The 72,089-nt window shown below is 33.3% G+C and overlaps 1 pseudogene; it reads left to right on the top strand.

The window, feature by feature from the left end:
- The first annotated feature begins 25,396 nt into the window (after nt 1–25,396).
- On the top strand, nt 25,397–63,643 carry LOC107504598 (annotated as a pseudogene).
- The last annotated feature ends 8,446 nt before the right edge of the window (nt 63,644–72,089 follow it).

The following is a 72,089-nucleotide window of genomic DNA, read 5'->3' as shown; positions in this document are numbered from 1 at the left end:
ATCAGTGTCACTTTATTCTGCTTAAATCCTCAAACAGATAATAGCATAAAATTAGGCTCTTTATTACAGGAGCAGCAGCCATTGCTGCTTTCTTTTTTCTTTTTCTACCTCTCTCTTCCTCCATCATAAAATTGATTAGAATTTCTCTTTATTTGCGAGACAGGTGGCATGTTATAAAGAATCCGTTCTATTGCTGTGGCTTCATTTTAACATAACTTTTGCATGTAGGTCTTAAGCCCTTAATAGTAGTCTCTTTTCTTTGTTAAGAATTTATCAACCACCTCTGAGACTTTACTAAATTTAAACAGGAGTTCCCCATGACCCATAATAAGAGAAACACATGCTCCTGCAATGTGTATTGTAGAAAACTCACGACAAAATGTAAAATTGAAGAAAACTTTTGCTTACTTTTTGCAATTTTGATTCTTTATCTCTGCCTTTTAGTGGAAAGTGGTGGGGAAAATGTAAAAATTATTAAGTGAAATTTACAGAAAAGAGGCGATAATCACGAATCCTTTACAATCAAGTTAAATGTGATAGTGAAGAGATAGCTGTGATTTTTAAAAACCCTATCACATTTTCCCTTGCTAAAATGCAAATTGCTCCTCTCATTATAATGAACATCTTATCTAGCTCAAGATATTTCATTTAGAAGCTCTCATTTTTTCCTGTTCATAGTTGAGAAGGTTATTGACCAAAATGCATTGATTGACTTTGTTATGCTAATGTTAACACGTAGAGTGAGATAATGGTCTTAGCACCTTAGGCTCCTGGAGAATTTTGATCCTGTCTTTTCCAGAAGGGTCTACATTACCTTTTGGAAATATTCCCATATGACACCAAAAAGTGTTTTCTTTGGAACAGATATTGTCTCTCTTGGCAGCTCTTTCCTGATATGTAGAAACTTTCATCAGAATCAAGTTTAAAAAAAAAAATTAACACTTGTTGAAAATTTAGCAAGATTAGGGAAACATATCACAGAGGAGAAGGCTTTGGACCATTTTTTCAACTGCCATAACATTAGGCCTTTACATTAGTGATGTCATGTAATCCTCCACTCATCTGAGGAACTGGGTCTCTAACTCAACATAGATTTTCCAGATAGCAGAGGTTTTTAGAGTGATAAGGGATCATATATGATTACCTAACCTAACCTTTATCGATAAAGAAACTGCTGGTGTCTGGTTAAAGCTCTTCTTCCAGGCAGAACCAGCATTAAGGAGAGGCCAGGTGCTATCTGGAACTCCATTACTGTATTATCAAGTGGAAATTCTTGAAAACAAATGGCACATTCTATATACATTGAATACAATCAGAAATTGTTATCTGGGTTATTGCTTCAGATGGTGATCACTGCAGTGCTTTTGTATAGTCTGGGAATTAATACTTTAATTCTGGCTCCTGTTACCACTCTATAATAGTTGATAATTAATTATGCAGTAGCTTTAAAATATATGTAACTAATTGCTTTGTCTTATAAGTGAAGTTTTTAAATAGAAATAGATGTATTAAGGTTGAATCAAGATTATACCAGCTGACAAAGTAAACTTTAATCTTTCTAAACCTCTTTGTAAGAATATGGTTTTGTAGTTAAAGATCTTTTCTAGTGCTCACAACTTGTTTATCCAGGATATTGTCCCTACTAGTTATAGTATCTTGATACAAGCATAGTTTAATTTCTCTGCATCTCAATTTCTTCATCTATTAAATGGAGATAATACCTTCTGTGAATGGATATTTATTGTTTGCATACCTAGTATCCTTTTACCCATTCTGATGCTGTCAGATTTCATTTGAGACTCTGTCTTCTGTTCTCAGATTTGTATTTGGATAAAATGGACACTATTAGGCTATCAATTAGTCCATGCCAATGATAGAAGGGGTCATGGTTGTATTTGAGCCAATGAGACATTAGGAAACAGTGTCTGAGCATCTGGAAAAAACATACATATATGTATTTTATATATATATATATATAGTATTTTATATATATATATATGGGTAAAAGGATATATATATATATATATATATATATATATATATATTTAAAAAAAGATGTTTGTTAGTCCTCCAGATAACGAGGGTGAAGGTGAATCACCTGGACATAGAAAGGCCACAGTGGTGTTTGTTTAGCTAAGTAGAATCAGTGTGTCAGTGGAAACAATATGTGAAAAAGTATCAAAGTGAGATAAACAGAGAAATTATACTTGGAATTGTGATGAGCATGAATGTTCAGACCAAAAACTACCTGAAGTTTCCTGTACTTCTGAACTTTTGTTTACATAAACCAATTATATTTACTTGTTATTTCTTCTTATTCATTTGTTTACTTGGAGACATCTAACATTTAAGTTATTGCTTATCAGTGTTCAAGATTAAACATAAATCCATCAAGCCTGATATAAAATATCCACTTTACATATGAGAGCTATAACTCTGAATCTGGTAGTATCCCTCTGTAACTTTAGTGTCAAGGGAAAGAAATAAGATAGAGGATATATTTCCCTTAATATACCAAGAGTTTATAAAATGGAGTTTGAGGAGCATATACTTTAAATAACAGTTTATTTGAGCCCACATAAAATGAGCTAGGAGGTCTGACCTCATTTTGCCATTGAGTTAGAGAGCAAAGTCTAGAAAATATGTTGAACAAAAAATATTATTTAAAAAGTTCATGTAACTGGGAAGTGTGGCAAGTAAATAGTCATTTTTGCCTTATACATTTAAACATCAAGATAAATTTTAGCAAGTAAAATAGGTGGAGGAAAATAGCCCTATTATTAATTAAAATTGACAGCAGCCTGTATTGAATTCCCTAAACTTTCCTATCAAAATAATATTTAATCAACTAGCACTTTTAACACAAAGAACGTATTATCATCTTTCTCAGGTTATCACCTAAATTGAAAATCAAAAATTTAACTCACATGTTACACACTCATCACTCAGATGTCTATCAGTGAATTTCTGACTTTGTTCTTTATATAATTTATATGAAGCAGGTGTAAATGTAAAGTGATGGCTTTCTTTCTTAAACTGAATTTCTAAGCAGACTTTACCTTTAAGATCGTATATACATTATTAGGTTTGCATGATTTCATAACATTCAAATAATTGGTTCAATTAAGCCAGTGAGTGAGGAGGGGCAGACTATTGGCTCTTCATCAGTTGGTCAAACAAATGGTTGATGAAAGCAAAAAAAAAAAAAAAAAAAAAAAAATTGATGAAAGGAATTTATAATTTTTTTGTGTTTTATATAGAAAGGATCTCTGAGTATTCTTTAGGTTTTTAGCAATTAGAATCAGAAGTTCTATTTGCTGTATTAAATATCTTTTTATATTATAATCATAGGCCTATCTCACCATAGTTAATGCATCTTTTTGTCTATTGTGTAGAAAAATAAATTTCAAAAAATAAATCACCTGATACAAGCACTAGATTTAAAAAGAACTTCAGGAATACCTTGGTGATTCCTGTAATTTGATGAGCTGCTCTGCAATTGATGTTTTACGATATAGCGTTCCCACAAAGGGACCTACTATTGTATATATAAAACTACTCTAGCTCTTAAGAATTTTCTAAGGTTGTGGAACTAGACACTAAAAATAGTAAAATTGGAACTTTATCCTTCTAGATCTCATGTTTTAATCTACCATTTTTTTCTTCCCATTGATGAGTATTTTAAAATCTGTATTAAGTTTTAACATAACTTAGGAGTTCAGTTGTGTCTTCTTAAAATCTATATGTTGAAGCTCTAACCATTAGTACCTCAGAATGTGACCTTACTTGGAAAGTCAAGATAGGAGTAGGTTGGGCTCCTAATCCAGTATGACTGATATCCTTATAGCATGAGGAAATTTAAACAAAGAGACAAACTACACATAGAAGACATACAGACATATCTACAGGAAGACAGCCATGTCCAAGCCAAGGAGAGAGGTCTGGAGTAAATCCTTCCCTCATAGACCTCGGAAAATGTTAACTCTGCTGACACTTTGATTTGGGGGCTTTTGGTCTCCAGAACTGTGAGACAATAAAGTTCTGTTGTTTAACATGCCCAGTTTTAAGTACTTTGCAATGGCATCCCTAGTAAACTAATAAACCATTGCAAAAGAAAGTCTTCAAGGAGTAAACCAGAAATCAGCTCCTCAACTGTGGAAAAACACAATGTTCAGCTGATGGTTTCCATCTTGTACTCCCCAGAAAGCGAATACAAAGGAAACAGTGCAAATAATGAAGTATCTTTCAAAAGTATTTGTCTCTTCAATCCCCAGTGATATATTCCTAGGGATTCTTTTTCAGTATGTAGATAATGAGTCAATGCTTGTAAAATGCTTTGAGCCCTTTAGAGGAGCAAGGCCAGATGAATATAATTACAGCCTATCACAACTAATGGCTCTGATTAGTATAGTTAATGCAGTTCTGGGTGATTCAGATTGCTCTACTACAGGAATTAAGTGTCATTTTTTTTTCCTACAATTTTATTTTATTTTTTTTAAACCACCACTGTTCGAAAAAGTCGAAATGGCTTTTTACAACTAGATTTACTTGAAGGAAACAGTTAACAATATATTGTTAACAATATTCCTGAGAGTGGGAATCAAAGTTAGAGAATAACTGTAGTCTGGTGAGATAGGGAAGAGCAGGAGAAGGACTGACTTACGGTGTAACTTTGTGGATGCCTGGACCAGGAAACTTAAGGAGAGGCCTGAGGGCAAGGCTCTCTGGTGAGGTGAAGACTTTCTGACCTGATAAGAATAAACAGATGAGTGTCCTGGGAACTTATTGCTCAGCTCAGCAAATAGGGTTAGAGAATTGCTTTGGGGCCTGCTTCTAGGGTTTGACAGCTAGTTATTATTTGGAACTTACATTTCTACATGTGTTTTTCTTCTATTATAGTGAAATATGGAGACAGCACAAATAAGTTTCTAAAATGTGAACATATGCTCCTAGTGGGCAGGTGGCAAAGGTTAACACTGGTGGTCTTCATAGTATTCCTGTTTTGAGTTTTCGGTAACCTTTGTTCACCTTTGTTTCAACTGTTTCTGCAACTTGCCTCAGATACTGAGCTTTTTCTCTGACACATGCCCCCATTTTCTGTGAGTGAGCATTTGAGCAATAGCTTTCTTTGTTCCTGTACTAGGACTATAACTTTTATACGAAACAAACGGTTTTCTGAACCTCTATAGAAGATGAAAATAACATTATCCTGATTCATAGACAAGGTTACTGAGACCCAGAAAAATACAGTTATGTGGCAATAGTGATATTTGGGCCAGTTTCTGAACTTCCTGTTATACACTGCTCAGCCCTCAGTTGTAAGTAATGGTTGGAAAAATTAGGAAGATCGACATAGTTCGTCTTTAGAAAATACTACTTTCCTCCTCCTTGAATTTCTGCTCTATTTTCCTCCTTGAGAATATTATCTTGTTCTCGGTTGGTGACATGCAAATCACTCCTAACATTTCACTGTTAAATTTGGTGCTTGCCGACTAGGACTTATTTAAAGTGGTACACCACTAGGAAATACTGCCTTGGTAAAGACAACTTGATACTGATAGTATTAAAGACTGACTATTGCGATGACAGACAATGGGTTTGCTACAGTGTAAGAGGCCCTACTCAGAAATTTCTCCAGTTATATCCAGGCTTTCAACAGCACTTGCTTAAAAAGTCGTCTTCAAATATTATTTAACCCAGATACCCCATTCCATGTTTAAGGGTTTGGTTATTTCCCATCAAGGTCCTGAACCTGTCTAGACAAGCCTGTCTAGATTGGGAATTTGACCATTATTAGAGCTTTATTATTTGATTAAGTTCTTGATCTAATCCTCAGTTTTCTTTGCCCTCTAGCTGCAGGATATATGATTTTTATGCTTCCAGGCAGGCTTGCCGGCTCTCATATTTAGCCTTTAATTGATAGTCATCATTACCTCTTTCCAAAGCATCGGTTGTCTCCAGCAACAATCACTCATTTTCATTATCTTTGTTATTACTATGTCCTCCATATTTTTCAAATGACTGATTTATAGATGTACAGTATATTTCCTCTACAAGTATACCTTCTAGTTAACCAGCAGTGAATTTTCATAATTGCACAGCCATCTTGTGCCTACAGCTAACTTTCCTTACAAGCTCTGATAGAATAAACCTTGCCAGTTATAGTGTGGCACCCAAAGATCCCCTCCCCAGTATTCATACATGTATAATACCTTCCCCTTGAGTGTGGAATAAGCCTACTGATTGCTTCTAACAGAATATGGCAAAGTGATGGGATGTCACTTCCATGATTCGGTTACAGAAAACTATTTTTTTCTGGCTTTCTCTCTGGCCTTCTTGCTTGTTCTGATGCCAGCTGTTTGTCATGATATAGTCTGTGAAGAGATTCTCATGACGGAGAGATGAGGAATGCTTCCAGCCAACAATTTATGAGAAACTGAGACTTTAATTCAACAGGCCATGAAGAACTAAATCCTGCCAACAACCAATAGGAATGAGCTAGAAAGTAAATCTTTTTCAGTTGAGCCTTGAGATGACTTCAGCCTTATAAAAGACTCAGGCTGAGGATCTACCTAGGTTGTGCCCAGATACATCACCCACAGAAATAGTGAGATAATAAATCTTATTTAAGCCACTAAGTTTTGGGGCAATTTGTTGCATAGCAACATATAAATAATATATCATCCCTGTGGTGATTGTTGTAGCCAGCTTCCAAGATAGCCCCGAATGATCCCTGACTCCTGTTATGTATACCCTTGTGTAATCATCTTCTGTATTGTACTAGGATTGCTCTCTGAGACCCATGGTATATGGCAGAAATTTTGAGTGCGTTGTTTCTGAGATTAGGTTCTTAAGAATATGGCTTTGATCTTGAGCTAGTGTGTTTTCTCTCTCTTCCTCCCTCTCTCTCTCTTTTTCTCTCTCTCTCTCTCATCATTTGTTCTAGGGGTAAGTTGGATGCCATTTCATGGGTCATCTCTATATAGATGCCCATGTAGTAAGAAACTGACTTGTCCACCTAAGAGCCAATGAGCAGCTAAAGCCTGATAACAAGCAGGTGAGAAAGCTTAGAAGAGGATCCTTCAGCCTCAGTGGAGCCTTGAGATGAATGGAGTTCTGTCTGACATCTTGACTGCAAACACGTAAGAGATCTAACCCAGAACACATACCTAAGATCCTTCTGGATTCCTGATGCTCAGAATTTGTGTGAGATAATGACTATTTGTTGTTATAAACAAACAACTCCAAGTTTTAGAGTAATTTGTTATGTAGCAATTGACAACTAATACAGTGATCCATCACCGTAATATACTTCTGCTGTCTCCTTGTTTTGGCCACTCCTAAACAGGGCTTTTAACGGAGATTAGAATGCAGGAAGTTTATTGGAGAATGCTGTCAGGATATCTACTTGTAGAACAAAAAGGAAAAGAAACCAGATTGAACGAAGGAAAAATTTGTCCTGTGGTATAGTCATAAGAAAGGTTAAGATGAATCAGTAGAGTATGCTGAAACTGGGATAGTTATTCATTTATCTACAACTCAAGCAAAGGATGAAGCCTTTATGCACCTACATCTGGAAGGTATTCTACATGGATATAGTTGCATGAATCTGGGTAAAGGAGCTCTCTTCAGCTGAGCAGACTCCCAGAGAGGACCAACTGCTGAGATCTATCAGCCACCCAACTTCCTGAGAGACAGCATGCTACAGCAAACACAGCACTTAACTCAGGCATAATTGATCTCCTCAATGGAGAATGCCATAATAATCAAATAAAGCAAAAATTAAATAATATGATTCAGTGCAACTTTTCTGAACTAAAATATTTGAAGCTATATTTTTAAAGGGTAAAAATAGAAAAATTGATCCAGTATATTAAAAATTAAGACAGAAGCTAGTAAATTAAATTCATATTGAGATCTTTCTTAACTATATTTATGTAAATAAATTTGAAAATATTAAAAGTTCAGTTATGTCATAATACATAATTTATAAAAACTGACACTAGATGAAATAGAATACCCAGACTGAATGATTTCGAAGAAAGAAAAGTTCAGAACAATTCCTTTACTTCAACCAAAACAGAATATAAGGAGAATTTCATAGAGAATATTCTCCCATCTAAGGAACAGATAGTTCTAATGATTTTAAAATTAGTTCAGGTAGAGTATCAAAAAAGAGGGAAATTGCTAATTCTATTATGTAAGTATAAAATCAATAAAAATATGTTTTTTTAAAAAGATAAAACTACACTTTGAACTAAAACAAATATATTAAATAAAACATTATCAGCCTCCAGAAGCAGATTAAAAGAGTAAAATAGTTTCAAACAAATGGTTATTATTTCAGAAATGCAAGGGTAATACAAAATTATGAAATGTATTTTTTTGTATATTTTTAAAATTAAGTATTATGGTGACATTGTTTAATAAAATTATATAGGTTTCAAGTGTGCAATTCTATAATACATCATTTGTATACTGCATTGTGTTTACCATCCAAAGTCAAATCTTCTGTCATCATAGATTTGACCTCCTTTACTCTTTTCTACCTCTACCCCACCCCCTTTCCCTCTGATAACCACCATACTGTTATCTCTGTCTATAAGTTTTTGTTGATTCAGTTACCTTGTTTCTTCGTTGCTTTCAAATTTATATACCACATGAGTGAAATCATTTAGTTCTAGACATTTTTCATCTGACATTTCGCTTAGCATGATATTCTCAAGATCCATCCAAGTTGTCACAAATAGCAGTATTTCATATTTTCTTATGGCTGACTAGTAGTCCACTCCATATGTGTACCACCATACATGCACTACATCTTCTTTATCCAATCACCTATTGAAAGACACTTCAGTTGTTTCCATGTCTTGGCCACCATGAATAATGCTGCTATGAACATCAGGGTGCATATATCTTTACAGATAAATGTTTTCAAATTTTGGGGTAAATACCCAGAAGAGAGATTACTGGGTCATATGGTAATTCAATTCTGAGCTTTTTGAGGAACCTCTATACTGTTTTCCATAGTAGTTGTACCAATTTACATTCCCACCGGCAGGGTATAAGGGATCCTTTTTCCCCACAACCTCTCCAACACTCGTTATTATTTGTCCTGTTAATGGTAGCCATTCTATCTCATTGTGGTTTTGGTTTGTATTTCTCTAGTAGCTAGTGAAGTTGATACCTTTTCATATGCCTGTTGGCCATTTGTATGTCTTCTTGGGAGAAGTGTCTGTTCAGGTCCTCTGCCCATTTCTTAATTGGTTTTTATTATTATTGTTGTTGTTGAGTTGTATGAATTCTCTGTACATATTGGAATATTGGGCCCTTCTCGGAGGCATTTTTTGCAAATATCTTCTCCCGTTTAGTTGGTGGCCTCATTGTCTTGTCGGTGGTTTCTTTTGCTGTGCAGAAGCTTTTTAGTTGGATGTAGTTCCATTCGCTTATTTTTGTTTTTGCTTCCCTTATCTTTGAGGTTAAATTGATAAAATCCTCTCAAAAACCAAAGTCCATTAAGTATAGTACTATAGTACTAAGATTTCCTTCTATGTATTATATTGTTTCAGGCCTTATATATAGGTCTTTGATCCATTTTGAGTTAATTTATATGTAGGAAATGTCCGAATATAGTTTATCATATTAGTATATCTAAGGAGAAAAATTATGTGTTTAATTATCATATGAAAAGTTTTTAAAAATCAGTCATGTTGCCAACATAGTAGAGACAATGCTTTCATTTTGAAATTTGAATACAAATGCACTTTTGATTTAATTAAACCAAATATTAAACATATTTATTACTAATCTCTAATACTTTGTACTATATTAGACAATTTTTTCATGTATGGGACTTAATATTTATAACAATGTTAATCATTCCTTTTTCTACATCTTAAAGACATTATTTATAAGAAATGGTACACCAAAATTAATAAGAAAAAATGCAGAAGTCACATTAAATTTGAAAACTATTTTTTTAATTAGGCATATATATTTATAGAAAATGTATTTATGGGAAAATATTCCAATTTGAAAATTACTGTTACCTGGCCATAGTGGACTTTGATGCATGTCTTCAGTCAGAGAGTGAGGATGAACCAGTGTGGAGGCAGTACAAGGAGTGAAGGAATACTTATGGGATATTTCTTTCTGAACAAGCTCTTCTATCCAACAGAGCCCCACTTTAAAGTCTGCTCCATCAGCCAGATACCATACACGCACAGAATAACAACTTGCTTTTGAATACTATGTTATAGTACTGTGGAGCTGTTAAAAGATCCCCTATATGTGTTTCACCTTTACTAACCCCTCAGAAAGCACTGACTTTAGCATCTCTTTTTCCATTACATAATCTTTCTTATTTCAGATCTCTTCCAGTGACACACATGGATAAATTGATTTCATTTTGGCAATAAAGAGTAATGGCAAAGGTTGAAAAAGAAAATATGTCACTTCTTAGAGCTATAGACAATAATATAAGGTATAATTTTCATTCAGTACTATCTAATTTGTTTGGACGTGTGAAATATACAAAGATGAGACATTTTATTTTTTGCAATATGTACTGACTTTAAAGATAAGTTATTTGAAATTTTGATAAATTTACCTTGATAATTATTTATAACAGAGTAAAAATGTTAATTATATCTTGTCCTTTCTTATTAAAAAAGCAATAAAATAATGTAGTAACCAAAGGAAAAAATCCTAAAATCTTGGTTGTTTAACAGCTTACCATTCCACTGGAGTTGTATTAGCATAATTAAATGGGGGAGGAAGACCAGAAATTAACTTTTTTTAACTTGAAAAAATATATAGGCTTTTATGTTTTGGGAATAATAATTAAAGTCATAAATTATAACCATTACTAGATTAAAATAATAGATTCTACTTGAATTTGTGTCCTTTCCCTCCATTTTTACTCTTTTAGAGTTTCAAGGTAGTATAGATGTGCTGTAAGATTTGATTTAAGAATATTTTAAAAGTCTATTCCACAGGGGAGAGTACTAGATTTATGCTTTGTATTTTTAAGTGTCCATGAGTGGAGGCTTTGCATAAACCACAGAAGTAGTCATAGCTTTTTTGAAATAAATACTAAGGACAAGCTGAGCAGTTAATCTCTTCTCATTTTATGAAACTTTGCTTGTATCAAAGGATGCTTCCCAGTATTCGTGTTGACTTACTCATGCAGTTACTATACTCTAGGGTAGTACGTCATATGAGAAGGCATAGAGCTACAAAAATTCCTTTTTGTCAGGCTATAGAAGTTGCCTACAAGCAAAATCAGAAAGAAAACGAATGATCAATATGAAAATTTATTCAAAGCTTCTATCATTATTCTTTTATAGACTGATATTTTTACCGGTGTCATAGGTGTAATTTAAATTTTATGCTGATTAGTTCTTTGATGTTTTTCTTAGTTATATACTTCATATTTATATAAATATTCTTTCATTCCCAGCACTCAAAATCCCATTTGCCTCAGTTACATTTTTTTTTTTTTTTTTTAGCAAATATGCCAATTATTTTCTTATTATGAAAAGAACTAGCAGGCTTTTGGGGGAGGGAAAAAAAAACATAATTGTGTGAAGAGGGGACTGCTTTTCCTAAATTGATAGCCTTAACATACATATTCTTTTCTTGAATATCTAGACTATCTCCTGTCTATGTTATTCTACAAGGACACTTTATAATGGGATACTAATTATTTGAAATCTCCCAGCCTATAGAAAATATAATGCAACATAAACAATATGAGAAATTATAGATTATAGACAGAAATAACTTTTAACATCTTTTATTTTTAAAAAAATTAAAAACAAAAATAGAACCTATAAAACACTCATTTAATTATCTATCTCTAATGAAAACCAGAAGATTTTATGATTCTTCAGATAGTAAGGAGTAGAAAAAAAGTCATAGAGATTTCAAACCTACCATTTTTAGATGAGAAACTTTATGTCTAGCAAAATTCAGTAATTATCCCAATCTTAAGGAAAATTAGATTCCGCTCAGGAGACTGAGTGTATAGTCTGGTGATACAATCAGCTTCTAAGGATCTATTGGTATGAGTTGATATGCATAAGGGCTTTGATACTTTATTTTTAAAAGATAAGAGTAAGCAAGGAGGTAGGGAGACCGATTTTGAAGGAAGAGGGAGAACATAGGTGCACAGATGCTTAGATGGAGGAAGAGAACAATGAAAATAAAGTGGCTAATAATGAATTTGTCGCTGCTTCTCACAAGAGATTTTATTGTGTTCCTGTGGAGGCAAAAGCTACATTTAAAAACAACAGCTCCATATTCAGGAAGGCCTAGAGAAGATGGTTGTTTTAACCGAAGAATGTGAGTACATGTGTGCATGTGAGAAACTCTCTCTGAAATCTCAGAAAATTTTGAAGATATAGTGGGAGATGGAGATTGAGTTTGGATATTATGCTGAACTAGACTAACACATTAATGAGATGCAAATATTAATGTTATTCGTACCCCAAATTGGCAAGACTAAAGACATGCATGTAATTTTTATACAAAGCAAAAATGAGTCTTAAAACTTCCAAAACTAAGGAAGACTGTGAATGGCCTAAAATAACACATATTTTTTTCTCTTCTTTCTGGACTAGGGAACTTAGCACCTAACACTTAGATGATCATTATATGTTGTTAAATTTCTGGTTTGTTATGCTTCACTTAAACCTTTTATCTACGTTACCTGTCAGTCTTTCCCTAAGAATATCCATTTCTAAGATACTTCTTTGACATTTGTGGGCAATACACAAACATACTCTCACACACATAAAATAGAAGGTAAGCTCCATGAAGACAATGAAGGACTTGACCTTCTTTGCTTACAGTTCCATCACTGGTACCTAGAACAGAACATGCACGTGCTAGTACCAAATACACATTTGCTGAATAAACGAACAAAATAAAAATTACTACAAAAAACTAGCAAACTGTCTTGAAAATTTTATTTTATCTAGTCTCTCTGAAATTCAGAAATTGAACATGCCTCCTCATAAACTTCAACTTATTGTGTACTACCATGTGCTCAGTTGGTATTTAACAAAATAATAAACTGATACATTCTTTATAGGACTTCAAGCTATAATCCTCTGCTGGATAAAGACAGTGTGATAAAGGAGATTGAATTAGTAATCAAAAACTTTCCAATAAAGAAAAGCCCAGGACCAGATGGCTTTACAGGTGTATTCTACCAAACATTTAAAAAAGACAATTTCAATCCTTCTCAAACTCTTTCAAAAAACAGAAGTAATAATTCCAAACACTTTCTATGAGGAAGGCATTACCCTGCTATCAAAACCAGATAAGGACACCATTAAGAAAAATATGGGTAAATATACATGAATAACATGGATGCAAAAATCCTCGACAAAATATTAGCAAACCAAACTTAACAGCAAATTAAAAGGATCACACACCATGACCAAGTGGGATTTATCTTGGGATGCAAGGATGTTTTGACATATGCGTAGCAATTAATGTGATACACCTCATTAACAGAGCAATGGATCAAAATTACATTATTCAATAGATGCAGAAAAAGCATGTGAGAAATTTCAGCACCCTTTTATGATAAAAATTCTCAATAAATTTAGGTATAGAAGGAACTTACGTTAACATAATAAATTACACATATGAAAAGCTCACAGCTAACATCATACACAATTGTGAAAACTAAAAGCTTTTCCTCTAAAATTCAAAACAAGGCAAGGATACTCACTATTTTTACTTCTATTTAAACATTTTACTGAAAGAGCTAGCCAGACAGAGAATTAGGCAAGAAAAGAAGTTAAAAGGCATGCATATTGGAAAAGCAGGCACAAAATTATCTTTGTTTGCAGATGACAGGATTTTATATATGCAAAACTCTTAAAAAGATTCTACCAAAAACTGTTAGAATGAATAAAGAAATTTAGCGAAGTTGCAGGATACAAAATCAATGTACAATAATCAGTTGAATTTCTAATACCAACAATTTATCTTAAGAATAAATTCTATTTATAATAACATCAAAAATAATAAATACTACAAAATAATTGTAACCAATATTTGTATGCTGAAAACCATAAAACACTGATGAAGGGAATTAAAGGTGACACAAATATATGGGAAAACATCCTGTGGTCATAAATTATAAGAATTAATAATGTTAATATGGTCATACTACCCAAATGATCTAAAGAGTAAATGAAAACCCTATTAAAAACTCAGTAGCATTGTTTACAGAAATAAAACAGTCTTAAAATATATGAAAACATAAAAGATCCCAAAGAATCCTAGGCAAATTTTAAGCAAAAAGAACAAAGCTAGAATTATCACACTTACTTGAAAATATAAAAGAAAATATAGGTACTAACATGAACCTTGGATTTAGAAAGGATTTTATCAGTTTAACTTCAAATGCAAGGGAAGTAAAAGCAAAAATAAGCGAATGGAACTACATCCAACTAAAAAACTTCTGCACAGCAAAAGAAACCACCAACAAGACAAAGAGGCCACCATCTAAATGGGAGAAGATATTTGCAAAAAATGCCTCTGAGAAGGGCCCAATATTCCAATATGTACAGAGAATTCATACAACTCAACAACAATAATAATAATAAAAACCAATTAAGAAATGGGCAGAGGACCTGAACAGACACTTCTCCCAAGAAGACATACAAATGGCCAACAGGCATATGAAAAAGTATCAACTTCACTAGCTACTAGAGAAATACAAACCAAAACCACAATGAGATATCACTTCACATCTGTTTGAATAGCTACCGTTAACAGGACAAATAATAACGAGTGTTGGAGAGGTTGTGGGGAAAAAGGATCCCTTATACCCTGCCGGTGGGAATGTAAATTGGTACAACTACTATGGAAAACAATATAGAGGTTCCTCAAAAAGCTCAGAATGGAATTACCATATGACCCAGTAATCTCTCTTCTGGGTATTTACCCCAAAATTTGAAAACATTTATCTGTAAAGATATATGCACCCTGATGTTCATAGCAGCATTATTCACGGTGGCCAAGACATGGAAACAACTGAAGTGTCTTTCAATAGATGATTGGATAAAGAAGATGTAGTGCATGTATGGTGATACACATATGGAGTGGACTACTAGTCAGCCATAAGAAAATATGAAATACTGCTATTTGTGACAACTTGGATGGATCTTGAGAATATCATGCTAAGCAAAATGTCAGATGAAAAAAGTCTAGAACTATATGATTTCACTCATGTGGGATATAAATCTGAAATCAACAAACAAGGCAAACAAAACAGACTTGAGGACACAGACAACAGTTTAGTGGTTACCACAGCCAAGGGAGGGAAGTAGACAAGGAAAATTTAACTTTGGGTGGTGAACATGCAATGCAATGTGTTATGGAATTATATACACAAAAACTATATAATTTTATTAACCAGTGTCACCCCAATAAATTTAATAAAAAAATATATTACAAAGCTACAGTAATTAAAATAGTGTGATGTTGACTTAAGAACAGACATATAGACCAATGAAACTGAATAGAGAGCCCCAAAATTAACACATGAAAATACAATCAATTTATTACAAAGGAGTCAAGGAGAATGGATAATCTCTTTAATAAATGGTATTGAGAACACTTGGTACTTACATGCAAAGAATGAAATTGGACCCTTGTCTCACACCTTGCTTAAAAATTAAGTCAAAATTGATCGAAGACTTAATGTAAGACCTGAAATAATAAAACTCCAGAAGAGAAAAGAGAAAAAAAAAACCTTTGATTTGACGTAACTCTTAGCAGTGATATTTTTGGATATGACTCCAAACGCAAAGGTAACAAAAGCAAACAAGTGAGACTACCTAATATTATAAAGCTTCAGAACAGCAATGAGGAAAAAAAAATCAACAAAATAAAAAGACAACCTATAGAACGAGAGAAAATATTTGCAAAGCATATATCCAATAATGTGTTAGTGTCCAAAATATATACAAAACATACAACTGAATATCAAGGAAAAAAAACTGATTAAAATATGGGAAAGGAACTGAATATACATTTCTCGTAAAAAGAGATACAAATATCCAACAGATATATAAACAAAACAGCATCACTAATCATTAGGGAAATTCAAATCAAAACCACAATGGGCTATCACCTCACACCAGTTAGAATGGCTTTTACTAAAAAATTTTATCTCACAAAGAGGATATGGAGAAAATGGAAATCTTGTACACTGTTGGAATGTAAATTGGTTCAGTCACTATTGATAACTATACAGCGAATCCTCAAAAACTAAAAATAGAACTACCATATAATCCAGCAATCCCACTTTTGGATATATGGATACACACACACACACACACACACACACACACACACACACACGTATATCTCCATATCTTGATATATGTATATCTTCATATTTATATTTATACATATACATATATATATATCAAAAGGAATTTAAAGCAGTATCTTGAAGAGGTATCTGCACTCTTACATTTATTGCAGCATTAGTCATAATAACCAAGTTATGGAAACAATCTGAATATCCATCAATGAATGAATGGATAAAGAAAATGTGTTCTGTGCATACAATGGAGTATTTAGCCTTAAAAAAAAAAAAAGAAATTCCATTATTTAATACAGCATGGATGAACCTTGAGGACATGCTAATTGGAATAAGCCAGACATAAAAGGACAAGTATGACATAGTCTCACTTATATGAGCAATCTAAAAGCAGTAAAACTCAAAGGAACAGAGAGTAGAATGGTTGTTGCCAGGGGCTGGAAGGAGAGGAGTACAGGAAGTTATTATTCAGAGGATACAAACTTTTGGTTATATAAGAGAAATAAGTCCTAGAGATTTAATAATGTATAGCATAGGGCCTATAGTTAACAATACTGTATTGTATACTAAAATATTTGCTATGAGGATAGACCTTATGTTAAATATTATATCACAAATAATAATATAAAAATAAAAGGGTAGGAGGAAACTTTTGGAGATATTGGATAGGTATATAACATAGCTTGTGGTGATCATTTCATAGATGTATATTTTAAAACTCATCAAGGTGTATATATTAATTATTTACAATCCTTTGTTAAAAAGAAAAAAAGAAGAATATACTAGCATGGACATTGCATAAGATTTTGAGTCAAATATAGCCATGATCAAATCTTTACAAGTTGTGTGATCATAGGCAAATTATTAGATTTGTGAAGCATTTTTATTTTGTAAAACAGGAAAAACATTATTTTCATCATGATGTATGATAGAATTAGGTTTTTATACATATCTGTTAAATTATTGCATAGAACAGAACCTGGCATGAATTACTGTCAATGTCTGTTCTTTCTATCTTCTTTGAGTAAGGATTAATGTAAGTCACTGGAGCATTGCTTCTGTCTGTGGCCATGTAAAAATGGGTAAATCAAAGGGTCATAGCAAGTTCAATTTTCTTTGGAGGAGGCCTAAATTTAACCAAAGCTGTGTTAGGCTAATGCACTCAGATCACCTGTTCTTAAGGTAGTTCATATCTTAGCATTGAATATTTTCCTTAGCTATTGCTAAACAGGGGTATGGGAGGTACAGCTATGATAGTTGCAGCTAGTGAGAAGGTAACTGTCAATTCTGGGACCTGAATTGTGTATAAATCATACACAGGATCACAAGAATACAGTACTTCCACACTCATTCCAGCATATGATTCCTGTGAACAGTATGGCTCTTGTTGACTAATTTATTTCTCTCTCTAGACCAAGAAAATTAGTTTATGTTTGTTGATCAGAAAGAAGACTTCTGCACTGAACACCCCTTTTCTGGAAAAAATAGTTATTTATGAAAATACCAACATGGTGATTTGTTGTTCTTTATGAAAACACTAGCATGGCTATTTGCTGTTCTGGCTTTCACTGGATTTATTGACTGAAATATAGCGTGCATCAGATTTGTTTCTGGAATTTCACTCGTTTAAGAGTTTGGCTCTCTATTGATGAGGAGTTATAATTTGATGACTCCAAAAAGAAAACCTTGTAAGAATCAGTTTCCGTGGTCCTTTATTAGTTCAGTGTTTCAATTCAAAAAGGACACTTCCTCTACTCATTAATGATCTGGTATGTGGTCATACAGCTGTTACCTGACCATCTGCAGAGTAGTAGGGTTGTGAGGTTTATCACGGGCTTCCGCCTTAGATCTGGTCAGACAAGAATTTATTTTTTACTAAGTTTTCTAACTTGGAGTGCTTCACAGCAAGACAGAAAGATATAAGTGGAAGAAGATGGGGATAGAATGCAAAATTGGCTTTATGTTACCTAAGGCAGGACAAGGTGAGGAGTAATGACAGAAGAGTGTTAGGGATGGTCCTGGGTCAAGAGGGCACAGGGAACATCCTGGGATGCTTATCATTGGCTTTTGTTTTATTTAATTTCTCTCTCTCCTCTACCTTCCTCCTTTCTTTCTATAATTATTTACTGAATATCTACTTTGAGTTAGGTGATTTCTGTGCAAATAAACTTGCTTTAAATGAGAAAACTGCATGTTTGAGATGGTGTATCTTTATTCATAGATGCTCACTTTTTTCTTTTTTTAATTTTATTCCTTGTCCTTACCCCCCAGGTAGCATTGCTTTATTTCATAGTAAGTCTGTAATCCCAGTATTTTCTGATATTTATCTCTGAGAAAAGAGACTAACTCCCTAATTCTCAAAGGTGTTCTTTAAAGCCTATCTGTCCTAATTCCTGCATTTAACAGTGATGCCAAAGCAGAAAAAGCCAATAGAATTAATTTAGTTAAGGACATATTTAACAAATAAAACATTTTTATCTTCCACCAAAACAGAAAAAACCAACACATCTTATATTTAGAATAGGTGAAGTACTCTTACATGATTAAAACAGCACTCATTTTCAATTGTATTGCTATAACATCTAATATTTGGAAAAAAACAAAGGTAATAGTGATCCTTATATTGGAGAAAATATATAGAAAAAAGTCAAGGATAGTGTCTAAGGAGGAAAAATGGTGTATTTATATTTACTCAACTTTTTCCAGAAATAAAATATAGAGTTCCAACTCTATATTCTGTCTTGCTGTGAACCACTGAGCTTTTGAAGTAGTTTGGAGCATTAAAAGGAACTGTAATCATTCACACTGCACCCATCAGAGAGGTCATTTCTCTTATGTGCCTGCACGATAAATGATGGCGCATATTCTGGACATCTGTAGCCAGCTTGTTTTTTTTTTTTTTTTTTTTTTTTTTTTTTTTTTTTTTTTTTAGACAGCATCAACTACTGTGGATAAAAGTGGAATTCTTTACTTCTGCAATATAGAGATATTTACTCTTGTGACTCTGACATCTCAGATCTTATTTTTCCAAGCCATAGCCATAGATTTAGTCCTAAGGAGACCTCTCTTTCCTGGCATTAATAACTGTGGGATGGATGACAGCATTACTGTAACTTTTTATGCCAATATGCCACTATCATCTCTGTACTATTGTACATTTTTCTGACTCCTGGAGATCCTGACATCCTTTTCTATCAGCTATACCAACCCATAGGCATTTCTGCCTCAAGGAAGTAAGGTAGGCATATAAAGGTGGATTTCCTTATATTCTACTGCAGAGAGAATTTTCTTGATTGACTTAAAACATTTGTGATTTCTATATATTTCAGTATGCAATTTCTTGTTCTCCTAATAGATTGTTCTACCATGAGTAGGAAGACAACCTTAGAATCTAAAATACTACTTCTAAGTTGCTTTTCTTACATGCCTCTTTTTTTATTATTATTAAAAATGATTGGGATGACATTGATAAACAAAATCCAATAAGTTTCAAGTGTACAGTTCCACAGTATATCATATATATATATATATATTACATTTATGTCCTCTGCCCATATTTATATTTCTTTTTGTCAACATATATTTGACCCCTTTTACCCTATCTACCTCTCCGCTTTGGAGTATCATTTTCACCATTCGATATCTTTGGAAAAGCCACAGAAACTGAGAGCTTCAGATGCTCCTTCAGTACAGGGTGATAATAATAAGTTTGTTTCATCTGAAAGTAGAGTGATGATCAGATGATAATACTTATGCAAAAATTATAATGAGCCAGGATACTTAATTCAGCTTTTTATTAACCCTATCAGATGTGCTCAAACTTTCAGTTTTCTCTACTTAGGGTATTTCCTTTAGATAGGGCTCAAATAAGTTTGATTAACAATAGTTGGGTGTTGCACATCTCCATTCTTCAAAAAATGGAGAAGCCTCTATTTACAACTTTATTCCACTTTTTAAAAAATTATAACTAAACCTGGGGATAAATGCCACAGTGGATAAGAACAGAATAAATAAAGATTTAAAAATCCACTGAAGGCTAAAAAGATTAGAATCATTATGAACCTATATTCCTGTTCTTACAGGCAGAGGCAGAATAAGATAACAAGAATGACAATGATGACTTTAACGACAATAAAAACAAAATGACATTATCGTATAATCATTGAAGACATATCTGAGAAAGATATATGCTACTTTCTTGGGAGATTTCAATCACTTATAAACATTTTACATAAAGTATTAAAAAAAATCTCACAAGTTCTTAGAAAAACTTGTCAATAAAGAGGGGTAAAATTGTCTAAAAAGAGAGAGAAAATGTAATTTTATAAGACAAAAAAAGTTTGCGTGTACCTAAAAATAGCAACACAATAGAGAGGTAGAAAGGAGGAAAGAAAACAGACATGTTACTTTAAAAACTTGGTAAAAGTCCTTCTTACTTTCTTCACCATGTGAAAGCAGTCATTACTTCTCCTTCATAATATTTGACACTTATAATTTATCCAGTCCCTTATAATTAATTGAAGCAATTTGTCCTTTGGCTTCCCCACCAAAGGGCAAACTTCAAGAGAATATGAACTATGTTTATTTACACACTGTCCCATCTCTTTGCCACAGTTTGAAATATACAGTTGGAGGATATCCAGTAAATATTTACTGACAATCTCTATCTAACTAATAGAGTTGTTTGGTAGATCAAAAAGAGATATGTATAGGAAAGACCTTTGTAAACAGTAAATTAATATAACTTCAAAGCTGTATTTGTATTGTGTATGTAAATAGGGACACCAAAAAAAAATGAACTAATGCTAATGCTTTTGAGGAAATGTTATGAAAAAAATACTTAAAACCCTAGTTTAAACATGAGGGGATTTAGAAGTATATAATGATTTCAGGTTTAACAACACTCTTTTCTTTAAGATAAATTTAAAATGTATATTGTTCAGTGATATTATTTTAATTATCTACATATTTTTGCCTCGCCCCTCAACAAATTTTGCTGTTTTTCTTTTTTTATTTAGTCATGACGCACTTAGCTGAAGACGAACAAAACACTGCATTCCTGGGGAGACCAGGATTACTTTTAATGGATTGTTCTTTATTGAAACAGGAAATAAAGAAACATAAAGTAAAGTCAGAAAAAAAAAAGCAATTTAGGGCAAACTTAGAATTAATTTATCTTCCTGATTCAGATCCCTACATATACATACGTAATGAGTATATTAAACATAAAAATAAAACAAGTTGATTATCTCAGAGTATGTCTTATGTCTATAGTATTGGTGATTCAAAAATATTAACTATATAGGTATTTTTCATGGTGAAAAATCTTTTACTTGGCTGAATATCATAGGCTGTCTGCTTATTTTATCAAAACTGTAATCAAAGCACCTGGGGACTTATTATGAAAGGGAGAATATGATATCTTTTTTATCTCAACTTCTAAAAATAATAAGATATTTTTATACTGATAATATTTATTGCAATAATTCTTTTTTTCTCAGACAAAACAGGAGAAATGAGACATCAAACAGAATAGAGACTCATTCTCTTAAATGGGAAACTTGGTGAAATTTTATATCTTTGGGTTGCCAACTAAACCAGCTTTGATTATTGCCCTCTAGAGCAAGGAGACCTACTTCAAAGTCTGTTTCTAGGCTTGTGTTCCATGGTGTTCATTCTTGCCAGTGAGTTGTAACAAAAGCCAGCTGGCAGAACAAGCCCAGGAAGATGGCCCTCATCCTTAAAGGATGACAAACGGGAGTCGGGTAGAGATTGAGGACAGTGCATTGTGCATGGCAACTAGTATGTAGAAGTAAACTGTACCCCAGTTTGGAAGATTAATGTAAAATGAAAAAAAGACCAACATCTTCTCATACAGTTGGAACTATAGTCTTTTTTCTATATTGAGTTTTCATTTACAGAGTTATCTATGAAAAAATGACACTTATTAACTAATTACTCTTCCTAATTTTCATACATGTAACAAGATGGAGGAATCAGAAAAAGCATAATGAGGGGGAAAACAACCAACAAAGAGATTAAATCAATTTTTATTCAAATAGAGAAAAAATAAATTTAATACTTAACAATTCCTACCTATGTCATAAAACTACAAGAGATGCTAACAATTACAATAGACAACGTGACAGTGGTTACAGCTAATTGGGAGAGAAGGCCTGTATCAGGAAGGAACTCATGTGGAGCTTGAAGGATGCTGTCAGTCTTTGATTTAATAACCTGCATTATGGTTACATGGACATTTGTTAAATAAGCACTAATTAAACTATACATTTATGCTTCACGAATTTTTCTGTATGTTTGTGACTTACATTAGAAAGTTTAATGATTGATTATTATATCAACTTAGAATTGTTGCTCAAACTAATGATTTAAAAATTTTAGCACTCTCAAAAATTAAAAGTCAATAAATGAAGTCTATTCAACATTAATAACTACCTACATAGAGATATCTTATGGCTTCCCTTATATAGAGCTACAAGGTTTGGAGCTAGGAGTATGTTCAGCCAGAGGCTTAAGGGTCGATGGCTCCTCTGTTCTCAAGTGTCTACTTGAAACTATTATATAATTTTTTAATTTGTTTTCTGATTTGTCTTTTTTTCAATTTTACTATGATATAATTGACATAACATTGTATAAATTTATGACCTACAATGTAATGATTGGATTTATGTAAATCCTTTGATTTAATCATTTGCTAAAGAGCTGGCTAGATAAGACTTGAACCTTTGTGGCACTGCTTGGGTTCAGACTTTTATGGATAAACAGGATATACTGAGGAATAACAGTAACAGGGAGACAGGGAGAGAGAGAGAAAGAGATTCTTTCTAAAATCAATTTACCCTCATATTTTGGACCTTGTGAACTGAGAATCAGTTTGCCAACTCATATTTAGAAGTACAGTATTGATGTTCCAGTGACTGTGCTTCATTCAACTATTGACCCAGTCTAACATGCTTGCATATATACACACATATATAACTATGTTATATATCATGTTTGTTTATAGGAAACCCACAGGAAAGGAGAGGCAGGCAATCTTGATGTTAGTAAAGCCTGTGAGAATCTAAAACTTAATTGATTTCCAATGTGGAGGATCTTGATTGATTTGTGCAATTTAGAGCTATGACTCTTAATGGTTTATAGTTAATTAATGCGTAAAAGTTTTACAGAGGATAAACATGCTTTATCTATACATTCCCAAAGCATAACAGGCAACTATTTTTCTAAGAGCAAGCTAGGGTTTGTCACCACCAGGAATACCGCTAAACAAAATTTCAAATGAAGCAAACTTGACAATTCACATCTTGCTAGCTCCCTTCTACTCCACCATTATATACACTATTAAATATCCAAATTTCTTTATTATATTCAGTTACTCATTGTTTCCTTCAAAATATTCCCAATAATTTGTCTCCAAACTCCCATTTCTCATACCGTATCTAATTTTCTTTCTATTGGACCTACCATTTTCCCTGCGCTGATCCCATTTACCTTACTTCTTATCTCACTTATCAGAAAAATCTAGAAATGCGAACAGGATTATCAAATGTGTTAGACTGACTTTCATCTAAATCTGGTAGGCAGCAATACTTAAACTATTATGTTCCATAGAACATTAATATCTCTTGATATATTAATATTCTCTGAAATGAAAAAGTATTCAAAATAAAGTGTCATGTGCATAGTTATATAGTAAAATATAAATAGATAAATAATATTTTTTAGGAACACCTATTAAAAATACTCATGTCTCCAGAGTTGGTGGACTATAGTTTGATAGATATTTGAAAATTTTGACTTGTTCTCCCTCTTATGATGATACATATGTTGTCCTATCCTTGGCCATTGAGTTCATGATTATGGGTGTAACCTGTGTTTGGGGCAACCCTGGGTGGTTGTTAAGTGCTGGCCACTGGGTTCCACATTGGGCTCTGGTTATGGCTCGATGGCCTTGCAAGTCTTTCCCTCTTCTGTCTATGTGTAATCCATGCGTGCTGTATGACTGAATATACAATAGACCCATGCTTCCTTTACAGATCCATTATCCAATTTCCAGTTATTTTTGTATCCAATTTTAGTTTCTGCATTACACATACACACACATTTGCAAATATAATGATGATCCAAAAGACATTCTGAACACATCATTGTTGACTCTTTATTCTTTTAAAATTTCCAAAAGTACTTTAAAAGAATTCCTGAATTTGTGTTATTAAAAAGTGCCTTAAGAATCGGTTAAGTAATATTTAAATATATGTTATCTGGGAAGTTCATAACATGTCTTCATTTGGGCTTTTAGACTTTTTTTTTCAGTTAAAGGTTAAATTTCTAAATAATTAGGCTTTCATACTAGTAAGTATATAAATTTTCCCTCACAAACTATATCCAAGATTGGTTTTCAGACAGGGTTATAAGAAATTTCCTGTAGATACAATATAAAAGTCCTGAAAGGTTGAGATTTCTGTTCAGGCTGTCTGAAGTATCCATAAGTTTGGGCCAAGATATATTCTCTAGACAGGCTCCTTGAAAAGCAAGGATGATAGTGCATAAAACATTAACAATTCCTGTATCTTTAACATTTAATACCAATAACAATATTATCCATGTCTATAGTATTTTTTAATTTCCAGAGTACTGTCAATATATAAGGCAGAGGTCTCTGGTTTATAGATGAGGAATCTGAGACAAGTACAATTAAGTAACTCAGCTACAATAACTCTAATGTTGCCACCAGCATTTGAATATAGCTATATTAATCTAATCCTGAATTTTTACAAAATTCAACATCCAACTGACCAAAACTGGGCACATTACATATGCTTGTAATTTTCTAAATTGAAAGTAAGAAAGTCAGTTCCTTTCAAATAATGACTGCTGTCATTATGAGGAGAGATTGGTGGACATTATCCCTCACTTTGTAGAAAAAAACTTAGGTTTGCAATGAAATAATATGACATCAACAGAAGAGTGTTCAAACCTGTGAGAAATTTTATAAAGATTTATATGAGTCAAACAGAGGATATGCCTGGAGGCAAAATCTTAACAGACAGAGATAAATGTTTCTTAGAATGGCGGTTTGCAGCTTCTTTTATGCATTTTGAATTAAAGAAGGAACATGAAGATTACATGAAGGTGGAAGAAAGCAAGGTGGGAATGGGATTTCAGAATAGTAATACTAACAGGGTTATGAGATCTCTTGAGGGTCATCATGGTTTAGAAGGAGGGGTCTGAAAAGAGGCATTTCAAAGATGTGTTAACCTAGATGCACAGAAACAGTGGACAGACTTCGCTTAAGGCAAAGATAAGCCTTTTATGCCCTAGGACTGCCCAATTAGGAATTTATGATCAGATCACAATATGAGACTATATTCCATGGAACCCCTTTTTCATCCACAGTGCAAAAGGATGGATATAGAGTGTCCTGACAGCACAGAATATCCTTCTTCCACGGGTTTCTGAGGTTGAGCTGCATGTCACACTTACTTAGGCTGTTAATTTCCCTCATATAAGGGCCAGTACATGTCTCCCTTTCCATGAGATGGGTTCTGTCCCTTGTGGCAAAATTTCTTGACTAATTCATACAGCTAGCCTGAAAAATTAAAGAATTTTTGATATTTTGATACCATTTTCTTCTATTGTTCAAGTCAAGAATCTGTATTATCTTTACTCAAAGTAGAAAATATTTCCTGACTTTTTTTTTTTTTTTGACCCAGGTGACTTAGTGATTAATTCAGCTACCCTGGAATTATTCAAAGGATCCATTTCCTCATTTTCTTCATAGAACAGTTCAAATATCTAGTTTTAAACTTACACACTATATGATACTGACAGTGCAATGAGAAGCACTTATTACAATATAAGAGATAACATTTTTCCAAGTGAAGATCTTTGAATTAAGAGCTAGATCATTTTGGAGGATGATTTTATTCTGTCGGCATTAGAATTGTCCAAACTTGTAGATAATTTTTATGACTTTATTTGAGCCCAAACTGATGACATAGGCCAGGAAACAAGATCTCAAATGCTTTAAAAAAAAATTGACAGTTTTCTGTTTCTTTTATGCATTTGATATTAAGGAGAGGACATAAGGAAGATTACCTGAAGGTGGGAGAAAGCAAAGTGGAGACTGGATTACAGGATAGTTAAGATTATGTGCTCTCTTGAGAGTGGTCACACTTTAGAAAGAGGGTTCTGAAAAGAGGCATTTGAAAGATGCACAGAAACAATGGACAGGGGTTGCTTAAAGCAAAGATAAGCCTTTTACTATAGATGTTATACACCAGGGGCAGTACTACCCACTATGACCTGCCCCACTAGGAATTTATAATAAGATCACCCTGTGAAGTTATTTTCCATAAAACCCCCTTTTTTTGGGGGGGGGGAGGGGGGTGTTCTACAACTCACTAATAATTCATCCAAACTCTATCACATTTATAGTATGGGTTGGGGGTGGAGGCCATTGAAAGTGGAAGGAGAATATAATACAAAGGAAAAAGAATTTATCTCTTTCTGTCATAACCTATCTCACAGTGTGTATCTAGGAATAGGCATGATCATCTTCCTCACTCCCTCAGAATCATGATACTAATTATAAAAACTTGTAAGATTTTGAGATTCAAAATGTCTGTCATATTTCAAGTTACCCAGGAATTTAAAGAGGTGTTTTGAAATTGGTCCTTGGCTGTGGTAGAAGGCATGGTCCTTCTAGAAGATTATTATCTTGTTAGGGGATTAAGCATGTGTTTTCCAAATCTGACTCTTTCAGAGAATAGGTGTCTATTTTTTTCTGCCTAAAAAAGCTTTGACTTCTCCTCTCTCTCTTAATGGATAAATCTGTAACTTCTGTTAGATATTGAAAATTTGGCTCAGATCGGGAATTATATTTTTGGGAGACAACTTGAGTAGCTTTCTTTGCCCCTCCATTCTGAGTTAGATATCTTTCCTGTACTGCTCCTGCATCTAGTAGAGACCTCCATTATGGCATTTACTCATAATTTTCATCTCCATATTTTTAGTGTTCTAGTATATTGGTGACTTCCGTTAATGTTTGCTGGATAAAGTAAGTCTTTTGAGAATTCATGGCACACGAACATCTCTCCAACCTCTTCTGTTCAAATTAGTTACTTCCTAGATATGTCTAACTTCACTGGAAAAGTCTCTGAAATATTATATACCAAATTATTCTACCTATCTCAAAATATGCAAAAAAATTATGTTGCTGAATCACCTCTTGTATTATAACTTTCCCTGCAAATTGAAAATATGTTTTCTTAATTATGAAAATATAGCTTATATTTGTGTTTTAAAAATAATGCCATTAAGCCATAACCACTATTTTGGCTTTATTCTTTTATTTACCTACTCTTTTGTGTGTATATGAGAGATATACCTATATAATGACTTACTGTCCATTATTTGAAGTATATATTGTTTAGACTGTGCTTGTGTTAGAGAAGATGAATTTATGAAATTTCTATATACCATCCTCTTTTTGGTCTGCATGCAATTAAATATAGCTGCCCACAGGATGGCATCATAGTTCTCTTTATAAATCTAAAGGTTAGTGCATTTCTCTGACATTTATGTGCTAGACTCTTAAAGTGGAAAGTTTCAGATCTAAAGATTTGAGTATTCATAACATCTTATTATGGTTGGTCCTCATAACTCCATTTTGATGCTAATTCTCAGTGTAGTTACATGGGTGAATAATCAGCTCAGCAGCACTAAGAGGAAATATAAAACTTGGCTTGAGCAAGCTTGAATAAATGTGAGATTTTAACGCACATACTAAATGTAAGGAGAGGGAAATATAGTTTTCTGATGGCAAGGGTAGCAGTAGCTGTCTTGATGATTAGATGTTTAACAGAGCATATAAACTCAGCTACAGATAGTTGCCAGGAGCAGTTGCATAATTCACATGGAGCAAGTTTGCATCAAAGGAAGTCAATAGCCTCCATTGCTGTATCAAGCTATATTTATTCTTAAAGAGGCAATATCTAGTTTCTTCAATACAGTTGTTTCCCCTTATTCACAGGGAATAGTTCTAAGACCCACAGTGCATGCCTGAAACCACAGGTAGTACCTAATCCAATGTATATACTATGTTTTTTTCCTTTGCATACATACCTTTCTCCTTAACTTCTTCAACTCTGCAGGATATGTGGCAGCAGCTTCTCCATCCACAGATGTGCTTCTCCTATAATCTTTATGTTTTTCAGTCCAAACCTATTTTTGAATATGTGTAACCATCCCTCACTTGTATTAAGTAGGTTTAATGTCAGTCGTTTGGGGGATCCCTTGCTGAAGTACTCATATAGGCTCAATGCTTTTTGGCACAACGTCACTCAGAACATATTTTCTGTTCATGTCTTCCATCCACAAATGCAATGCCTTTTTCATCTTAACTAAGCCCTTATCAAACATTGTGGCTCTAACTTTTGCAGTTTGAGGTGTGATAGCAAAACTAGTATGAATTTCATTTTCCTTCTTCACAGTTGCACGGATAGAAGATCTATTCTTACCATAGATTTTAGTGACAGCCTACGATATTTTTTCTTTATTAAAGCACTTATGGATTCTCTTTGGCATATTCAAATTGCCAGAATTACTACTGTTGCACTCTGGGGCTATTATTAAGTAAAATAAGGGTGTGCAAGCACTGCAGTATTGTGACAGTTTGATATTTAAGATCGCTACCAAGTGACTAATGGGTAAGGAGTGTATACTGTGGATATGCTAGACAAAGGACTGAGTCACGTCCCGGGCAGGATAGATCAGAATGGCTGGAGATTTCATCACACTTCTTAGAAAAGCACACAATTAAAAATGTATGTATTGTTTATTTCTGATATGTTTTATTTAATATTTTCCACCCACAATTGACCATGTGTAACTTAAACTACAAACTGATATGAATGGACACTTGTTTTCTTAGAGCAATCCAAGTTAATCTCAACTTCCAAGATACACTCTAGATGTAAGAAATAAGGGGAGAAACTTTTTTTTTTCGAATTTCAGGCGGGAACAAAAGTGTCTAAAAGTGTGGATCACAGACCTCCTGTTGCTTTAGCTACAGCAGATCAGATCTCTGACCAGGTATCCAGGTAGCTACTTTTATTTTTCTGAAAAGCTATATGACACTGAATGAAGCCCCAAGCTGGGAATCTGTGAGAATAGGACTCTAATTCAGGATATTTAGCTAACTGCATATGTGACTTGAACCAAGCATTTTAACTAATTTCAGTATTTTTAAAAAATTTATTTTTAAACTTAATAGGTAGAAGCCTCTAAGACATCTTCAGCTTCTCACATTTAATGAGTATATTTCTATTTTCTATAATACTCCTAAAAATCAATATTTTAATTAAAAAACACTTTCTGTTCAATTATAAGTCTGAATAAGTCACTCATTTAGAATTCAGAATGACTTTTTCTATGGATTTGTAATAATATATGTAGAGATTATTTTTCAAAGTTAAACAACAATTACTAATCAATGTCATAATTAGCAGAACTATAATTTAGAAGGTACTATAAAAACTATTATTTAATATTATACATTTGAACTTATAATGGATACACATAAAATAAAAGTGAGGATACAATAGTAGGACATTGAAAAGAGCCTCTGACAAAGGAGATTTCAGCAACGAATAAAGTCTGGAGAAATATTTCAACTTTGAAAGATAAAAATGAGATGAGGTTTGGAGAAATTATATTGGTGAAAGCTCTAGTGCATAAGCCACATTTTCTGAGAAGGGATAGCTCTAGAGGTTCTGGACTTTTCAAGAAAAAATGGCAAATTAACTAATTTGTGCAAGTTAGATGTCACCGTTTTTACACATAGTTGAATTTCGAAACCACATTGCCTAAAAGTACTATACCACTATTTGACACATGACACATATTCATAAAATAAGTTCTTAATTCATAGGCAAATAATAAAAATCTCCTAAATCAAATTGAATTCAGGGCCATTCAAATTACATTACACATATGTTATGTGTAAGATATTTTTCCAGACATGGAATGCAAAGATAGTTTCACACCACCTATCTATACTTTTAAGACACTCATCTAAAACACACTAAAATATATAGTACAGTGATAGTGAAAATAATAACAATGACTATTTTAATGTAGATGAGAGTTAATTTAAGACATTGGAGAATCACAGAATCTCATTTTAAGAATTAAATGACGAAGGGAGGAAAGTTTAGGAAGAGAAGGGATGCAAAAAAGCAGAGAAGTAGGTGACTATCCAGTGAATTAGGAACCATAAGTAATTTTCAAAGAGGGTAATGATAAGAAAAGGAATTGGAAAGGTTGTTCTGATTTTAAACAGATCTCGTATATTAAAGTACATAGACTTTTTTTTGTGGTTAACGGGAATCATTGGAGAACATTAAACACAAAGTTACATTATGGAACTTTCTTTTAACAAAGATCTATCTGAAACAGTGTAAGATAGGTAAGAGGGGACAGTCAATATGCTCTGTTAATTATTTAGGAGAAAGTTTATGAGTGCTTGGACTAAGGCAGTGGTGACATTTTTAAAAGAAAGAGGAGATTCCAGACATACTTAGCTATAGGATTTAGTGAAATAAATTTAATAAGTCTTATTTTTTGGGGAAAAAAAACTTTTTGTGTGAACAAAGGTAGGTTATGCACGCAATTTACATGCGAATTGGGGTGAATTATGACTTGTGCCAAGTTAAAGTTTACATTCACTTGAACAAACAAGCAATGCAAAGGATACTCTTGAACCCAAAGACATCAGTGAATAAGTACAACTTTTCCCTGTTTTTCATGGAGATCTACCTATAGTGTAATAATCTCAATCCATGGATTTAAAACTTTAAACTATCTCAAATGACTTTAAGAATCCAACATTTAGAAGACTCCAGAACCCCATGATTGATGACTTTTGTGTAAGCAGAAGGGGAGAAAAAGTAACTATTTAGTGATACATGTCCTTAGCATATAAGGAAATTTTTGTTTGGCTGATGTCAAACACTTTTGTATTATATTTCTCAGCGTCATCAAGCCTGTGACAGGACTAATTTGCCTACCATGTGGAGGAAAATATAATGCCATGCAGGACATATTTTAGTAAGTTTAGCTAGAGACATTTCTCCATTATTAGTCTGAAAAAACATAAACACAAAGCTTCTCTATTCAGTTTTTTTTTTTTAAATAATCCCCCATATTCCACATTGGAGTACATCTAGTAATAGTATGGTTGTCACATACAGACAGTCCCCTACTTATGATGGTCCAACTGAAGATTGTTTAACTCTACAATGATACTAAAGTTATACTCAATCAATAGAAACAGTACTTCAAATTTTGATCTCTTCGCAGGTGACCAATAAGCAGTATAATACTTTCTCATGAAGCTGGGCCATAGAGTGAGCTACAGCTCCTAATCAGTCACAGGATCACAAGGATAAACAATAGATACTCTCTAGTATACTGTGTTTCCAGTGTTTGTTTTGTTTTATTGTTTTTGATTTTTTTATATTGTATTTGGAGTATGTTTAAAGTAAGCTAAGCTAAGCTAAGCTAAACTATGATGTTTGGTAGGTTAGGGATATTGAATGCATTTTTGACTTATAGTATTTTAAATTTATGATAGGTTTGTCAAGATGTAACCCTATCATAAATTGAGTAGCATCTGTACTAAATTTCCATCCCTTCTGTGAAATATTTTGTGGCAGCATTGCGGAACATGCATGTGCCTCTCATAACATACAAAACCAAATTGGAATATTCAGAGCATGCATAAATTACCAGAAGGAGTTATTGTATAATGAGAAGAGATAGAAAAGTATCACAGGGAAGACTTCCAGGCACACCAGTGGTGAGTGATGATAACACAGAATTTCAATTACTCCTACATCCATGGTAATAAGAATTGATAAATGACTTAGGAAGGCCAACAATTATGGTGATAATACAGGGCGATTTCTCTACCTAGTTTAATAGAAAATCAACAAGATCAGTTCTCCTAGCAAAGTCAGAGCAAACATGTTAACAACAGAGTAGTAAAAAATGTTGACTATGTGAAGATAAATCAGATATGAAATAGTCTTAACTGCAAAAAGAAATAGAACTAACTGACATGTACTTATCGAGAATGACTTGAAATATGATTACATTGAAAAAATCAGATTTTACAATTATTCTCAATATGTCCTCTAAAATTTGAACAGCAATTAAATAAGAATATATAATATGATGTGTGATAATTTTAATTAAATTCAGTGTCAAAAATGACAACTGCAAATCTTATCAGTCAATGAACAGCATCAAGAACATGAAGTACCTTTTGAGTGTGTGTGTGTGTGTGTGTGTGTGTGTGTGTGTGTGTGTGTGTGTGTATTATTAAAAGCAGGGCAGGGAAGGTGAGAGAGATAAATTTTTTAAATTTGTAAAGGAATAAAATATCACACAAAAAAGACCCAGAGTATAAATAAGTTACAAACATGAGTTTAGCAAAAAGTTGTTCTTAGTATTTTTATATTGGACTTAAAAAAAAATGGCAGAATAGCACAAAATATTTTATTTTCTTTATTTTCTTATTTGAATAGAAAGTACATTTGCTTTCAAATTTTTCACACTGTGAAGCTTTTTGAGACTGTTTGTATTATACATTTTAGATGGAATGCACAATAATTTTGTAGCCCTTATTTCACAGACAGTTACCCAAAACACTTTTTTGAATACCAACTGGGGGTACCTACTGTGAAAGATTTCAAGATAAATTACTGCTGCTACCCTCAAAAAAAGATATAAATGTGATCTATGAAGTAAAAAAGTATTCAAAGAGGTAGAAATCTAGTTCTATTAAAGCATAGAGGAAGGACTCATATCCAGCTGGAGGTAGGGGATTCTTTTAACAGTGCATATTGACTGAACAGTGAAGGATGGGTAAAATTCTGATAAATTAAAGTTTAGGAAAGATATTTTTATTAACAGAAACTATATTTTAAAAAGACAGACTATTATGTATTAGTAGAAGCATGTTTAAGAAATTAAGTTTGATTAAAGTGGGGCATGTGAATAAGTAAGAAACAAATTTGAAAAGGCTATGACTAAATTAGTTAAGGACTTAGCTAGAATTTATTTATGAAAGGGAAATAACAGAAATGAAAGTATAAATTAACTATTGAATAGGTATCAGGTACTTTGTGTTCTTTTAAATTGTTTTTATTACATCATCCTCATAACAACCGTAAAGTGGAGTTATTGAAAATAAAGCTCATGTTAGTTGGCCAATGTAGTATACTTTGCAAGGAGCAGAATTGTCATCAGAAACGCCCACAACTAACTTCAAACAACAAGCTTTTTTCATTACATTATATTTTGACATTCTTAATTTCCTCTGAGATGTGGAGCTAAAATATTTTAGAGCAGCGGAAGTATGATTACCTTTTGTGTGCTGTTTTCAAAGTGACCCTGTGAAAGGAGTCAATAGCCATTTGGATTCTTCTGTCGTGTGTGTGTGTGTGTGTGTGTGTGTGTGTGTGTGTGTGTACGTGCGTGTGTATGTTAATCACATTTTTCATACTCACATTATATATTTAGATAAAAAAGTTGCTAAATAAAATCTTGCCTCCAATATTCTTATTTTGTCACCCACCCAAAAGATGGATATTTCATCTTATGACTAATTTTTATCTCAGTCTTGGGCAAAACCTTTTTCCAATGATGTGAGCTTCTATAGATCATGTCCTTCCTTTCCTGGATAGGAGGGAAGAGTTAAAATAATCAAATCACCTAATCGTTAAAGTGATTTTTTTTTTTTTCTGAAAAGAAGGAGACAACATCTGATTATTTTTTTTTTTTAAAAAAGGTGTATTCCTCTTAGTTTTCTTTTGAGTCAGAAATTAGTTTGTCTTTCTAGCATTTTTCCAAGCAACAGCTGCCACTTAGTTACTTTTATAACCTGCCTGTTTTAAAGATCATGCTCACTACCCAAAGAACAAGTCATAAATTGAATAGAATATAAACCATGGTTTTAAAAGATTTATATATTTACATAAGCTGTATTAAAATATTTATCCTAAAGGAAATATTTAATTCACTTAAAATTTCACTTTCACTCAAAATAATTATTGTTCACATACACTTAGTAATAAAACAAAAATGAAAGTACAAGTTCAGAGTTTCTACCTTAATTTTGAATGGAATGTCAATTAAGTTAACATAAATCTAGCAAATGCTTACACTGCTGCATTGTTGCCTTGAAGTAGAATGAACTGTTTAATAGTCATGAACTTTCATATTTTTCCCTACCTTTATTGATATATAATTGACATAGAACATTGTGTAAGTTTAAAGTGTATTTGTGAAATGTTTACCACAGTAAGATTAGTAAATAGTCATTACCTCACATAATTACCATTTTGTTGTTGTTATGGTGAGAACACGAAAGCTCTACTCTTATAACAACTTTCAAGTATATAATATAGTTACCATTCCATACATTAGATTCCTGAAACTTATTTCTCTTACAACTGAGAGTTTGTACCTTTCGACCAACATTTCTGTTTTTCCCATCTCTCAGCCCCTGACAACCACCATCTTTCTGTTTCTGAGTTTGATGTTTTTGTTTTTTTTTTTTTTTTCCCTCACATACAGTGTTTGTCTTTCTGTCTGAGTTTTCATTTAGTATAAGGCTCTTGAGTTCTATATTGTTGCAAAGGGCAGGATTTCCTTATTTTTTTTTATGGCTGAATTATATTCGTATGTGTGTACATGTATTGTGTGTGTATCAAATTTTCTTTATCCATTTGTTGATGGACACTTAGGTTGTTTTCATGTCTTTGCTATTGTGAATAATGCTGCAATGAACAGGAGAGAGGGCAGCTATCTTTTCCAGATCTTGATGTCATCTTTTTTGAATATATATCCAGATGTGGGATTGCTGGATCATGTAGTAGTTCTATTTGTAATTTTTTGAGGAACCTCCATACTGTTTTCCATAGTGGCTGTACCAATTTATGTTCTCACCAACAATGCAAAAGGGTTGTCCTTTCTCTACATCCTTGCCAGAATTTAGCTCTCATTTTTTGATAATAGCCATTCTAACAAATGTGAAATGATATCTCACTGTGATTTTGATTTGCATGTCCCTGATGATTAGTGATATTGAGTACCTTTTCATGTACTCGTTGGCCATTTTTATGTCTTCTTTGGAAAATGTCTATTCAAGTCCTCTGCCTATTTTTAATTGATTGTTTTTGTTGTCGTTATTGAGTTGTATATATTTTGGGTATAGATCTCTTATTAGATAGATGGTTTTTAAATATTTTCCTCATTTTTCAGCTTGTCTTTTTATTTTGATGATTATTTCTTGCTAGGCAGAAGCTTTTAGTTTGATGTCATCCCACTTTTTGATTTTTGCTTTTATTGCATGTACTTTTGGTTGATATTCAAAAAGTAATTGCCAAGACCAATGTCAAAAATATTTTCCTATATTTTCTTCTAGGTATTTTATGGTTTTAGGTCTTGCATTTAAGTCCTGAATCCACTTCCAGTTAATTTTTGTGAGTAGGATAGGGGCCTATTTCATGCTGTTGCATGTGGCTATCTAGATTTTTAAAAGTGATTTGTAGAAGAGACTATCTATCTCCAGTGAGTAGTCTTAACTCCCTAGTCAAATATTAGTTGATCGTATATGTGTGGGTTTGTTTCTGGGCTCTCTATTCTGTTCTGTTTGTCTATGTGTCTGTTTTTATGCCAGCATGATACTGTTTTTGATCACTATAGCTTTGTAATATAGTTTAAAATTAGGAAGTGTAATATTTCCAGCTTTATTCTTTCTCAGGATTGCTTTGGATATTCAAGGTTTTCTTTGGTTTTATACAACTTTAAGATTGTTTCTTCTATTTCTCTGAAGAACACCACTGGGATTTTGATAGGGATTGCCTTGAATCTAAAGGTGGATTTGGGTAATATAGACATTTTGACAGTATTAACTCTTCTTGTTCATAAGCTTGGAATATCTCCCCATTTATTTGTGTCCTTCAGTTTTTGTCATCGATGTCATAATTTTCAAGGCATAGATCTTTCACTTCCTTAGTTAAATTTATTCATATTTCTTTTGGTATGTTGTAAATGAAAATTTTTCAGATAGTTTGTTATAAGTGTATCAAAATGCAACTGATTTTTGTATATTGATTTTTGTATCCTGCAACTTTGTTGGGTTTGTTTATTAATTTGAACAGATTTTTAATGGACTCTTTTGGATTTTCTATATATAAGATCATATCATCAGTAAACACATAATTTTATTTTTTTCTGATTTAGATGTCTTTTATTTATTTTTCTTCCCTAATTGTTCTGGCTATGACTTCCAGCATTGTGTTGAAAAAAAGTTATGATAGTGAATACCCTTGTCTTTTTCCTGACTGTAGAGGGAAAGTTTTCAATCTTTCACTGTTGAGTATAATATTAGCTGTGGATTTTTTAATATATGGCCTTCATTATGTTGAGATATGAACTCTCATATTTGTAAAGAGAGAAATTTCATCTAATGATACTAAATATCCTTGTTGAGATCCTGATTCAGTCTTAACTATCTGAAACTTCTTGTTAGATATCGTTATGTTCTCTGTGAAGGCCAGGCAATGATAAAGTAATGGATAGTATTAAATTCCAGACAAAAATAATTTGCCTAAATTTACTGAAATCCCAAACAAGAATCTAAAATTTCTCTGGAGAAAAGAAACATTTCTTATAGTTGGTAATCAAAGTTTTGGGACTTTAATAGCATAAGGGTATTTGTCAACAACAACAAAAAAATGAAATTTTCAGACAGCACAAAAAGCAGGTATTTCAACCAACCTGAGACAATGAATGTTAGCAATAGAAAAAGAGAGTGATAAATAGGCAGAGGAAAAATTTGAATAGTTAGCCAAACTCAGGATGCTCTGTTAAGTGTTTGTCTGAAGGCACAGAAATCTCAACTTGACTCTCTCAGACATGCTCCATTTTATATATGAAGGGATATGTTAAAACCTATAATTGTTAAATGTTAAATACGTTAAATATATTTTTCTGAAGATATTTTCTGGAGATATCATTTTAATTAATTTTCAATTCTTCTGCCTAGCTCAAAAGAAATACTGCAGATATTCAACATAAAATAGTTATAAAGTAGAAATACGGACATGTTCTGGAAAGCACAAATATATTATTTTCATTCATAACACATTTATAAAGCCACGTGGTAAAGTAATAGCAATGTTTTAAATAAAAAAATCAACAATTCACAACTTCTCTTGAAACATGTATACTTTGAATTATATTCTATAAACAAATTGTAGTTTATGTATTAACTCACTTGAAAATTTACAAAGTACTTTATACCATTGTCTTATTAAAGATTAATAGAAACTATGGTAGTGAGCCATGGTAGAATTTATTGATGTTCAGAAAGGCTGTTATACTTCTATTTATAGTTTCATTGAAACCCAATATATAGTATCTAGGTAACTTACCACAGCGTACGGAACACTGTAGAAACACTAAAATATTTCATGTACTTGGTGGGATATGCACACCTAGCTAGCAGTGAAAATACCAGTAGATGTTAAATATATGTGGCTATTACATTAAATATACTTAGTGATTTCTTTCTTTAACCAATGAGTTTTGTTTATGGTTTGTTAAATTAAAACATCCTTCAAATTTTGGGAGTTAGATGAGCACCATAATTAAAGCAGTGGAATAACAAGTCAAGATAGATTGGACACCACCCAAAATCAAAGGACTAGGCAAGCAAGCAGAGGTTCCAACAGTGAAGATTAGCGGCACATCCAGAGGTCCACTTGGGTGGAGCAGAGAATAAGAGCAGCTGAAAAAGTGATTGGATTAGAAAGGACAAAAGGAAGTGTAAGGTAAACATTGGACTCCATTTCTACAAGTGATTCAGATACTGGGAAATCAGCATAGACAGGAGCTAACATCAAAGCTAATATCGCTAATTTACTAGTTTAGGTCACATTAGATACTAAAAGGGTTTCTCTCAAAATATAAAATAGGATTAACCTGGAGTAGATTGCTAAATATGCCTGACTCTGAAGAGTGCAGAAGTGCAGGTAATAAAAATAATCAGATAATTTACTCAAAACAGCCCTGCTCCTGGGGCCTTCCCAATAGAGATACTTCCATCTTAAGTATATTAACAGTGTGTGGCTCAATGTTTACAGAAGATTTTATGTCAAACAAGAAGGTGGTTGAAAAGGTCCTTGGAAAATATATGTATAAAAACAGATTTATTTCACAATTCCTAAAATACCGTTAATGTAATAGACATTAATATATGCCTATTCATTTATTCATTCATTTAAAATTGAATTTATATAGTGCGCCAGACATTCCTCTGCTTTGGAGCTATTATGGTAAACAAAGCAAATCAAGTCATTTTTCTCTTGTGGAATTTGTGTTTCAGTAAGCATAAGGCAATCATAAAAATTATAAATATGTAAGTAAATGCATAAATAGTCATATAATACATGCTGTGAAGAAAAATCAAGCAGACAAAGGTAGAGTGGAGAGAGTGGTGGTGATGGAGTATTTGTGCAATTCCATACTATTTAATATAGGATGTCAAAGAATGCATCTCAGAGAAGACCATATTTGAGCTGAGATTTGAATTAAGAGGAATAAAACATGTATATGTATGGAAAGAAGGAATAGTAAACAGAAAAACTCTGGACCAAGAATGTTTGCCAGAATTTGAGGAAATATTGGAGTTCTGCCTGGCTGAATCAGTGTGGGGAGCAGGTCAGTGATATGAAGCGAAGTCACACAGGTTGTGAAGTCATATCATGGAGAATCTTGTAAACTACAAGGAAAACTTTAAATTATATTTTGTATGAAGTAGGTTTTAGAAAAAATACTAGCATGACTTGATTTATATTTATTTTGATCATTTTTGCTGATAGATAAACCATAGGAGAGTAAAAGAAGAAGACCAATTCAGAAGCTATTAATATGTTGAATAAATGCTATTATTATTCAAGCACCAGAGAATTCCTACATTTAGCTGTGGCTTTAGGAAAAAGAAAAAATATATTGACCAGCCTATTATTTTCCCTGATGATGTCACACTAATCATGTTTTAAAATATGAAGATTCAAATCTATACAGTACTGCTAAGAGTTGTAGGTACTTCAGGCCCCTTTTTACACATGGGAAGATGAAGTCTGAGAGAGGTTTCTAAAACTGGTGATTAGAATTGCTGCAAAGAGAGATAGTAGTTAAACCATATATGAGCTTTGGAGTTATACAAATACAGACATAGGTTTAAGCCTCACACCGGACAAATAACAGTAAGGTCAAATCACATTAAGTCTCTATTCTTCAGTTTCTTTTACAGTTTTATGTAAAGTGAATTCAAGTAAAATATTTAGCACAATAAGTGATATTAAAGTTAAACTAGTTGATTTGAATAAGATGTTTATCACCATACCTGGAATATAGTAAGTGCTCAATCAAATTAGCTATTAGATCTATTTTTAACTTCAAAAGTCATCTTCAACATAAATTCAAAGCTTTCAACATTCTATTGATTGGTTCAAGATAGAGTTGCACCATCAAAACGTATGTCTGATTCATAATCATAATCCATCAGAGTCTAGCCTTATCTTGACAGCTCCCTTTTTAAACGGGCTATATTTTGTCTTCTGAACATAAATCCCTCTTAATATACTGGCATCATCCAAAATTTTTGCAGTGCAAAATTTCTTCCTTTGGGATTCCAAATACCTCTGCTTTAAAAAGTAAGGACTCAGCAAGACATATGACATAGGTGTAAGAAATCATGTTTTATGGTCTCCCTGGAAAAACCAACAGTATTGCTGTAGTCAAATAAATTTTATAATGTATACTTATGTCCAAAGCACCATTCTTTATAGGCAGGATATCCACAACAAAGCAGTATCTATTTAGGACCTATATGTTCTCCTATATTTTGATTTAGCAAGACTTGCACTATAATCCAATTAGATAGTAAAATGGGCTTAACTACTTAGCTCAGATCAAAGAATATACGGCAGCAAAGAATCTAATTAAAATTAAAACGTAATAAGCAACTTTATCTAATGCGTAATCTAGTGCATTTCATTTTAATTTAAATCAGCTCTCAAATCTACAACATGGTCCGATCGTTGTCACTGATTGTGATGAAATCTGATAACCCTGTAGCAAATCTTTCCCATATAGTTGTTGCCCAATTCAAAGTAATAGATTTAACTCTATTCAATAAAGAGAGGTCAGAAGGTTCACTCTGCTACATGTTTGTATTGAATTTCTTTAGCCTCCTATCTCTTATTTTAGCCTGATTAATATGCTTTAGATGTTATTGAGTAGTACAAATGATGTGTGAAATGTATGCAGCTATAGGCCATATTTATATTGAGTGAGAGCAGTGCCTGAGTACATCAAGAACTCTCATAGATGCCTCTAAACCTCACTTAGAGAACATTTATAAAGTACTATTTATTTTCATGTTTGGACTAAATTGATCTCCTACTACAATCCAAGGAATATATTAAAAACATTTTGTTTGTAATATGAAAAGGAAAAAAACCTAGTTAATTTATGGATGTACAGCCCCCACTGTTAACTTCTATTAATACACATGCATGACATGGGTATTACCATTCAAACCAAAGCGGAACACACTTTTACTTTGGTTGGTGAGACTTTAGTCAGTCTTTTAACTCCCAGGCATAAATGTCATATTACCATCAACTGTTAGAATTGCCTGAATATATTTCTAGAATATAAGTCAAAACATTATACCATTAAACATATATATATTATAAGCCTCATCATTATTTAAAAACAAAATTTTAAAGCATTTGAATGACTAAACACCAGCAAGTGGGTCTGTAGTTAAAATACAAAAGAACTCAATAAGGTTATAAAGCCCCTTAGAATGGTAAGGACAGCTTTGGGAGAATACTCATAATCACTTGTAGTTATCCAGATAAGAATAAAATGAGAACAAACAACAGACTAAGAGCAACAATGGACGGCTTAGATCAGGATCAAAGTGGGAAGAAGTTTAAAAAGGAAAAATGGGTTTAGGAAAAGTTTGAAGGTATGGGGCGCTGGGGGTCTTCTTCTACATGGAATGTATGCACTGGCCCTCTTTTGGAAACTCTGCAATTATGTTCTCATGAGGTTCTCTTCATGCGTCTTAAACCCAAGGATATTAAATCTTAGCTTCTCAGTGAATGGAAGCAACCAGATGGAGGTCACATCTTCAACACATGCCAAAAAAGAGAAAAATGAATTGTAGAACAGTTCTTTGGTAAATTATTTTGCATAAAAAATATTTTCTATAAGAGTCTGATTAAGCTTCATTAAGAAAACTAAACTTGCTTTAACTGATTAGCTAATACTTCTAAGTGATTGAAATGTGTGGTTATATATAGCAGGGTAATTCTATTGTAGAGAAAATTCATGTAATCAACATCCCTCTTTGTAATGGTGTTTAAACTTAAGCACTCCCTGTTTTTCCACCTGGTTTATACAACTCCCTGGGAGTGTACTAATCATCCACTTCGAGTAGCGAGTAGCGTTGGGAGGGAGGGTTGAGCTACAATATTTTCTCACCTGTGAGATTGTTTCTCTTGATGCTAAAACAAATAGTTTCTATGTTAATATGTTACCATAATGGCTCTGTGTTAATACAACAGGAGATATTTTTGGTATTTGTTTAATTAGACACTTTCTTGCCCATTGCATATTAAATCAGATACACTAAACATTTTTTTATTATTATTATTTAATTAAGTTATGGATGAACATTTTAATTGTAAAGCTCTATCAATTTTGAGATAGAGATGATAATATATATATGCATATATATGGAGAGAGTGAGAGAGAAACAGAAAATTGAACATTTAGATTGAATAGGATGATCTGATTAAATTCCTCACATACAAGAAAAGAAAAAGAAAAAAAAAGAAATATAAGACTGATGACCACTAAGAAAATTAAGGACAAGTCTGTACTTCTATGGAATTAAATGTTAGAATTCAAATACCAAGAGAGGAAAATGTCATTGTAGTCTTGACACATCTACCACAGAGATGAATTAGTACATAAAATGCAAATATGTTATCAGGGAGATGAACATTTATTATGTTATTTTTAGAGGATATGCTGTAATATCTTTGTTATGAAAAAAAGTATTTGGTTACATGTAGTTAATTATGAAGAATGGAGAAAAATAACAATAATCTTGCTCAAAACATATAATCTTCTCTTATTGGTTTATCATACTGAATGTCAAGATTACTTTAGATTAATCAAATAACATGTAAACTTTAACTTTCTGACTACCTCAACTTGGCCTTTGAGTCATCTTTGATAATTTATTTGGATAATGGGAAACATTTTTTGTTATTCACATTTTATCACAAAATAATTTTAGAGGTCAGTACTTTATGTATCTTAAATAGATGTTAGATACCTAGAATAAAAAAACATGTTGATATAAAATATTCTTTATCAGGTTTTTATGAACAGTGATTTTTCATATTGCTTAAAATGTTTGCTGTGTTATAGAGAGCAATGGAATGATGAACCTCATTAAAAAAAAAAAAAACAGCAGTTTTTAAATGCTGATTTTATTCAAGGCTTTATACCAGTCATTTTGGTGAAACATATAAAGAAGACATGACAATTCTTACTCTCAGAAGCTTGGGATATAACCTATTAAATAAATACATGAAAGGTAATAAGAAAGTTTCCTGAGGAAAAAGAAAAGTCTCCTTTCTGCCTCATAAATAGGGCTAGCTCAGGTAAATCTCCATGGAGAAGACACCACATAACTAAGTTGACAATAATTGTTATAATTTTGACAGACAAAAAGAAAGAAAAGCATACTACATGTAAGAGTTTTAAAAAAGACAGTGAGTTAGGAAAATGCAGAGTATTTTGGGAAAAGGTTCTTTTCTAGACTAGTTGGAACCTAGATGGTGAAGAGAGAAAGGGAAGGAAGAGATAGGTAGGCAGCAAGAACTGGGGTCATGGAAGATTGTGATTCCCATGCTTAAGAATTTAGACTTTATACTGTAGATCCCAATGGTCCATTAAGTGGCAAAACGGTTATAAGCAGGATTTTGGAGGCAGACAGTGGTCATTCAAACCCAGCCCCCAACAAGTACCTGCTTAGGTAGGCACTGAGTATCTAGGTAGGTTTAAATAATCTGTTCCATTTAAAAAATTGAGATGATAATAGTACCATTGCGTTATTTTGAAAATTAATGCAATTAAATAGCTTACTAGCTAAGAACTGTGCCCAACACATAGTGAGTGTTCCATTATGTTAGCCATTATTAGCCTTGATCCCAAAGGTGATGCACATGACTACATCTGACAAGATGATGTATGGAAAATTTCACATACAGAATTCTTGTTTGATTGTTCTTCTAGAGGATTAAGTGTGCTAATAATAATTGCTTTCTACATGCCAACTCTGCTATGTCACTCATGGTCACTAGCACATATTATTCCTAATGAGAATACTGATTTAAAGATTTAGTTATGCATTTTAGAAGTTGTAATTTTTAATTCTTAGTAAGAAATACATATTTCTTTTCAGACTAATACATCAAATAGGTTAGTGAATAAAACATGAAGCAAATATCACAATCATTGAGAGTTTAAAAACAATTAAAATTACCATTTAACCATTATAAATAGAGATAATTATATTTTTGCCTTTATGCCTGTCCAATTTTACTTTGAGGAAGGTATTCTCTTTTCTTAAAAACATTTTATCAAAAATTAAATTTTCCTAAATTACTATCTTATTCTCCCTCAGCTTCAGATTTTTTTCAGTTCTCATTCTACCAGGAAGTTATCTAACTATAAGATAACTCTTATACTTTTTAAAATGCCCAGTGCATCCTGATTCTTTTTTTATTCTACATTAATCAGATATGCTGAAAAAAGTAAAAAGTAAAAATCATAGCATATACAACAATTTGGAAAAAATTATAATATGCATTTGGCTTTAACTATAGTCTAACAACCTACATAGGTCAAAGGAAATACTATGTCACTTGAAAAAAAGTGGTAGTTGAAACAATGCGATTAGAATGCTGGGAAGAACGCACCAAATAAGAAGATAATAGAACCATGTACATAATGGTAGGAAACCACAAAGTTTCAGAGATAAAATAAAAACAAAATATTTATTTAATTTATGTGCCAGGTGTTGTAATGAATGCTTACATGAATTATGTCATTTAATCCTTATAATAACACCATGGGATATTTACCATTACTTCCCAATTTTACAGATGAATAAAATGAGGCACAGTAACTTGTACTCTTTTACATAGCTAGAAAGTGATAGAGTGATGATTTAAACCAAGACAGGCTAATTTGGAAAAACACAATTTATTACACTATCATCAGAAAGGAATTTCAAAGAAAACAGAACTAATCAGCATACTTGTTCTGATTACGTATTGCCATGTAACAAACTACTACTCCAAAATTTAAATGAATAAAATAATAATAGCATTTATTTTATTCATACATGTTCAATTTAAACAGAGTATGTCAGGGATAGCTTATCTTTATTTCACTCATCATCAACTGGAAACTTGAAATCTGTAATCAGCTGTAGGTTTCCTCACTCATATATCTGGAGCTTGATGATGTCTGCTGGCTTAGACTTTAGCTTGCACTTTTGGCTAGAATACCTAAATGTGATCTCTTCATGTGGCCTTGTCTTCTTTACAACATAATGTCTGGATGCCAGGGTTATGGTCTCAAGAGAGAGACAGATAGAAGTTATATTACAATTTTTGAACTAGCCTTTAAAGTGAGGTAGCATCACTTTTGCTGCATTCTGCTTGTTGAGGTAGCCAAAGAGCTCACCTCATTTCAAGCAAAGAAGAAATAGACTTCACTTCTTGATGGGGTAGTGGCAAGGTCCTGGAAGAACATGGACTGGAAGCATTGCTGTGACAATGTTAGGAAAATATAATCTGCTATAATGTAAAGGGTGAATGAAGAGTGTGAGGCGCTAAAGTTTCCAGTGGAAGAGGATGTAACTATAGGGAGAGAGTGTTCAATAGTAATGGAAATCAGTGGTGATAACTGATTGGTGAGATTGATGAAGCCAGTTTACTGAATATGTGGAAGGCAGGTTGAAGTGACTTACAAAGGGAATGGGAAAGGAGAATACAGCCAATGGAGTCTTGCATATTGTGGCTCCCATCAATTTCTCATGGTCTTAGCTCATATTCTATACCTAGCCATAATCCAAGTGCAGTGGCTTTCTACCATATCCTTGCATTGGTATGCTCCCTCCATCCATAGGATCTTTGTTCATGGTATTTCCACTGCTTGTAATGCAGTCACCACCTTAAAAGAAAAAAAAAAAAAAAAAAAAAACCTGGTTTAATCCTACTCATTTTACTGATTTCACTCATTCATTTTATCTAAGAACTGTCCCACTTCCATATCAAGCAGTTCTTTCATAGTATTCTTTCTTTCAAAATAGTTACCTCCATTTGCAAATATTTATTTATTTTCTGCCATTATTTGACTAATATCTGTCTCCTTCACCAGTCAGCAAGATCTGTGAAACAAGGAATATATCTATTTTTGCTCATCCCCAAAGCCTAACAGAATATATGGATCTTACTGGATACTCTTTTTAAGTAGTTATTAAATGTATTTATAAAACAGATTTATTTTTTGAAAACCTCCATGTCAAAGGAATGAAACATAGTATTTTGAGGAAAACCTAGGGTCGAGATATTTGCTACACACAAAAAATGATAAAACTATTTTAAAGCAATGAGAAAAAATTAATTTGGTAATATTGTTTGTATTCGTGTAGGGTAACCTTTGTAACAAATAGACCCAAAATTTATATTGACTCAGACAAAACAGAAGTACATTTTTTTTTGCTCAGTTACAATAAAATGCTATTTCAGCCAAGGAGGAAGTGGCTCTGCTCCACACAGTTATTCAGCAGCCCATACTGATGAACTCGATACTGTCTTTCACACATGATTTCCATGGTCACTCTGTTGATTATCTCCATATGACTCAGTCAGAAAAAAAAAAAAGAACATGAGGACTGCATGTTTCGGAGTTCTCTTAGGCCAGTTTTTAAAATGACACCCATCGTATACCCTCATAATGAGCTTGAATCCTGTTATCTTACCATAACTGATCATAAGCATCTTGGAACTGTGAGCTAATGCTATGCTCAGGAAGAAGAGAAAACTAGTCTTGGAGAGGAGCCAACAACCTCTGCTACAATAGTTAACCAACAATATTGGCATATTGTACTTTAGAAAGTCTATCAGAATTCCTTTCATGAAAACTAGATGTTTGATAGTATGTAATTACTAAAGAAAATGTTATTGATGATCTTGTTAGTTATAGATAAAGAAAAAATAAAAATATCTCTAAAGTTGAAATTTTGGATTGAATTATTGGAAAAAATTCTCTAGGTAATTATTGCAGTATTCAGAAGAAAAAAAAAAGGTCCTCTCTTGCAGATTACTCAAGCAAAGGCCACAATATCTTCTCTGAAAGTCTAACATGATTGCTTGTCTTATTATTCAGAAGTTACATGTACTATTAACTAGTTATATAAGAAATAATTTGTACAAATGATAATTTAATCATGCAGCTTCCAAGGGGGCTGCAGAGAAAGTGAAAACCCAAAATTCTGACTCCCAAGATCATAATCACAGATCTGATTTTTGAGCAGGGAATTTCCCAGACTTGAAAAAGATATTTATAATTTTGAGTGTGAAAGAAACTGAATAAGAAAGTAAAAATAGCACGCATTCCCTTTTTTACCTCAAATATTCTTTTATAGAATTGTTTTAAACATTAAAGCATATAAAATGTTCTATTAAATATGATTACATATCTTTATATATCTATAGGTTATGAATATCTTAAATGTGGAATTGCATTTTAAAATCTTGACAGAAGGGTTCTATACTATTTCTACCAGTTTCTTCTTCCTTTTCTTTTAAGGGATCACTTATTTATAAAAAGGGGGCTGAGCACTTGTGGTAGACACTGCTTAGTTAAACTGGTTCATGGAGACTGTATCATTCAGGGTCCGATGAAAAACAGGTGGCTCTTAAAAAAAATTAAGAAGAATTTAATGATGGTTTTATTTACAAAAGTGTATGTAGGACTACGGAAGCCAAGTCAGGATCAGCCAAGGTCAGAAGGCAGGAGGGGAAAGGAGGCAGAGTAGTTTTCATGACCTAGTCAGAGCTGTTGTGTAAGACAAAGACTTCTCAACTAGAGGAATGCAGACTCTATCCACCTCTGCCACCTTGTGAGGACTGGGGCACAAATACCTCAGTCTCTCTCAACTCTCCCATACTGGTATCCTTCCTGCCAGTGAGGCCTTCCATTGGCCGAAATGCTAAAAGCCAGAGAGCCAGGTAGCCTGATGATGAAATCCATAGAATTCAACCTCCTGGAGCAAGGCACAAGATGGAGAATTATGAAAAATATACCTATAAAACAAACAGAATATTCAAGACAAGTGCAAGAACACTTCTGAGAGAGACATTAATACTATGTGTAATAAACAAATGCACTTATATATTTATGAAACCTATGTTTTGTTCAGTGTAAAGCAAGTGAATATTTGTTTCCTATAAGCACAAATATAAAAAACTCAACGAGAAAGAATTGACTCTGCATAAGACCTCCTTATCAAAAATAAAAAAGGGTTTTTGAACTATGTTTTTTTAGCCATTGCATAATCATGATGAAATAGAGCAGCATTGGAAATGCCAAGAATGACAGTGAAGACCCCTGATGAAAAATGAGTTTGTATATACTGCATGTTCACTGAGAGGACGAGGCATGAGAAAGAGTCAGAACTGGGCCCTAGAAAGAGGTATAGTGTCCAAGTTTGGCAGAAAGCACTGGCAGAATGACGGTCAAGGTACCAAGACTGATGATCAGGGTGCAGAATTCCTAACCCCACAACATTGTCACTTGAGGCTTAATTGACATCAGTCTGGCTGAAAATGGCCATAACTCAGAATTATATACACCCACAGGTCCAAAGGAGAAAACTGGTGACGGCTCAAGCAAAAAAAATGAGAGATCTTGGCAGGCAGGCAGGGCTCAGAGGAATCCAGCAATAGGCAGGGAAGAAGGAAGACTATGAAATTGTTGATTGACCATCAGAGAGGTCCATTACAGTAGCTTGGTTATTATCATACAGATGGTAGATGGATGAATAGAAATTCTATTCCAGGTCTTTTTGTCTCAAATAAAAATCCTTTCTGTTGTAACATATGGCCTACAGCAAAAAAAGAAATAAAGATCTCATCAGTTAAAATGAACCCATTCTTTAACAAGTCTGAAAAATTTTCTTAGCAACAAAATCTTTCTATTTCAACTGAAAAGAAATAGTATAGTTATAATTTACAGTCATAGAGTTAACAACACAACTGTAGTAGATCACAATAAGACCAAAAAGTTAAACATTTTGGTGATAGACCTAGACATTTGGTCTCTAAGATTTCTATCTCAGATTAAATTTGTGAGCCAGATATTTTTATTTTTAAGGGAAAAACCTTATATATTCTAGAAAATTGTTTTGTTACCACATGTGCAGCTATTTTTTCTTAATGAATTGCATATTAAAATGAATTTACTAGATATTAGCTGAATTTATTGTGGTAATTGTTTCACAATAAATATACATCAAATCAGCATGCTAGATAACTTAAAATTATATAGTGACATATGTCAATTATTTTTCAAAGAAAGGAAAAAAGCAACAACATCGGCATACAAACACAAACTTCAGCTGACCCAACTTAATACCTGCTGATATTGCTGTTCCCTTTCATGAAGTAAAGTCTTTTAAAAAAATAATTTACTGAGCCTACTCCTTATGATATTTTTTATATCATCAGGGAGTTTCATAGGATTCATTAATTTTTACTGTTATAATGGGGTAAAAAGGGATTAAAATTTCAAAAGAAAACACTTTAGTTAAAATTTTAGCTCTACTGTAGTTATATGATGTTGTAAAATATGCAGTTTATTTGAGCCCTAGTTTCTATTCTGAAAAATTGGGATACTGTTATCTGTTTCACTTGGTTGTTTCCTAGTCCGTAAAGCCCATGAAAGCATTTTGAGACCTGTGGGATTTATGGGAAGGTGAGGTTTGTTTCTAAATGTGTCGTTTGTCAATTATGTCTCAAAGAATATGATACTCGTGCCCTTCTTCTGAATATCCTAGGACTTTGTCTTATAGGTATTATTATGTCACTGGAAAACTTGGATGCTTTGATGAAACATTTATATGATGTATCTAAATTAAAGACTAATGCCCCATGCATGCCTCAAGATTCAAGTAGCTTCTTCCCTTTATTGACATACGAGGTAATATTGCTTTAATTGATCACAGAAAATATGGCAGAGCATGATGAGTCCCTGGCTGATGCTCCCTTATTCCTGTTGATCACTATCAGAGGGATGCCATTACACAATTTTAGAGATTCTGACCCTGTCTCTCCTAAATTTTACTACAGCAAGCATGTTTTCTTTAGTCATCTAGTTTACCAATAATTCTCCCACTTTCTCTTACTATGAATACTAAAAACAGTACAGAAAAATATAAAACCTGGATATTTTTAATGCATCTAATATCCAACAGTTTCTGTGTCATTTGCTACATGTGAGTTGGTACTTATTCTTGCAATAGTGATGGACCAAAGTATCAGAACCTCTAGCAATTTTCACTCTCTGCTGTGGCCATGCCTGCCATTTTGATATGGAAGTGTTCTGAGCATCCAAGCCTATTGATTAAATGAACATGACAAGGTGTCTCTTCCAAGAAATTCTAGCTTTATTGAGTCAAAGAGGAGAAAAAAAAGCCCCTTTTCTTGAGTTATAACTTTATCAGAATTTTTTTATTGTAACAATTATTGTTGTAACTTTTCCCATTTTTCCTATAAAGATGTTTTCTTCTTTTCTTCCAATTAAAAAATAGAGAACTCAAAATGCAAACAGGTAAACTATTGCTTTTTTGTTATTATTCACATGTGTCTTCTTGTGATGGATACCCTGATGTTTTGTGTTGCTTGTTCTTAAGAACCAACCTGATCCTTATCAGAAATCCAAATCAAGTCAAGGGAATAACAATGTACATTTTCTTCTATATTTTTATAGCAATGGAATTTATTTCCCTACTAAGTTTGATAAGGTCACATCAGTTATTTTTAGACAAGTACTTTATAATTATAGAATCTGTATTTAATTATGTGGTAAAAGCTTTATAATCCCATATCTCGACAGTTTTATTTATTTTGCCCATGGAGAATTGTAGCCCAGAAAGAAGTTTAGGTGACTTGTTCTAGGTCAAACAGAAAATCAAATGAAGTGTCAGAACTAAAATTGTGTCTTTGGCTCTCACCCAAGTATTGTATTCCAATTCAGAGCTATTTGACACTTTACATGACTACAGTGATAAAAATCACTATTTATGTGCAGTAATAGAGCCCCATAGTGTCAGTAGACTCCCTTGGGGACTGTTTGTAGAACTGAGATAAGTGTGTGGACTCTGGAGCCAGAATCTCAAAATTCAAATCTCAACTGTGCCTTGAGTAGCTATAAAATTTGAATAAGTTACTCCTTAACCTTTCTGTGACTTAGTTTCTTAAAATTTAAAATGAAATAACAATAGTACTGATGAGATTTTTGTGAAGATTAAATCAGTCAATGGAAAGGCCTGGCAAATAATAATAATAAGCCCTCTATTAAAATGGTCTTTGGCAAATAAGAAATTGCTTTAATTATTACTGCCAGCTGATTAAACATACACAGCCATAAAACTTAAGCTTCAATCAAATGTTCTGGATATAAAATAAAATTTAAAATAAGATTTGTTTTCAAAATTTTCGGTGAGATGAAAAATTTCGTTGTTTGACTTAATTCTGAAGAAGAGATAACCTTGGCAGCATTTTATATTTATTAGCTGACACTGTATTAAGTTGGTATTGAAACATGATACAAAATCTTTTATTGATCATTTTTCTTTTCTCTTCTTATCATTCTTGTCCAAATCCTGCAGATGAAAGTATGCTTTATTCTGTTAGTAAGATTTAACTGAAATCAAATTTGAATTTCCGAAATAAAAAAAAATTAGAAAACAACTTTAAATAGCTTCTTCAGCTTAAAAAAACATGAGAAATCACATGAAATTGCACCTTCTGAAATGTTGTCCAACAGGCGATCTTGCCTTTCCTAAGAATACAAGAAATGTATTTCCTAAAGAAAGTGCATTCGTTTTTACTGCTTGGATGTTGTGTTTATGAGTCAAATGGAGCCACTCAGCAAAAATAGCAGCATGATGATGATTACAAACAGTTTATATTTGTGTACCTCTGCCTTGCTGCAGCTCAAGGCCTTTCACAGATTGTCTTTTCAATTTCCTTAATATGTCTATGAAAGACAGAAGCAGATTTGGACTAAAACCTAAAATTTTGCTTGTAAAAAAAATCGCCGACATAAAGAGATCACTAAATTATTTTAGGCTACATGTATTTAAATCAATGCCAAAACTCAAAACAAAATCCTGGCATTCTGAGTCTCAGTTTTCTTTACTACCTTAATCAGCTGGAAAACTCTTTCCCTTTCTAGCTATTTCTGAAGTTTAGCATTGTTAGAGGGTAGGCTAGGTGGCATTACACAACATTGTCTTGTTTGATCATATTCACTCCCCTTTAAACTCACCCTAAGGGCAAAGCTGAGGTGCTGTTAATTTCCTCAGAAGGCATAAAGCATCAAGCACAGTTTCCCAAAATGGCTTATAGAAAATGATTCATTTGACTGAATAGCTTCATGAAGTATGTTTGTTTCATTTTAAATTCCCTGTATCCTATAAAAGAATAAAACTTCTGTTCATGGAAGGTTACTCACAGAACATTAGGGTTAAAAGGAACTTTGAAACCTCCTTATCCAACTCTGGTCTTACGGAGGAGGATCAGCTAGGTGATATTACTTGCCCAAGGTCACACCTTGGGAATTTTTTTTTTCTCCAGGGCATTTTCATTGTTCTCAGGGAGCATTATGGCAGTGCTTTTCTCTGTCTTTTCAGGGAAGTGAAGATGAGTGTGCTTCTCTATATAGCTAAGATTCTTTTTCTTTCTTCTTTTTTTTTTTTTTTTTTTTTTTCTCATCCTTTGCCTTGTTTCTCTCATTTTTTTTAATGGTCTTTATATCCACACAAGCAATAACCTAGAGAACATTGTAAAAGTCACCAAAAAAACTTGCCATTTCTTAAAACTACTTTTTGATCACATCTCTCCTGGGATCCTGTCTGATCCTCTTCCTGCAAGTCTGTGGGAAAATAATTATCTCTCAGATTTTTAAAATTTTTGTTTTGTTTTAATTCTGTAAATAAATTATTATTAATCTTTCTTAAAATATAAAATATTCCCAACGTTTGATGTCTTCACTGTTAAAAGTTGTCAACTGAGTATAAAGAGCATTCACCCCTTAATGACATTAAAACATGAAATGTCTTGGAAATTGAAATAGCAAGAGTATATTTAGGGTCATGAAAATGTTCCCTATGAACCAAGAGAAAGTAGGAAAAGTAAGTCTAATATACAACTTTTGCATAATTTCCATTTTATTATTATAAGATTATCATACACTTCTTTTGTAATAATATTCAGTGAGAGGGCTGCTAGGCACCCTATGATATCCAAATGAATTAGACTTTTTTCTCTTAAAACTGAAGGGTTTTTGTTTATATTGTTTGTTTTGTATTATAAGTAGAACAATGACATCTCTTTATCTCTGTACTCTGTTTTGTAGACTAAATCTGTACTTTATTTTGTAGATTATACCTAAGGAGTCATTACACATTTTTTGATACAGAATTTCTTTCTCATATGTCTTACCCTTGCTGAGCTGAAAGAATTCTTTCCAGTCAGTGCAATTAGTGTCAGGAGAGTCAATTTTTTTATTTTAATATTGAGTATGAATTGCATTGCCCTCAGAGTTGCCCAGACTTAGCATCTTTCTCTAGTACCTAGAGGAAAAATCTATCTTTTTTTTTTGAGGTTACTTGTGTTAGGTTGGATTACCATAAGAGCAGACCCTTGGGCAAGGATTTGAGGCAAAATGATTTGAGAGGTGATCCAAAGAAGCACTAATATGGGAAGAGGGAAGTAATCAGGGAAGGAAAAGTAATCAGTTGAGAGTGTGCTAATGAGCAGATTATTGGAGCTCAGTACACTGGGAACTTCTGGGAGATGGTAGAACATACCTCAAAGTTGAGAGCTGCTCCAAGGGAAATTAACTATCCTGCACTTCCAGCTTGCCCTTGCTCCACTAGCCACAGAAAGCTCCCAGGAAGAGATATTGCAGATGCTTGGGATAATCCACTGATATGTGTGGGAACTATGAGTGCCAGGGGAAGTAGGGAGGACACCAAGAGCATTCCCTACATTGTTCCATTGGAAAGAAAAGGTTCCTGGACTGCTGATGACTTTATAGGTCTCTGTAAGTAGCAAACCCACCTGAGGTTAAAGCCAGTGCAGAGAAATATATTACTTTTTTCCCTCTTCTTAGTGTGAGTTTCTGTAACTTGCAACCAAAAGAAATCTCGATTTATATACCCACTCAGAATTTTTAGGCCCAGGGCCTCCTAAAATCTTAATTGTACGTTCATAGAACCAGATATTGCAGGAAGAGCTTCTTGCCCCTAAACAAACCCTCCTTCCCCTTTATGTTTATTTTATTGGATGAATTTTATTTCTGTCTCTAGTTTTTAATTCTATGAATGTTGCCAACATTTACCCCTTTATGTGCTGCTTTGGTGAATGAGAGTTTAAGGATATTGTACCAGGTCACTGGAGACAGGAAGAAAATCTAAGGAAACTGCTGCCATTGTTAGTCTTTAAGAATGTGAAATGCACTGCCAGAAGCCCTTGAAAATATTGAGTGTAAAATTTATTTTTTTAGAAAAAAGATATTTTGAAATTATTAACTTTTTTCACGATTGAAGTATTTATGCTAGAATTACCTTTACTCTACATCCTTTTAATTAATATAACCATAATCCTCTTTAGAAGAAAAACCGAGCCATATAAAGCTTTCTAAGGAAGGAAACTACTCCTTGCAATATGCCTTCACACTTAAATAAGTCTGCTTTATCTGAGTCTTTATACTCCTTTTAATTGTTCTATAGTGCAGGTCACCTGGGAATAACATAAGTGAAGCTTCCACTTAAATCTAAATTTCCATAGCTTATTTTTGAACTAATCTTCTGATAAAATAGAATCCTTGATCAGAGGAATCAAAGATTCTGTTAGCCTGTGATTTTTATTCTAGTTGTTTACAGTATAATGATGATAAATATAAAGCAAAATGCCAAGAGAACACCATTCTCTAAAACAGAAAAATGCCTTAAATACTGTTTGCTACTAGATATTGTAGAAGCTCTCTATTTCTCTTGGAAAATTTTATTATTCCTGGGATTTAAGCCAGTGTGTGTGTCTGTCTTGAGCTAGAATTATTGATATACATGGGAAAATGTTATTTCTAGTTAGTCTCTTCCAGTAATATTAGACCCACCCATATTCTTCACCGCATTGCCCATCTCTACTTCTTTCACAGGCACACTGCTTAAGGGCCAACCACAGGCACACTGCTTAAGGGCCAGTGAGCAGATCCTTTGGTCAAAAGCACATGATTCACTTTTACATCCTCAGGAATTTATATCAGGTATTGGTTCACTATTACTTAGCACTAGCTGCTGAATCCAAACTCTTGTTCTCGCTGAGTCTGATTTGATAGGAGCATTCTCTTTTCTCCTGATCTATAATTTCCTATATTTTGAATTCTGGAAAATAAAAACAACTGCCCCAGCCCACTTTCATATAAGATAAGGGAGTTGTTGCACCCAGAATTATACAATATAATATCAAATGAGTAACTCTTAAGGCTAGATTGAATTGTAGTCTGATGACATTTAATGAAATGCTACCTGAAAGAAAGATTCTCAAGATGAATAGTAGATTTGCAGTTTGCACGCTAGACTTCTGTTATCAAACATTCTGCTTTTGCTTATAGCATAGGAATGGGGAAACAAGATTTTATTTATTTATTTTTTGGAGCTTTCCTGATCAACTGGCCTAAAAGGGAGATCTGGCTTATCTTAATAATGAGTGGGTTTTTGTTAGATAAAGCAGTCAGAAAAGGACAAACTCCTCAACACCTATATAGTATTAATTTATAATTTTAAAAATAATAGTTCTAAATAATTATAATAGTGTTTGTTAAGAAAAGGAAAAAGGACCTTAGACACTGGCAGCTAGAAGCTCTCAATTAGGCTGTTGTATTTTCAACTAAATATATTTTTAAAAAGTGCAGACTATAAACAAAACTCACAATAGTTCACTCTGCAACCATGGTGGAGCAAGACAGAGACAAGCACACTAAGCAACCCAAATATATAACAATAATAACAACTAGTCACCCCCCTCTGTTGGCTAACTTCAGTGGTTATTGTTACCCTACTCTTGACAACTATACTTCTACTTTAATTTTTCAAGTCTCTTAGATAAAACAATTACCAATGACCAAATGAACTGCCTTTACTTCAGTAGTGCAGAAATCCAGTTGTCTCTAACACCATTAATAGTGTCAATCTTGCTATAACAAATTTTTTTTTTTCACTTTTGGTGCAAATTTGAGCATTGACTTTAAAAAGAAATCATGGAGAAAATATGACATCACTAGATGAGAAAGAATAATAAAGGGCACAGATGATTGGTATTTTTAACTTTCTCCCTGAGTGTCACACCATATTAATTTAGTTTCATTTTAATCATTTCAATCGACTCAGGCAAACACATGCATCAACTGACTTCTATGTGTCAGGTACTGTACTAGGGGCTGAAGGGTCTTACATGATGGAGGTATCATTTTATGGCTTCAGAGTTCACTTCAAAGAGTTCACAGGATAATAGGAGGTAAGAGAACTAAAATAGATGTGGATAATTTTGCACATACATGCAATGAAATTTTAGACCCTAAGCTAGTTCAGTTTTTATGGAGCACATAAACATTGGTATTTGGCAAAATAATTATATAATTGTAGCTTTCACATTTTTCTCTAAAATGTCTTTTTCATGAAATGAATAATACAATTACACATAATGAAAGCAGATTATTATGGAATGTTGTCAGGTGTTTTATATTTTACATGCCAAGATCCGAGATTGTTTCTAAAGAGACTAAAAAGAGAAAATCAGTGTTTTGACCATTATTCACAATCTAGAGGTATAATTATAGAAGATTGTAGAGTATTTTATTCTGATTCACCTAAAAACACTATTTGCAAAACTGTTTGAATGTTTTTCCTTATAGCTTTAAAACATACCTCAAAAAAGACTTTATGTTTTTAGTTTCTTTAGAAAGAAATAAAAAATATCTATTAGCTCCCTCAACATATAAGCATGTATACTAGGAAACTTTGACTTGTTAAGTCCTCTGCAGCAGTTCTGGTTAGCACCTAGGAAATGCACACTCCTGGGGATGGCCTTTGTCTGAGTCATTCATAGGAAAAAGCAGCACATAAAGATGGAAAACTATAAAATGGGTCATCTTCACATCTGGGAAATGAGTTAACAAAGTATACAATACTTGGATACTGTTCATGTGGTACAAATACTATGTTCAAACTTCTCCTTTTGTCAGGTCCTTTAGAAAATGCACATTTGTAGTTCTAAGCTATTACATTTGGGATTTTCTTTTAATAATCTTTTAATAGAATTGGCATTATTATCTAATACAACTAGGTGTAAATACTTCTAGATATTTGTCAAATGTTTAGTAGGAGACCTGGACCATTACAAACATATTTCTCACAAAAAAAAATGTAATTTTCATTTTCTTTCCAAATGACAGTACAGTTATTAGACTCCATCTGTAAAATGCCTACAAGCAAATTTAATTAGTCAGTTAAATGAAACTGTCAGAAATTTAAAAAACATTTTTGTAGTAAATTATAGCCCTAGGTATTTCTTAATTTGCTTTATGTAACTTCAACTGGAAAGTATGTTTATAATATTCTATTTGTTCAGCATGGATGAAGGTCACTTCACATTTACTTTCATCTTCAAATCGCCTGGCCATTTCACAGCTGTTTGAATTTTAATAAGAGGGAACCAGTTTGGAGGATTCAGAGAGAGAAAAAAAGAAAAAAAAATTGATAATAGCATTTGGCATTTATGAGGTTTATAATAATTCTACTCTTGGAAACTATGAAACAAGGCTGATGTTTTTGTTTCAAGTCATAAGTTATGGAAATTAATTCTACAGACAAAATTAATAGGTGTAAAATTATGGTAATTATAGTCATGGTAACCAGATATCTTTATGCATTAAGAGCCAGGTCCTGTATTGTGGGTCAGGAATGGTATCACAAAACCATAGTCCTTGATTAAATAAAGCTTTTTATTTAGTATATTTAAGTGTCATGCCAAAATTATTCAGAATGGCTTTCTATTAAGGAATGATACTCTCCCTCTACCTACCCCCTGCCCCGCTCCCAAAAAAAGCAAGAAATAAAATAAATAAAAAGCTAGAAGGAATCCACTTGGCAACCACACATGCAATTATAAAAACCCATTCATCTACATGGCTTTTCATCATTAAAAAAAAAAAAATGTTTTGTACAGTTAGAAGCCTGAAAATCTTCCATCATTTCCTTTGAAGTTTTATTTTAAGATAACAAATATAGGATTCACTTGAGTATTTTTTAGTTAGGTACTTTGCTTTGACATCAAATCTCTTTGTGTCTTTTATCATCCTCTTTTAAGTAAAATCTCTAATTAAAGTCTTAGATTGAAGAAGAAACTGTGAGAAAACAATATAAGTATGAAAGTGCAGTGATGAAAATTAATTATTCCCAAAGAGAAAATAATAGTTGATATGGATATAAGCATATAAACATCTGAGTTTCAATACTTATGTGTATTTTTAGGCAGTGGAAGTAACATAAACAAGATATTAGAGTAAAAAATATAATGTAATTATTGGCCTTTTTAAAAATCACTTTTATTTAAAGAGGCTGAAGTTAAAACTGCATCTTCCTAATAGAACGGTGAGCTCCTTGATATTTTTTTCTTTCTGTAAAGTTTATGGAATTTATTTGGATTTCTGACATACAACAGGTAACCCAAATAGCAAAATGTACAGTTTCATGGTTTTTGCAGCCTAGAAAAATATGTATATTAATGTATATTATAGCAGCTCACACTTTCATTTCTTGTTTTACCTACAAAATAACCCTGATTATATAAAACTCATTATCAGAAAGTCTAAGGTTTCGAAAAACAAAAAACATATCTCCGGACTTGGACTTTTAAGACATGGGTTCAAGAATGGAACTCCCTGTTTTCTAATTGTGACACAAACCCCGTACCTATCTCTTGGCTTCTTCGATTTTTAGTTTTCTTATTTACGAAATGTATATGCTAATATTTAAATCATAGACTGTTGTGAAAATCGGGTCAAATGAGCAGTGAATGTGTAGTGCTTTGTAAAATTTGCAGCCCTTTTAAGAAATAGTCTGAGACTGATTTTATGTTTATAATTTTCATAGGTTATTTGAATACTTTAATGTGATTGTCTAACACAAACCATTGAGCAATGCCACATCTTAGCAGTAGAAGAAAGATCCACCCTTGAAAGGCTGTTAGTATCACCAGCGTTCATCTTAGGGATTAACAGAGAAGAATTCTGGAATTTGGGAAACAACACAATGACAGGATAGACCTTACTATTTGTGCTCTGGACTTTGAGGGATTCAGTTGCACTTGAGTGAAATCCAAAATTAGAGCAGATGGTTCCTGTCACTTGGTAAAATGCCAGAAAGTAGGCAGAGAAACATCTCTATAGAGACCACATTCTGACCATGTTAATAACATTAATAATGATTAGAATAGTTAATTTTTATTGAACACCATTTTCTGGATTCTGTTTTAAATGTATTGCATGTGTTAAATTTAATTCTCACAACACTATATGGTGGCTACCTATGGAATGGCAGAAAATATTTGCACAGCACCTATGTTATAAAGGGTTAATATCCAAAATGTACAAGGTATTTCTACAACTCAATAGCAAAAAACAAAAGCAAAAACAAAAAACAACAAAATACACACACACACACACACACACACACACACACACACACATGCCAAGTAACCTGATTTAAAATTGGGCAAAGTCATTGAATAGACATTTCTCCATAGAGGACATACATGGAAAGATGTTCAAAATCACTAATCATCAGGGAAATACAGATCAAAACTACAATGAAAAATCACCTCATACCTGTTAGGATGGCTACTATCAAAAAGTCAAAGATAAGTGTTGATAAACGTGGAGAAATTGTATGCTGTTGGTAGAATTGAATGGTGTAGCCATTATGGAAAAGAGCATGAAATTTCCTCAAAAAAATTAAAAATAGAACTACCGTAGGATCCAACAATCCTGCTTCTGGGTATATATCCAAAAGAATTGAAATCAGGATCTCCATTTGTTATCTGTACTCCCATGTACATTGTAGCAGTATTCACTATATCTAAGATATGTAAGCAATTCAAATGTCCCTTGACAGATAAATGAATAAAAAAATATGGTACAGCAAAGGAAACCATCAACATACAAAAAGACAACTGACTGAATGGGAGAGGATATTTGCTTATGATACATCTACTAAGAGGTTAATATCTAAAATATGTAAAGAACTCATACAACTCACCACCAGCAAAAAACAAACAATCCAATTAAAAAATGGGCAGAAGAACTGAACAGATTATTTCTCCACAGAGGAAATTCAGATGACAAATAGATATATGAAAAGATTCTTGAGGTCAAATTAAATGCAAGTTAAAACCACAATGAGATATCATCTCACACCTGTCAGAATGGCTATCATCAATAAATCAGAGAACAAGTGTTGGTGAGGATGTGGAGAAAAGGGAACTCTCCTACACTGTTGATGGGATTACAAATTGGTATAGCCACTATGGAAAACAGTCTGGAGGTTTCTCAAAAGATTAAAAATGGATATACCTTTTGACCTAGCAATTATACTTCTGGGTATTTATCCAAAGAAAACCAAAACCATAATTCATAAAGATCTATGCACCTTATGTTCATAGCAACACAATTTACAATAGCCAAGATATGGAATCAATCTAAATGCCCAACAACAGATGATTGGATAAAGAAGTTATGGTTCATATACACAATGGAATATTACTTGGCCATTAAAAATATGAAATCCTACCATTTGCAATGATGTAGATGGACCTTGAGGTTATTATGCCAAGTGAAATAAGTCCGACAGAGAAAGATAAATACCATACGATTTCACTTATATGCAGAATCTAAGGAACAAAAAGAACAAAATAACCAAAAATAGACTCACAAATATAGAGGACAATCTGGTGACAGCCAGAGGGGAAGGGGCTTTGGGAGCTGGGAGAATAGGGTGAAAAGTTAAAGAAGTACAAACTAGTAGTTGGTAGATGGTCACAGGGATGGGGAGCACGGCATAGGGAAATACAGTTAGCATTAATGTAATTGCTAGGTGGAGAACCAGAGGAGAAAACAATTAAGGGGATCATTTTATAAATTATATAAATATCTAACCAATGTACTGTATACTTGACTCTAATAAAATAAATTTTTTTAAAAAAAATGTGGTATGTACATACAACAGAATATCATTCAACCTTAAAAAGAAACCCTACTATTTGCTACAATATGAATGGACCTAGAGGATATTATGTTAAGTGAAGTAAGCCAGTTAAAGAAAGACACATACTGAATGATTCCATTTTTATGAGGTACCTAAAATCATCAAACTCGTAGAAACAGAATAGAATGGTGGTTGCCAGAAGTTGGGGTTTGGAGAGAAACGGAGAGTTGTTGCTCAAAGGGTATGACGTTTTAGTTGTGTAAAATGACCATGTTCTAAAGATTGGCTGTACAACATAGTGCTAGTAATTAACAATACAATAAAAGTCATCTTAAAATATGTTAAGAGGATTAATATCAGGTATTCTGAACATACACACACAAACACAAGAAAGTAGGGAAATTTTTGGAGGTGATGGATATGTTTAGTACTTTGACCGTAGTGATGATATCATAGGTAGATGCATATGTCCAAACTCATAATTTATACATTAAATATGTGCAATTATTTGTATTCAATTATACCTCAGTTAAGCTTATTGAAAAAAGAGTGGTGGTGATGTACATATCATATATTGTTTAGAGAATATTCTGTTGAATATAGGCAATTTGGTTCATAGATTATAATGGGCTGGAGTTTTTCATTGTCTACCACAACATTCTGGTTTCTAAGAAATGCCCTATATTTTTAGGTTAGATGTGGAGCAGTCTTGAAAAGATATTTGTATGAAATGCTTAAAGAATTTAGCATAGTACCTGGCTCATGGGTGGTTTGAGAAGTGCCATCTATAACCATTATTTCAACAACAACAAATATTATATACCTGCTACTCTTCAGAAACTGTATCATGTGGAAATATAATAGTGAATAGCAGAGATCTGACCTCATGTAGTTTATTGTCTAGAGCTGTGTAGCCATTAGCCCATGGAGCTATGTAAGTTTAAAATAATTAAATTCAAATAAAATTAACAATTTAGTTCTTTAATCATACTAGTCATATTTTGAGCATTTAATAGCCACACATGGCTTTTTTGCAAATCAGTACTGCCAGAACACGTGTCATGAAAACCACCACTAAATCTTAAGCCAAAATGGGAGAGACATATCTACATCGTCGTCATTGAATATATATATTTAGGCATAGCTAACACTACTTGGTCATCTGATCTACAAATATGGTGGGATTGACAAAAAAGCCATCAAAAAATTTGAGAAAGAGGCTGCTGAAAAGGCTCCTTCAAATACACCTAGGTCTTGGATAAACTGAAAGCTGATCGTGAGTATGGTATCACCATTGATATCTCTCTGTGGAAATTTGAGACCAGCAAGTATTATGTGACCATCACTGATGCCCCAATACAGAGAGACTATCAAAAACATGATTACAGTGACATCTCAGGCTGACTGTACTGTCCTGATTGTTGCTGCTGATGTTGGTGAATTTGAAGCAGGTATCTCCAAGAATGGGCAGACCTGTGAACATGCCCTTCTGGCTCACATAATGGGTGTGAAATGACTAATTGATATTAACATAATGGATTCCACTGAGCCATCCTATAGCCAGAAAAGATATGAGGAAGTCACTAAGGAAGTCAGCACTGACATTAAGAAAATTGGCTACAACCCTGACACAGTATCATTTGTGCCAGTTTCTGGTTGGAATGGTGATGACATACTGGAGCCAAGTGCTAATATGGCTTGTTTTAATGGATGGAAAGTCACCTGTAAAGATAGCAGTGCCAATATAACCACACTGCTTGAAGCTCAGGATTACATCCCACTACCAACTTGTCCAACTGACAAGCCATTGAGTCTGCCTATCCAAGCTATCTACAAAATTGGTACCTGTCCGTATGGGCTGAGTGAAGACTGGTGTTTTCAAATTGCTGTGATGGTCACCTTTCCTCCAGTCAACATTACAACTGAAGTAAAGTATATTGAAACGCGCCATGAAGCTTTGAGTGAAGTTCTTCCTAGAGACAGTATGAGCAACAGTGTCAAGAATGTCTGTTAAAGATGTTCGTTGTGGAAATGTGGCTGGTGACAGCAAAAATGACCATCAATGGAAGCAGCTAACTTCATGGCTCAGGTGATTATCCTAAACCAGCCAGACCAAATCAGTGCTGGATATACACCGGTGGTGAATTGTCACACAGCTTACATTACTTACATTTGTCAGCTAATTTGCAAGACTGATCGTTGTTCTAGGAAAAAGCTGGAAGAAGGCCTGAAGTTTTTGAAATCTGGTGCTGCTGCCATTGTTGATATGATTCCTGGCAAGCCTGTGTGTGTTGAGAGATTCTCTGAGTATCCTTCCCTGGGCCATTTTGCTGTTCGGGGCATGAAACAGTTGCTGTGGGTGTCATCAAACAGAGGACAAAACGGCAGCTGGAGCTTGTAGGGTCACCAGTCTGCCTGGAAAGCTCAGAAAACTAAATGAATATTATCCCCAATACCTGCCACCCCAGTCTTAATCAGTGGTGGAAGAATGGTCTCAGAACTCTTTGTCTCAACTGGCCACTTAAGTTGAATAGTAAAAAACTGGTTAATGATTATAGTGCATTATAAAAACTTCAGAAGGAAAGGAGAATGTTTTGTGGACCATTTAGTTTGTGTATGGGGGGGGCAGTTTTTAAGTTACTAGGTTTTAAAATCAGTACTTTTTAACAGAACCAACTTTACCAAAACTATGCCACAGAATTTTGAGACCCATTAAAACAAAATATAATGAAAAAAAATTAAATTGGATAGCACAAATTAGAAAATATGCTCATCATCACAGAAAATTCTACTGGACAAAGCTGCTCTAGAGATTTCATTGCCTTTGGTTTCCCTGAATGGAACATTCTAAGATCAAGATTCATCATGGGGCCAGGTTGGGCCCTTTCCATTTGTAAAGTTTTGAAGGGAATGTTTGTACAAAAATGAATTATTCTAGGAACCTACCGGTAGTGATAGAAATATCCTATTAGGTCTATATATTGCTTTTCCCACAGGTTTGATGTGATTCAAGGGAAGAATTCTTGTCCACTAGATGACAATGCACTGGACAAGCAAAATAGCAATATTTTTCTTTGTGTTGGCATAATGTTTGAAAGAAAATATACTATAATCCAACATATGATGGAATTGAGAGTACTGAAGAACAGGAATGCGGACTGATCATTCATGTGTCAATTTACATAGAGCCAACTATGAGCCAGGTGGTAAAAGGCAGTGCTATGAAGATGGATATAGCACCTCAGTTTTCTTTTGTGGAGATACCCATTGCCACTCTCACCCAAAATATTATCAAATAACCTAGACCTTTTCAAATCATGTAGTTTTTCTAACTGGCTAAAGTGATAGATGCAAGGATGGGCATGAAGAGAATAAAATCAATTCTAAGAATATTGTTGGAAATACTAGAAAATAGAAGGTAGGGGTGAGAATGCCATAGGTCACCACAGAGAGATGTAGTCTGGTACTAAAGGAAAGGAATGATAATGAGCCCTATATATAGTCCCATTGTCAGGCAGTGCCCCAAACCAATTTTACTATGTACTTTCTACAAGTTTTTTTTTTAAATGAGTATTCTATTTTTGTCACCTGAAGCAAAAATATCTTGATTTAAAAAATAATATAAAAGAGTTGGAAAAACATGGCTGAGTGAGAAACATCCTCAGATCTCTCCCTTGAAACAATAAGCTGAACATCTAAAACTCAACAAAAAACATTCAAACTGCACACCAGCATGTCTGAGCATGGGATCTGTTTATAAGAGCTATCACAGGTCAGAACTCTGGGTGTTAGGTGGTAGACTGGGAGAAACAAAAGAGCTGCCTCTGCAGGAGGAGGGGGAGGAGAGAAGGTTTGGTGAGTTCTCTGAACAGCCCTGCCTGGGAGAGCTGGGACCTCCATGTGGCTATTGGCAGGCCCAGTCATCAGGGCAGAAAACAGAGAAGTGGGACAGCAGAAAATCAACAGTTATTTTTACCAGCCATGGTTGCAAAACCAAGGCTGAGCCACAGCCCCTTCCCCCATATCCTCTGAGGTGGAAAGCCATGGAGCTCTAGGGGAATCTGAGGAAACGCTGCAGAAAACATCACTGACACTGACAGGGATTGAAACTGAGGGTAGTGAGCATGATTAAATATCTATAGTAAAATAAAAGGGCATTTTTAAGGCTTTATATAAAGTGGGAATCCAAGAAGCTTAAATGCCACCTACTGGAAACCAAAAGAAAAATGCCTTCTTTGCAGCAGGCTAAAGAGAGACCTTTACATAATGTCTTTCTGGAAAAACAGCAGAATACACTTCCATTAATGCCCAGGCAGAGAAATAGTCCATTAAACACTATGAACAACCAAGTTGACAAGGCATCTCAGAAAGAAAGAAAAATCTCCAGAAAATAAGCTTACAGACATAAAAATATGCAACTTAAATGAAAGAGAATCCATGAAGGTACTTCTGAAAAAACTCAGTGAGTTCTGAAACGAGTCATATCAACAATTTCAGGAATTTAAAAAACAGCTAGATGAGCAGAGCAAGCAGATCAAAACCCCCAAAAAGAACCGAATAGACCTTCTGGAGATAACACACACACACACATACACACACACTGCAAGAGTTGAAAAATGAAATAGCAAGCTTGGGAAATAGAATCAACCAAATGAAGGAAAGAATCAGTGATATCAAATACAGAAATCTAGAAATAAATCATAAGGAAGAAGAGAGAAACTGAAGAATGAAAAATAATGAAAGAGAAATACAAGAACTAGCTGATAGCATCAGGAGGAAACATTAGAATAATGGGCATTACCAAAGGTGAGGAAAAGAAGTAGGGACTAGAAAGCATTTTCAGACAAATAGAAGAGAGTTTCCCAAATCTAAGGAATGAGATGGAGCTTGGAAATCAAGAAGTCAACAGAACACCCAATTATCACAGCATAAAAATGCCTTCACCAAGACACATTGTATTAAAGTTATCAAAAATCAACGACAAAGATAGAATTCTCAGGTCATCCAGGGAGAAGAAAATGGTAAATGATAAAGGAAAACCCATTAGATTATTCTCGGACTTCTCATTGCAAACCTTACAAACCAGAAAGGAATGGAATCAAATATCTAAACTATTAAGTGAAAGAAACTACCAGCCTAAAAGAATGTATCCAGCTAAGCTCTCCTTTAGATATGAAGGAGAAATTAAGATCTTTCCAGACATACAAAAATTGAAGAAATTCTCCACTATGAGGCCTGAACTACAGGAAATACTGAAAGGGGTCAGCTTATCTAAAACAAGATGACCAAAACAAAAACAAAAACATAATTAAGAGTAAAGTGGCTATCAGGCAAATGGAAGCAGGGGAACACAACCTTTATTAAGAACAGGGCATCGTAAGCTTAAATAAGAAGAGATTTGCTATAGTCAGATAGTAATGAACATTCAACATACATAGGAACAAATTGAGATAATGACTGAAAAGGGGAGGATTCAAAGATCCAAATTCGCAAAGAGAAATGGAGATAAGGCACGCACAGAAGAAAATGGACAACATGTGTGTGTGGGTGTGTGTGTGTGTAAAACTATCCTTCACACATTCGTAATGGTAACCACACACCAAAGATTCAGAACTGAAGTATATAACATAAAATAAGAAGAACCAAAGGCAAAACTCACAAAATAAAGAAAAGCCAACCGAAATAAAGAAAACAGAAACACAAGGATAAAGAAGCAATAGAAACACCGAGCTACTGGAAAGCAAAAGATAAAATAGCTATAAGAAGACCCCATATTTCAATAATTACCCTAAATGTAAATGGACTGCACTCACCAATAAAAAGGCACAGAGTTGCAGAATGGATCAAAAACCAAAACCCAACTATATGTCCAGGAGACATATCTCAACTCCAGAGACAAATGTAGACTCAAAGGGTGGAAAATTATTTTCCAAATAAATGGCATTCAGAGAAAAGCAGGAGCAGCAGTACTAATATCAGACAAAATATACTTGAAAATTAAAAATTCAAAGAAAGATACTGATAATGATAAAGGGAATCGTGCACCAAGAAGAAATAACACATCAATATCTATGCTCCCAATCAAGGAGCCCTGAAATATGTAAAGCAATTACTAACAGAACTAAAAGGAGAAACAGACTAAAACACTATTGTAGCAGGGGACCTAAATACCCCACAGTCGGATATGGACAGATCATCCAAACAGAAAATCAATAAGGAAATAACATCCTTAAATGACACATTAGACCAACTAGACATAATTAACATTTACAAAACCTTCCATCTCAAACAACTACTTACACATTCTTCTCTAGTGCTCATGGAACATTCTCAAGAATCAACCATATACTGGGACACAGAGATAGTCTCAACAAATATAAGAGTTGAAATCATACCAACCATATTCTCTGATCATAGTGCTTTGAAACTAGAGATCAACTGCAATTAGAAATCAGGAAAAATCACAAATATATAGAGATTAAAAAACATGCTACGGAAGAATAACTGGGTCAGAGAAGAAATAAGAGAGATTAAGAGATACATAGAAATGAATGATAATGATATTACTACAACATATCCAAGTTTTGAGATAGGGCAAAAGTGGTAATAAGAGGAAAGTTTATATTATAACAATATATCAAAAACAATAAAAACCCAAATAAACAACCTAACACTTCATCTTAAAAATACCAGGAAAAGAAGAACAAATGAGGCCTAAAGTTAGCAGACAGAAAGAAATAATCAAAATTAAATCAGAAATAAATGAAATTGAAAACAACAAAAACATTTGAAAAAATAAATACAACAAAGAGCTGGTACTTTGAGAAGGTTAATGAAATTGACAACCCCCTGGCTAGACTCACTAAAGAAAAAAGAGAAAGGACACAAAATCAGTGGTGAAAGAGGGGAAATTATGACCGACATCACAGAAATACAAAGGATCATGCAAGAATACTATGAAAAAGTATACAATAACAAATTTAATAACCAAGAAGAAATGGTCCAGTACATAGAAAAATACAATCTCCCTAGACTGAATCAAGAAGATCTGGAAAGTCTAAATAGACCAATGATCAGCAGTATGGAAATTGAAACAATCATCAAAACCCTACTAAAAGGTAAAAGTCCAGGACAAGATGGCTTCACCAGTGAATTCTATCAAACATTCAAAGTAGATTTAATACCCACTGTCCTCAAACTCTTCCAAAAATCTAAGAGGAGGCAATACCTTTCAACTCATTTTATGAGGCCAATATTACTCTGATACCAAAACTTGGTAAAGATAACACAAAAAAGAAAACTACAGACAAATATCTCCCATGAATACAGATGCAAATACCTAAATAGTTATCCGAATACAGCAACATATTAAAAAGATTATACACCACAATCAAGTGGCCTTCATCCCAGGGTCACAGGGATAGTTCAACATATACAAATTGATTAATGTGATGTACCACATAAACAAATTAAAAAATAATATAATCATATCAATAGATACAGAAAAAGCCTTTGACAAAATACATCTATTTATGTTCGAAACACTTAACAAAATTGGTATAGAAGGGAAGTACCTTAATATAATAAGGGCCATCTATGGCAGACCCTCAGTCAACATTATATTTAATGGTGAAAAACTAAAAACCTTCCCTCTAAGATCAGGAAGGAGGCTAGGCTGTCCACTATCATCACTGTTATTCAATATAACATTGGAGGTCCTAGCAAGTGCAATTAGACCAGAGAAAGATATAAAAGGCATCCAAATAGGAAACAAAGCAAACAGTCACTATTTGAGGATGACTTGATTCTCTATATAGAAAACTCTGAAGACTCCACAAGTTCACTACTAGAAACAATAAGCAGATACAGTAGCATCTCTGGGTACAAAATCAATGTTCAAAAATTCATAGCTTTCCTATACTCTAATAATTAAGTGTCAGAAAAAGAAGTGGAAAAAGTAATTCCATTTGCAATTGCAACAAAAATAATAAAATACCTAGGAATAATTTTAACAAAACATATGAAAGACCTATATAATGAAAACTATAAGACTCTATTAAAAGAAATCAAAGAAGATACAAAGAAATGGAAAGATATTCCATGTTTTTGAATTGGAAGAATCAATATAGTTAAAACGACCATATCACCTAAAGCATTATAGAGATTTAATGCAATCCCCATCAAAATCCCATCGGCATTTTTTACAGAAATGGAACAAAAAAATCATCAGCTTTGTATGGAGGCACAAAAGACCCTGAATTGCCATAGCCATCCTCAGAAAATAGAATGAAGATAGAGGTATCACTCTGCCTGACTTCGAATTATATTACAAAGTGACAGTAATCAAACGGCATGGTATTGGCAGCAAAACAGACACATGGAACAGTGGAACAGAATTGAGAGTCTAGAAGCAAATTCATATTTATATGGGCAAATAATTTTTGACAAAAAAAGCCAAAGGATACAGTGGAGAAAGGGAAGCCTCTTCAATAAATGGTGCTGGGAAAATTGGAAGGTCACTTGCAAAAGAATGAAACTAGATTGTTGTCTATCACCACATACCAAAATTAACTCAAAATGAATTAAGGACCTGAGTATAAGACCTGAAACAATAAAATACATAGGAGAAAATGGAGGAACTAAACTCAAGGACCTTGGACTTAGGATTTTGTGAATTTGACCTCAAAAGCAAGAGAAGTAACAGCTAAAATAAATGGGAGTACATCAAACTAAAAAAGCTTCTGTTCAGCAAAAGAAACAGTTGACAAGGTACAGAGACAACCGTCCAAATGGGAGAATATATTTGCAAGCAATGCATCTGATAAGGGCCTAATATCCAAAATATACAAAGAACTCAGACAATAACAACAACAACAAAAAACATGATCCAATCAAAAATGAGAAGAGGACCTGAATAGACACTTCTCTCTAGAGGACATACAAATGGCTAACAAATATATGAAAAGATGCTCAATATTGCTAGCTATTAGGGAAATGTAAAACAAAACTGCAATGAGATATCATCTCACATCTGTTAGAATGGCTATAATCAACAGGACAAGTAATAACAAATGTTGGAAAGGATGTGAAGAAAAAGGAACCCTCATACACTGCTGATGGGACTGCAAATTGGTACAGCCACTATGGAAAGCAGTATGGAGATTCCTCAAAAAACTAAGAATTGATCTACCATATGATCCAGCAATCCCTCTACTAGTTATTTACTCCAAAGATTTGAAGATGCACAGCAATCTTTGTAGCAGCATTAGTCACATTGGCCAGGACATGGAAGCACCAAAATATCCTACGATAGATGATTGGCTAAAGAAGCTGCGGTACATATATACAATGGAATATTACTCAGCCACAAGAAGAGATGAAATAATGCCATTTGTGACAACATATATGAATCTCGAGATAATCATGCTAAGCGAAATAAGTCAGACTGAAAAAGTTGAAAATCCCATGATATCACTTTTATGTGGGATATAAACCTAAAAGCAGCAAATGAACAGGACAAACAAACAGAGGCTCATGGACGTGGACTACAGACTATTGGTTACCAGAGGGTAAGAGGTGAGGGAGGAGGGTGGAGGTAAAAGGGGTCAAATATAGGGTTTAGAGGAAGGGTGAAGTGGGTAAAGGGGATCAAATACGTGGTAGCTGAAGAAAATGACTTTGGGTGGTAAACACACAATAGAACATACAAATGTGAAATTATAATGTGTACCTGAAAACATAATTGTATTAACCAATGTTACCCCAATAAACTTAATTTAAAATTTTAAAGAAATAAAAATAAATAAAAATAATATGGAGTTCGAAGTTAGACATGATCTTAGAGGTAACCTAAACTTGCTTCTTGCTTTTTTTAAAATAGGGAATACCCATTGGACTATAAGATAAATGCATACCCTTTAGGTTCTTGGAAGTGTTGGTCAAAGCAAACAAGCATATATGCAAATTTCTTTGAAGTTCTATGGTTTATTTTAATATAGCATATACATTTTGCACTTCACTCCATTATTGTCTGTTGGGTATATTTGTCATTTTGATAATTAATATGAATAATCTTGCTGGGGCTTAATAATCAAATAGAAATTGAAGTAACATTATATTAGAAGGAAAGGTTTAAATGTGCCAAGTTTCCTATTAATCTAATTATCATCTGAAGAATGTATGATTTTGAGTGTTTTTAAATGACTTTGCATTTTGATAACAGTTTTGTTTTTATTGTTTATTTGCTTTTTGTTTGGTTGGTTGGTTTTTTTGCCTAATAGCTTAGGATTCCACTCATTTTTTTCCAATTCATGTTACAGGCATAAGTACATTTTGGAATATAATATTTAATAAATATGGGATCTTTAAAGATTAATATTCCAGAATTTTCAGTCATAAGTCATGGAACCTAAGAGGGAGGACATCTTCCAACAAGATAGCATTACAACCTTTCTTCGTGCACTTTTTATTATATAGATTGGTGGGCCAGGTGGACTTTTAGGAAGATAATGTGATGTTTTTGGCTTACAAAATCTTTATGATAACTTTTTGACTCTTTCTTTTTCTTCTATCTTGCATCAGTAAATATTATTTAATTCCCAAATGTGGCGAATCCATGCATTCCATAAAATCTCATTATTTTCTAGCTTGATAATCTCCATATTTCACAACTAGAAACTCAAAGTTTTGTAACTTCTACATTAAGAGTGAAGGGTTCTAGTAGTAGTCATAATAATATTTAGTAGTCATAATAATATTTTACTTTATTAACCATTATTAAGACTGATCCTCAAGAAATATACATTGTGATTATTCTGCAGTTTTGAATAAGCTCTGTCTCACCCCCAACTCAACAACTGTGTTCTCTGACACAAATTAAAAGTCAACATGTAATGACTTAAATGGGAGTCATGCATCTTA

Source organism: Rousettus aegyptiacus, unplaced genomic scaffold (assembly GCF_014176215.1).
Source record: "Rousettus aegyptiacus isolate mRouAeg1 unplaced genomic scaffold, mRouAeg1.p scaffold_m13_p_3, whole genome shotgun sequence".
Taxonomy (NCBI): Eukaryota; Metazoa; Chordata; class Mammalia; order Chiroptera; family Pteropodidae; genus Rousettus; species Rousettus aegyptiacus.
This window is presented reverse-complemented; position numbering and strand designations above follow the sequence as displayed.